Source organism: Rhinatrema bivittatum, chromosome 8, assembly GCF_901001135.1.
Source record: "Rhinatrema bivittatum chromosome 8, aRhiBiv1.1, whole genome shotgun sequence".
In the NCBI taxonomy this organism is placed as follows: Eukaryota; Metazoa; Chordata; class Amphibia; order Gymnophiona; family Rhinatrematidae; genus Rhinatrema; species Rhinatrema bivittatum.
This window is the reverse complement of record NC_042622.1, coordinates 223472937-223545025: the sequence shown is the minus strand read 5'-3', so window position 1 is coordinate 223545025 and position 72089 is coordinate 223472937. Positions and strand designations below refer to the sequence as shown.

At 45.9% G+C, this 72089-nt stretch overlaps 1 protein-coding gene across 1 annotated transcript; it reads right to left on the bottom strand.

Annotated features, from left to right (window-relative positions):
- Nucleotides 1–13083: 13083 nt before the first annotated feature.
- Nucleotides 13084–71225, bottom strand: MAP1S (microtubule associated protein 1S). Its single transcript, XM_029613698.1, has 7 exons — nt 71080–71225; nt 66993–67094; nt 30824–30906; nt 22730–22870; nt 19257–22584; nt 18781–19022; nt 13084–15699 (listed from the first exon to the last, which is right to left on the bottom strand). The coding sequence occupies exons 1-7, from the start codon at nt 71210–71212 to the stop codon at nt 15544–15546; spliced, it is 4185 nt and encodes a 1394-aa protein (XP_029469558.1). The 5' UTR covers nt 71213–71225; the 3' UTR covers nt 13084–15543.
- Between the last annotated feature and the right edge of the window lie 864 nt (nt 71226–72089).

Below are 72089 nucleotides of genomic sequence, written 5' to 3'. Positions count from 1 at the left end.
AATGGAAATAGGCATCTCTGGCTCTGCACTGCTCTGGTTTAAATCCTTTCTGAACAACAGGCACTACAAAGTTAAAATAAACGACAAAGAATCCCACCCCGTCCCATCAAAACAAGGAGTACCACAGGGCTCTTCTCTGTCCCCTACCCTGTTTAACATATACCTACTTCCTTTATGCCAGCTGCTCAATAGCCTCAACCTCATCCATTTTATATACGCAGACGATGTGCAAATCATAATCCCCATCTCGGACCCCATCTCCTCAACTCTAAATTTCTGGAACGACTGCCTACATGCCATCAACCAGCTTCTCACGAATCTCAACCTGGTCCTAAATACGTCCAAAACGGAACTCCTGGTTATCTCCCCTAGCGATAACCACCCCTTCACTAATAACACAATAACCCCACTAGCAAGCCATGTCAGAGACCTTGGGGCCACCCTTGACTCCAGAATGAATTTCAAAAAATTCATTAACGCTACAACTAAAGAATGTTTCTTCAAGCTACAGGTCCTGAAGCATCTAAGACCGCTCTTACACTTCCAGGATTTCCGTTCTGTGCTTCAAGCAATACTGTTTTCAAAGATTGACTATTGCAACGCTCTTCTACTCGGTCTCCCCGCCTCTTCGACCAAACCTCTACAGATGCTGCAAAACGCAGCAGCCAGGATCCTTACAAACACACGGCGCAAGGACCACATCACACCTATCCTAAAAATCTTACATTGGCTTCCTATTCAACATAGAATACTGTTCAAAGCTCTCACTATCATCCACAAATCGGTCTACCAACAATCCTCTCTCCAACTCACCTTCCCTCTGGAACTACTTACATCTTCAAGACCAATAAGAACTGCCTACAAAAGTAAGCTCAAGGCCCCTCCCAACAAATCATCAGTTCACAACTCCATCCACAAGCGAGCTTTTTCAACAGCAGGTCCCCTACATTGGAATTCGCTTCCTCAAGACTTACGCCAGGAACAATGCCATTTAACCTTCAGAAAAAACTTAAAACCTGGCTGTTCACACAAGCCTATCGTTGAAGGATTCCATATTAACCAACTCTCTCTCACCCTCCAACCCACCCTTCTCCCTCCCCGCACTCCCAAACTTTTTTCTCTTTTTTCCCTTTTCCACTCGCAACCTCAACCCACCCTTTTCCCTCACCCCCGCCACTCCTCCCCATCTGACATAACATGTATATTCCAGCTGTATATATTCCATATATATATATTTCCATGTATATTTCCGCTGATTATAATCCATGTTTTTTGTATTATTAATTTATTGTTTTATGTTAATTTATAGTTTGTAATTTTGTTAACTTATTGTTCAATTACTTAATTCTGTCCTATCTTCCGACATCCATGTTTTTACTCTCCCTGTTTTAATGTAACTTCTCTTTTCCACTTATACGTTAATTGATTTTTCCCCTTGTTCTAATGTAAACCGGTACGATAAGACCTGGTCTTGAGTGTCGGTATAGTAAAAGAAGTTAAATAAAATAAATAAATACGTCCTAGAGACATTTTTTGTTTGCATAGTTTCATACAAAAGTCTCTCATATACGATGCAGTGAGGAAAAAGAATGACTGGTTTTCGAAGGGGCATACTCTCACCATCTTCAATAATTTAGCTCCATCTACTTTATGCAAATGCTATGAGCTGAAAGATGTGACGGGCTCACTTTGCACAGAGGGAGTTCGTTATCTTTGGACTTTTCCCTTTGGTCTGCAATTTATGCTCAAAGGCACCACTTATCAGATAAAATCATTCACCGAGGCTGTGGAGGCCTTTAAACAGGCGAACTTAACCATCAGTTTTGCAGTACCCAAGATGGCGTCCAACGCACCGAAGATGGACATTCATCCATGATGGCATCAGGCAGGAAAGGACGGTAGGAGGCTGCAACAGCATTCAGGACTCACCACACTCAGCCTTGTCTGACCAGGGCTGATAGATCTTCTGGTCACCTTTGTCCATAGACCACTCATGCTACGGCTCATCGTTGCCTGCTTTCAACTTTAAAGAAACTTACTGAGCAATTGTGATTTGATGCTTTTTCTTAAAAGGGCCAATCCAAATTTTTGCGATAGACATCTTTTGCTTTTTATTGTTTAGTGGGGGGAGATTCGTGGGGTGTTCATCTTGGTCTGTTGATTAAGCCCCCTGGCAGGAGAGGGATCTGCCGCCTGGGAAGGGCAGTTCATGGAGTGGGTTGTGGGGATTGTTCAGGGGAAGTTTTACATTTTTATAGGTACTTGCACATACCTCAAAGAGTTGGCTTGACATTTTTTTGTTTAAACGCTCTGAGCGCAATAACTTAGAATTGGTACACTTGTTACTGTATGTTTCTCTATGGCAGCCAGGATAGTTTCCCTGAATGTTAAGGGTATTAACACCTTTTGAATGCATCATCTTCTATCCCAAGACCTTGCTTACTATAAGGCCTCAATAGCATTGATCCAGGAAACGTACTTGCGGAAAAGACACAAACATTCTTTCCTTTCAAGACTACCCACATAAATTTTTAGCAGCACGTTTAAAGGGGCAAAGAAAGCTGGGGTGAGCATATTGATTTCTTGTCACCTTGCTCATGAAGTGCTTTTTCAACTTGCTGATCCTCAAGGTTGATTTCTTTTAGTAAAATTAAGGGTGGGTAGAGATATCGTTACATTAGTAAACATTTACACTCCCAGTTCTGGCCACAATTTTTTTTAAAAGCCTTGGACAAAATCTTGCTAACCCATGTGGAGGGACTTTTAATTCTAAGTGGGGACTTTAATTTTACCAGAAAATTAAATTTGGATAATTCTTACCAAGCCACTTCACCTCTACAGGGGGGGGGGGGGCGAGGAAATTGTCATCCTCTCTAATGTCTCAATGGAATCTTGATGACATATGGAGGTAGCAATATCCTACTTCACACACCTAAACCTTTTACTCTTAACCTCATTGTTCATACTCCTGTATTATTTCCTCATAGATAAAGCCTTGCAGAACCGAGTGGTGGGTGTGGGAATTGGGAATATCACATGGTCCAATCATGCACCTATCTGAATCAATGTACTTCTTAAGGATGTGGATAACGGTCAACGTTTTTGGCATTTAAATGAAAGCCTATTAAAAGGCAAATCTCTCTAAATTCCTAGGCAGGCAACTGCAAGATTATTTTCAGAATCATGCATCTGCATCTACTCCTAAGGGGGTGGTTTGAGACTGCTCTAAAGCTGTGATGCAGGGTCTCATTTCCCATGCTTTTTGCAAGAAAGAGAGAAATTATGTAATAGATTGTGTCTTGTTTGCATATGATGACCCAGTCTAAAACTATCTTTAAGTGATTTAGCTAGATCTGAGCTTCAAACTCTTGCAGATGAATTTGTGACCCAAGGACCTGAATGAACCAAACAGATATATTACAAAAGGAGGAATTACAGCTGGCAGATACCTAGCCACATAATTGAAAGCTATAACTACCCAAGGTTCTATAGTAGCCCTGAAGTTTTGTGTTATTAAAATTCTAAAATCAGGTAAATCTGCAGGTTTGGATGGGTTCTCTAGTGGTTATTAGACGCAGAACTCATTCTTGTAGCCCCCTTAAGAAATGTTTAATTATATGAGAGGGGGATCCTTTCCAGAGAACTCCAACTTAGCCAGGATTTCAGTCATTGCAAAACCTGGTAGAGATCACTCTTTGTGGGTCATATAGACCGATCTCATTGATTAATTTAGACCTAAAGATAGTGGCTAGAGTTCTCACTGAAGGCTGAATAAGATTATGCCCTCACTGGTTCACTCTGACCAAGTGGGTTTTATACCCAATCGTATGGCTGCAGACAACATCCACAAAATTGTTGACCTTGTGTGCTGGGTTACTAAAGGAAAAAAAAAACATTCCCTCTGTTTTATCCATGAACGCTGAAAAGCATTTGACTTGGTGCATTGGCCATTCCTCTTCAAAACATTGGGGAAAAATGTACTTTGGCCCTTTCTTTCTTCAATGGATAGAGAAATTGTATGAATTATAAAAAAGAGCTAGAGTCAAAATAAATGGGAGCTATGGGGATAGCTTTTGGGATAAGAAGAGGCGGCACAAGGCAGGGTTGCCTCTTGTCGCCATTACTATTTGCCTTATTTCTGGAATCTTTAACTACCAGAGTACACGTCTGCTCAGATTACAGGGGATGAGTGATCCCTGCTCTTCTTTGGCAGGTACTGTGGCTGAATTAAGCCAATTCATAAGCGTTTCTATTTTCAAAGTTAACTTTGATAAATCTGAAATTTTTAATATTAATTTAATAGCAACTAAGGTGCATCAATATCAGAAAACAGTTTCCATTTAAATTGACCACTCACTTAAATAGCTGGGGGTCCACATTGGTCCCTGTGTAACATTTATTTACCTTGAATTATACTCAAATTGATGAAGGTCCTAGACAAGGATCTGGAGAAGTGGCACAGGGATAGGTTTTTTTTTGTGGCTGGGAGTTATAGCTATTGTCAAAATGAATATCCTTCCCCACTTTATTCACAACTCTCCCAATTTTTTTTAATCATTGCTATCCTTTGCTCTTGGCAAAAGAAGATTTTATTTGGAGGAGACAGATTTGCTCAAGTGACCTTGTTTCAGCCTAAATTACAGGGCTGTTAAGGAGTCCCCAGTCTGATATGGTATTTTGCAGCTTCTCAGCTCAGACCATTGGTAGATATACATAAAAAAAGGCTGGGAAATAGTGGGTTATGTTTGAACAAGCGCTAATGGGTAGGATGCCTTTTATCCACCCTCCCATGGCAGCCAAGGTCCTCCTGGCAACCATTGTGATGTCATGTAATGTGAAAGAGAAACACTATGCAGGTGTGGTCACCCCAGAAGTCTCAACTGGTTAATAATAGCTCCTACTTTTTACTCACCTCTTTCACAATATGACCTTTCTAGTAAGCTTACACTCAAATATTTGAAACATGGTTGGATCATGGTGTTCGTTGCTTTGATCACCTTTTACCTCAAGGTGACTTTATACAAAATGAATATATATATATATATATATATATATATATATATATATATATATATATATATATATATATATATATATATATATATATATTCATTTTGTATAAAGTCACCTTGAGGTAAAAGGTGATCAAAGCAACGAACACCATGATCCAACCATATATATATATATATATATATATATATATATATATATATATAGACATGGACATGGATTTTTTGGCTTGTGCTCAAATCCAACATTTTATAGACTCCAAGAAGCATGCAGCCACCTTGAGACAGGGTAAATCCCTACATGAAAATTGTGACCGAGCAGATAGATAGTTAAAGGTTAAAGGTATTCTAGTAACCTAAATTGTTACAATGTGAATTGGAATTGAATCATTACACTTACCAATTAATATTATTAACAAACTATGTTACTGACCCTCAAATGGCACCTATGTAAATTAAGATACGTTAGCTTCTTTTTATGTGCCTTAATGTAAACAGTTGTGACAGTTCCCACCAAACGACGGTATAGAAAAATGTTAAAATAAATAAATAGATGAGAGGTCTAATATAAAAAAAATGTATGATCTTAAATGGATGGATACATGAACCCTTTAAGCATTTAAGAGCTTTGGAAATAGATTTAAGGGAAGTCTGAGCCTTGAAGAGTAAGATCTAGCCTTTGTATGCCAGTAAGTGTTCTGTTTCTGTTAACTTAAAAGATAAATTGTTATAAATTACAATATCACTGGTATGATTCCAGCTAAATTGCATCCTATGTATCCTACTGTGACATGTGTGCTGGAAGAATTGTGGCAATATTGGCACCCTTTTCAAGGCACCAATATTGCAAGACTGGAAGATTGGGCATCCAAATGGCAGATGAAATTTAATGTGGACAGGTGATGCATACAGGGAAAAATAACCCTTGCTGTAGTTACACGATGTTAGGTTCCATATTAGGAGCTACCACCCAGGAAAACTATCTAGGCATCATAGTGGATAATACTTTAAAATCTTCGGCTCAGTGTGCTGCAGCAGTCAAAAAAGCAAACAGAATGTTGGGAATTATTAGGAAGGGAATGGTTAATAGAACGGAAAATGTCATAATGCCTCTGTATTGCGCCATGGTGAGACCGCACCTTGAATACTGTGTACAATTCTGGTCGCCGCATCTCAAAAGATATAGTTGCGATGGAGAAGGTACAGAGAAGGGCAACCAAAATGATAAAGGGGATGGAACAGCTCCCCTTTGAGGAAAAGCTGAAGAGAGGAGGGCTGTTCAGCTTTGAGAAGAGATGGCTGAGGGGGGATATGATAGAGGTCTTTAAGATCGAGAGGTCTTGAACGAGTAGATGTGACTCTTATTTACATTTTCACATAATAGGAGGACTAGGGGGCATTCCATGAAGTTAGCAAGTAGCACATTTAAGACTAGTCTGAGAAAATTCTTTCGCCCAACGCACAATTAAGCTCTGGAATTTGTTGCCAGAGGATGTGGTTAGTGCAGTTAGTGTAGCTGGGTTCAAAAAAGGTTTGATAAGTTCTAGGAGAAGTCCATTAACGGCTATTAATCAAGTTTACTTAGGGAATAGCCACTATTAATTGCATCAGTAGCATGGGATCTTCTTAGTGTTTGGGTAATTGCCAGGTTCTTGTGGCCTGGTTTGGCCTCTGTTGGAAACAGAATGCTGGGCTTGATGGACCCTTTGTCTGACCCAGCATGGCAATTTCTTATGTTCTTAGTTTTTCTAAAAGCAAAGCACACATTGGCCATCAGATTTTATGGGAGTGGGGAATGTTAATGATTCCTGATACATTTTGCTTAACATTCCAGTTTCTAGTCTTGATAATCACTCAACTATGCCATCAGGTGTTTATTGCAGCACGTTGTGAATTGGCCACATATTGGAAACGAGTGGATGTACCTTCTGTCCAGATGGTAATTCGTTGTTTATAACCGCTACCGCTTCGCTTAATTAACTGCATTGCATCATAATCTCATCTTCCTTTTGCATCATGGCTTCACTCAAGATTTAGCTGCCTAACATGGTACCAATCCTTTGTGTTAATTATTTATTTTAACATTTTTATATAGCAATAGCCGTTTACACATCGTACCGGTTTACATGGAACAAAATGGAAGGCCACAAGGAGCATTTTGCTTTTCACTTTTGGTTGGTAATTAATGGTGCCTGGGGAGGTGTTTGCCATAATCAATGCGTTTCTTTTAAATGGTTCTTTTTGCATAGGCTTACAATTATGAGCACGCTGGGCAAGGATGCCTGTTTAATGGGGTGGACTCGTGGAAGGCAAATTTATAGTACATTGTATACTCAGCATCTAACAATACTATCCCTGCTCAAGGCTGAGTAGCAGTCAAAGTGCAGGTCAGTGCTTCACTACTTAAAGGATTGAATTGCACAGGCTGGGTAAACAAATAAGCGTGGGAGTAGCTTACTTGAGGCAATTACTACCCCTAATCAAACTAGATACTTCACTTAGATGCAGCTCCAGCACTGCTCTCTACATTGATGACGGGGTGGAAGGGAATTGGAACCTAAAGATAAGGGCCACAGAGTAACAGTTACGTATGAAACAAACACGTGTGAAAGCTTGCTGGGCCATTTGGTCTCCTGCCATCATCACTCTCTCAGACTGGCAGACAATCTTTACCATCACTTACCATGAAGGAACACAAGCTAAAATAGCCCAGGCACAAATTCACTGGATACAGGGGATAATCACTAATAGAGAAATGACTTACCTGATAATTTGGTTTTCCTTACTGTAAACAGATGGACTCAGGATCAATGGGTTATATGCGCCCCTGCTAGCAGATGGAGACAGTCAGGTTTCAAAGCTGACCTCACCCTAGATATACGCCTGCACTGACCTCAGCCATTCAGTATTCTCTTCAAAAGCCACTGTGGACATACTATCGAAAAACTTGAATACAATTACTTAAGAACTTTATTAAAAACTTGATCAAAACTGTACTCAAAACATAAGCACTGAATCCCAGCAATATTATAGATGCCCAAATCTAGGGATAGGGTGATGCCTTACCCATGACTTCTTTGGGATTGAGATTCATAGGCATTTCCTTGACACTGTTCATGGGCAGCCATGGGCGGGATGCAGAGGCCATCAGTCTACACTAAGGAAAACAAAATTCAGGTAAGTAGTTTCTCCATTTCCTAGCATGTAGCCAGATGGCTTCAGGAGCAATGGGGTGTAGAAAAGCTACTCCCCAAATGGGGCAGGAGGCTGCCTTGGTCTGGTTAACACCACCCTCGCAAAAGGCTGCACCCAGCGATAGAAGCTGGAGAAGGTGAGCCCGGAAGACCACATTGCTGCTCAGCAGATGTAGACTGGAGTCAGTAGCTTAGCTTCTGCCCAGGATACTGCCTGGGCCCTAGTGGAATGAGCTTTAACATGAAGGGATAAAGGCTTCCCTGCCTCAACATAAGCTCCAGTGATCACTTCCTTGATCCAGCAAGCTATGTTAACTTGTGAAGCAGCTTCGCCTTGTTTCCTTCCACCGTGAAGAACAAGTGGTCCATCTTGCGCACTGGTTCTGTATGTTCTAGAATACCGTACTAACAGCCTACCACCGTTTAAGTGGCGTAGGAGGTGGTAGTCTGAGACCTTGCGTCCATCTAGGGAAAGTAAGAAAGTGGACTGGTTCAGGTAAAACTCAGACTAACCTTTGACAAGGAAGGAAGGAAGGGACAGTGCGAAGGTGCAATGTTCCTGGAGTCAACCGGAGGAACAGCTCCCGCCATGACAGGGCCTGTAGTTCAGAGATGAGACGAGCCGAGCATATCACCATCAAGAATACAGTCTTCAGCGATGACAAGTGAAGAGAGTGCACAGCAGCCACAAGGAAGGCCTTGTTAAGTCCCATACTAGATTGAGGTTCCATGTTAAGGATGGTTGGAAGTATAATTACTTTTAGGAAATGGGCCAAGTCTGGATGTGGCAACAGACTGGCTCCATTCACCTTGCCTCTGGAACAGGAGAGCACAACCACCTGGACCTTCAAGGAGTTGAGGGACAGGCCTTTGTTCATGCAGTCCTGTAAGAATTCCAAAATTATGGGGATCTTGATAGACTGAGGAGAGTGCCTGCATTCCTCGCACCAGGCCTCAAATATTCTCCAGATCCGCACGTACGCCAAGGATGTCGAGAACTTCTGCGCCCGGAACAAGGTGACAATTACTGCCGCTGAAAATCCATACTTCGTCAGGTGAGCCCTCTCAAGGGCCAGACTAAGACAAAAGCAAGTTGGGTTCTCGTGAAGGATCAGACCTTGTTGGAGAAGGTCCCTGTGCAGAGGGAGGTATAGTGGTTCTCCACCACAAGCCTCCACATGCCTGCATACCACAGGTGTGTGGGCCAACTCTGGGCCACCAGAAGGACTAATCCTCTATGGTGCTCAATCTTGTGAATGATCTTGCCCAGAGGCCATGGAGGGAAGGCATACAGCAAATCCTCATATCTGGCCAGGTCTGGACCAGGGCATCAAATCTCTTCTGCAACTGAAGAATTGTGGAACCTTTGCATTGTGGGATGTGGCCAGTAGGTCGATGAATGGGTGGCCCAAGCAATCTACCAGGAGCTGGAAGGCTCTGGTCAATACCCATTCTCCTGGATCCAGACTATCCCTGCTGAGAAAGTCTGCTCTGACAGCGATGTGGGAGGTAGAGATAAGGGGGGTCTATTTCCAAAGACATTTGGTGGCTTTTTGTTCCTCCCTGGCGGTTGATGTAAGCTACCACTGCTGCATTGTCCAACATCACACGAACGGCCTAGCCCTTGAGTCTGTGACTGAATTGTAGGCACACTAATCTGACAGCTCGGGCTTCCAGGTGGTTTATGTTCCAGCGCACCCCTTCCTTCGTCCATCGCCCCTGGGTTATCAATTCCTGACAGTAAGCTCCCCACCCTTGCTTAGGTGAACTTCCTGTAGCCACCACTGGAGCAGAGAACATATTTCCATCAGCAGGTGGAGGCGAATAGTCTTTTTTTTTTTTTTTTTTTTTATAATTCACACTAAGTTTTCATAAAGTAATCATACATCTTACTTTAATGCAAAGAAAGGATATGTAAAATCAAACCAATTTCACCTTAGCATACAGGATAACTAATATCAATTACAACCTTTTCAGTGAGGTATAATCTTACAATTCAGGAAATAAGGAGGCTTGTATATTTAAAGGGAGTATTTAAGGAAATCAATACAAAGACAAACTAGCATAATGGATTCAGTGGATTACTTTAAATGACTATCAGGGGGTCCATTGTCCAGGAATGATTAATTCCCTGGCATTAAAAAAGGACCTTGGTTGTTCCGATATAGTAAATACAAACTTTCATCTTTCCCTCATCTTGTACATCTGCAGGGATATTTTAAAAACCACCAACCTAAATTACATACTTGTAATCTCATGTTCAGGAACACATCCTGAGGGATGCTGTGAAATTCCCAAGTGTATCCTTCTCATACAATGTTCAGTAACCATTTGTCAGATATGATCTCTACCCACTGCTGATAGAAGAGGGATAGTCTGCCCCCTCTCTCCTCCTCCCGTGGATGGGTCGGCTAAACTTCATTGGGGAAATCAAGTCGAATCTGAGCCCAAGCAGTTCCTCTTTTTGGTTGATGGCTCCAAAAGGACTGAGGCCTTCCTGAAGGTTGAGATGTCTGAAATGGTAAGTTTCTGTAGGGCCAAAAATGCTGGGAAGCCCCTGGGTCTGACCCCTCGTAGGTGAGGGGCACTGCAACCTCTAGCATCGTCTGGTAGCCAAGGCACTGGAGATTCACCCCATTTACTGGCCACAGGGCATCTTAGAGGTTTGCCTTAGAAGTCATGTCCGCTGACCATTTTCACAGCCACAGTTGCCTTTTGGCCGCCACCACTGAGGCTACCCCTCTGGGCCGAGGTACGCACTAGGTCAGGCTTGCATCCGCTAGGAATGCTGCGGTGAGCTCCATCGCCTCTTGGGAATGCGCCCCTGAGCTATCTGCCTTTGAGAGAAGCAGACACGAGCAAGCCACCATGGCACAACAGGAAGTGATCTGCAGCATCGTTACTGTCGTGTGAAAGGCTTAAGGATGGACTCCAGCTGCCTATCATGCGCTCCTCCCTCTACTGGGATAGTTGTTTACTTCGAAACTGTGCAGACCAGGGCGTCCACTTTTGGGAAATGCAGGCATTCTCTGGCCTCTGTGTCCAGAGGGTCAAGGGCCTCCAGTGCCCAGCCTCCTTTAAAGCTGACTTCCGGGGCATCCCATTCCAAGACAGTTAACTCCTAGATGGCTTCCAGCATCAGGAAATGGCAAGAAGTTTTCCGTAGACACACCAGGATGGGGTTCTTTGGCTCAGAGATTGGGCGTTCCCAGCAGACCCCGAGTTTGAGGTCTGGGAAATCAGTGCCAGCAATTCATCTCTGTGGAAAAAACCATAACATGGAGGGATTTCCCAGTCCTCCAATGAGCCTGCATCCCCTTCATAATCTGTGGTGTACGAGTCCCTGTCAGGGATACCCTTGGTGAGGCAAGGCATGTCCCAAGGCTTGCTAATCGGGCTGTGAGGACAAGGCCTTCCCAGTTGGGGCTCAGTCTGGGCAGGGGCAGCAGCCGACTGCACTTGAAGAAAGGCTTGAAGGCCCTGAAAGAATTCCACCCAAGAGAAGGTTGCCAGGTCCATGCCTAGGCCAGGAGGAACTGGGGGAGGCGCTGAACTGCCCTCTCCCGAGGCGGATATAGTCCCAGGATTGTTCAAATCCAGGGTACTAGTGGATAAGGTCATGGCTGACCCGTCCTCCAACTGGGAGGGGCTGGGCTTGGAGAAGTTCTGAGAGTCCAGTGCTGACACAGGAAGGATTTGAGGTCAGACTATGCAGCCCTAATATGGCAGGCAGCACAAAGTGTCGCTTGGGCTTCTTTGCTGCCAGAGCCAAAGTTCAGGGCAGCTTGTGCATTAAGCTGGCTAGCGCTTGAACTCTAGCATGCACAAATCCGCCCCAACACGCATAAGTGTCCAGTTGTGCGTGGGAACGTATGCGTGTACTTGCACATGTAGTTATGCGGGCGGCTGTGCACATAGATCAGTGCATACTCATTCATGCAGTAGAGCCGGCCCGCACCGGGGAGGTGCGGGCCGGCTCTACTGCATGAATGAGTTTTCCTTTTAAGCAGATGTCACAGTGATGTCTGTAGAAGTTGGAGGGTATCCAAAGGATTATCTACACCCCAACCATCTTCCAATCATATGGCCCAGAGGCAAAGGGCATATACTGCTTTAATCATAAGCAGAGGCCAATCCAGCTCTGGTTTATTCACCGCATGCTAGGAGTTGAAGTACTGTGCTAGTCAAAGGGCAATCAGAACAGGCTTCCATAATACAAGGGGTAAAACCTGGACTGGCTCAGCCTGGCCTGGACAGATAATCTTAACACAGTAATGGATGGGGATAAATCACACCTTTTAATAAATTGTTTCATTAGCCATTTCATAATTGCAATCAATACACTTCTCCAGGTTTGTAGAAGGAATCTTGGCTTTACCTGCTGCAGACATTTTCCTAACCAGCCCCAGCAGTATTTGCCTAAGGGGGGGGGGGGGGGAGGGAGAAAGGGATAGGACCAACCTAGGAAGAGAGAAGCTTGCATTGCCCCCATGCCCAGCAGTAGATCAGGAGAAGAGATGACAGGCCGGTGTACCAGCCCATGCCTTCCATTTCTCCCAAACAGAAATGGAAGGCATGTGCACAGCCCGTCCCCCTCTGCAGCCCAGCTGCCTTCTGGCTAAACTGCCAGACCGCCCCAGGCTTGCCCTGGCAGTCCGTGACACGCAGGGCACTGCAGCTCCAGCTCTCAGGCAGAATTCCCGCAGCTGCACTCTGGCTCCCTCCAGCAGGGCCATGTGAAGGAAGAGCAGGCCGCACGCTCCCTTCAGCCCAAGGGAGGAGGAGGAGGAACAGAAGCCATGCCTGTGCCTTTAACACACAAAAGGATCTTAAGACCACGTGCCACGCACAAGTCCCATCCATGCCAGGGTAGACAAGAATGGATAAACAAATTTTCCTTTATTGGTCAGTAGGTGACACTTCAAAGTGGACAAACGTGCTTGCTCAGAGCTTTCCGATAAACACTACAATACAATCCTTTGCTGAAAACCCTCTCCCCCCCCCCCCCCCCATCATGAACAGCAAAAGCCTTTCACTCCTCCAGACCTGCTGCAAACATTCAAGGGCTGGAACATGAGACTTCAGGACACACCACCACCAGCACTGCTGCCCAGCAGAGAGTCCACCCCCTCCTCCTCCCATGAATAAGAAGTGAAGCAGGAAAGAAACCCAAAGCACATCCTTTAAAATATTTTAAAACCCCCCCCCCCCCCCCCCCCCAAAAAAAAAAAAAGAACTACACACCCAATCCAACCCCAAACACTTTTACAAAAACAGAATTAGTGTTCAAAAACCAGCCAACAGCACGTTTGGCTTTTAGTTTCCTTCATTTTGATAAGAGGTTCAAGCTGGCTGCTGCAGGATCTCAGTCTCAGGATGGGACAGGGACAGAAACCTGTGACTGCTCATAAAAAAAAAAGATTCATAATCGTGTCCAAAGAAAGGTAATAAAAAAAAAACCAAGGGAGCCGTCTTCTCCCCTCCCAGCAGTACCACAAAGCTTGCACATCTTTAACTTTGAAAAGCCCCTGTGCCCATTTCACCTACCCAGATGTTCCTGGCAGCTGCTTTCCTGATTCTCAACAGGGAACAGAAGTCTATACACAGTAAAACAAAAAATAAATAAATAACTTCTCAACCTTAAGGAGACATCCTTCACATCTGGAACAGTGGTCACGGGGGTCCTTTTTCACTATGACAGGACCAGCTGCTCTGCGGGTTCTCCACCTCATGCTCAACCCATCAAAGTCAATCCCCAACCATTTCTTTACCCTTCCCCTAAATGTTCCTAATTGCCATCTCGAGCATTGCCACAGGGACAAGCTGCAAGCTCGGCTTTAAGGGAGTCCCGAAATGATCTTAAAAACGAGCAAAGTGTGGAGAAGGGGGCTGAGGCATGGCAAGGCCAGAGGCCACAGGGTGCAACAGAGTTTGTTAAGCTGTATTCGGTCTGTGGTCACGTCTGCCCCCACACCAAGAATGTTTGCTACAGGTAATGGTGCATACAGAGACCAAAGGCTGAGGGGGCTCTACACAGGTGTTGTCAACCCTGCCTCTGTGCTACTTGTATGCTCTGGTTTTAACTGGTCTGATACAGTTCAGCCATGGCTGGGGAGCCATTTGCAAGCACCACCATGAAGCAAGAGATCTGCTTGTTTCACATCAGCGGCAACTTACTGCACTAAATTAATAGCCACAATAGCCCCCAGAAAAACTGAACGGTATTCTGCTTTAAACAAGGAGGGTACTCCCCGCGGCAAGCCGAGGAGAAAAACAAAACAAAAAAAAACCCCACTTAGTGACACTTGAGCCCAATTAACATTACAATAGCCACACCAGGGACAAAAGTCAGCTCACTTCAAAAAGAGGAAAATTCTGCAGAGAGAAAATGTGATCGGAAAGCTCCAGCTGTATCCTGTCCCGAAGCCAAAACAGCAGGGAGTCACTGCCTGATCACGCAGCCTGGGCTTCACGCTCCATTCAGTACACACAAAAGCAGCAGAGCCGACCTGATGGGCCACCACCTCCCTTCTACCCCGCAAACTGCAGGGGAGGAAAACCATCTGGAGCGGGGTGAGCCCATCACACTGGATTTTGTATTAAGCAGTAGCTAGACAGCCTGTTTCCTAGCAGTTTATAAAATTGTTTTCCATGCATGATTTTGCTTGAACAATTTTCCAGTCAGATCAATTAGCACCCAAAGGTCCAGAAAGATGTTTACTAAGCTTGTATGTCCTAAAGCCTCTCCAGGTGATGGGGCCTAATCCAGCCTCTGCTGGTCTTGCACAGACAGAACTGGCCCATTCCATAAAACCATAACTACGAGGCTGAAAACCCTCCAAGTCCCCCCAGTGACTGGGGTAGGAAACAACCCAACCCAAGCGTGACTCTGCAAGATAACGTCTCTTCACTCTGCCAGACAGTGGGGCTAGCGGACTGAGGATATAGCATGAAGGGGTGGAGGGGCAACGGTCTAGCAGAAACATGACCTGATACAGCCAAGCATGTTATTTGTATCTCAGACTTCATTTCATATCGGGGGGGCCCAATCATGTAAGCCCAATCATGTAGGCCCTTTCAGTCCAGGACCCTCCCCATGTATGGGATGGGATCAGCAGCCACTAGCTACAACAGTCTTCAGGAGTCTGGCAAGAGCAGATCCAGGGCAGACCTGGGACATCCCATCCACAGATGGCGAGAGTGTGGGGGGGAGGGGGGGGGAAAAAAAAGAGCCAGAGTGAAGAAGTCCAAGCAGCTAATGTCCTTCAAAGCTCACCACTACCCCCCGATGTGCGCGCCAAAAGATTCAAAACATCTGCCCACTGACTGCTCCGGGCTCTTCAGAACTCCACTTTGCAAGCAGGGAAGGTCTCGTCCTGCATGGTGACTGTGCTGTTGCTCCCCACCACCTTGACCCCCAGCTCCTGCTGCTGCCCGTGCGTTTGCTGGTACCACTCGTGCATAATCAGCGAGTCAAAGGTTGGGATCAAGGTCACCTGGAAAGAGAGAGAAATGGCTCAGCAGGCTTTCCCTATGGCATTCCTCTCCAGCTCCCAAAACCAAGGCATCGTTTAGAGCAGCGGTTCTCAACCGGTGCGTCGCGACACACCAGTGTGTCGCCAAGCACCGGCAGGTGTGTCGCGTGGCTCCCGGTCCCTCCCGCTGCTCGTTCTTCCCTGCTGCCGTTGCCGCCGGGCTATCAGCACGTTCAAGCCCAGCGGGAACGGCAGCGGTGCAAAAAAAAAAAAAAAGCTGTGGCATCCGCGGCTGCCCTTTTCTTCTTCCCGCGCCTGCATCCCCCCCCCGGACCCGGAACAGGAAGTGATGCGCGGGAAGAAGAAAGGCCGTGCCGCGTGATAAACTAGCAGGCACGGCCTTTCTCACGCGGCACGGCCTTTCTTCTTCCCGCGCACCACTTCCTGGTCCGGGGGGGGGGGGAAATGCAGGCGCGGGAAGAAGAAAAGGCCAGCCGCGGATGCCACAGATTTTTTTTTTTTTTGCACCGCTGCCGTTGCCGCCGGGCTATCAGCACGTTCAAGCCCAGCGGCAACGGCAGCGGTGCAAAAAAAAAAAAAATCTGTGGCATCCGCGGCTGGCCTTTTCTTCTTCCCGCGCCTGCATTCCCCCCCCCGGACCAGGAAGTGATACGCGGTGCGCGGGAAGAAGAAAGGCCGTGCCGCGTGATGAAGTAGCAGCGGCCGCTGCAGCATCGGCCCCCAAGCTATTGCAGCAGACGGTAATCGGGAGAGGAGAGAGCAGCAGGAGCCTCCCGCGATCGATGGAATTCTTCCTTATTGGCCTGCGGGGGCTGGAGGAGGAGGAGCAGCTACCGTTGGGGGGGGGGGGGGGGAGAGAGAGAGGAAGTGAGTGACAGAAAGAGAGAGAAGCAGCCAGCTAGCCTGTGTGTGATTGAGAGCCTGTGTGTAAGTGAGAGAATGTATTTGATCGAGAGTATGTGTGTGATTGAGAGAAACTGGTCAGAGAGCTGATGTATGTGTATATGTGAGAGACAATGAAAGTGACTGCTCAAGGAGATGACTGATGTGTATGTGAGACAGTCAGGGATGTGTGTTTGTGTGTGTGTGAGAGAGAGAGAGAGAGAGAGAAAAAGCATGGAAGTGAGAAATCTGGGTATGTGAGAAAGCATGGGAGTGGGAAGCCTGTGTGTGTGCATGTATATGAGAGAGACTGGTTGGTAAGGTGACGGTGTGACTGGTGTGTATGTGAATGTGAGAGAGAGAATGTGATTCAGGGAATGAGAAGCCTGTGCACGTGGAGAGCGAGCATGGAAATGAGAGAGAGAGAGACTGGTGTGTGTGTATGTGTGTGTAACAGAGAAAGTGATTATGGGAATGAGAAGCCTGTGCATGTGAAGAGAGTGAGCATGGGAGTGAGAACCTGGGTGAGTGTGAGACACAGCATGGGAGGGAGAAGCCTGTGTATGTAAGACAGAACATGGAAGTGGGAAGCCTGTGTATGTGTGTGTATGCATGCATGAGAGAGATCAGGTGACGGGTGTGTGTGTATGTGTATGTGGGAATAAGAAGCCTGTGCATGTGAAGAGTGAGCATGGGAGTGTGTGAGATACAGCACGGGAGTGAGAAGCCTGTATATCTGAAAGAGAACATGGGAGTGGGAAGCCTGTGTGTGTGTATGCATGAGAGAGATCAGGTGACTGGTGTGTGTGTATGTGTGAGAGAAAGAAAGTGATTATGGGAATGAGAAGCCTGTGCATGTGGAGAGAACAAGCATGGGAGTGAGAGACTGGTGAGTGTATGTGAGAAAGAGAAAGTGATTATGAGAGTGAGAAGCCCATATATGTAAGTGGAACACGGGAGTGGGAAGCCTGTGTGTGTGTGTATGGCATGAGAGAAACTGTTCAGGAAGGTGACTGGTGTGTTTGTCAAAGACTGGGAGATGATTGGTGTGTGAGAGACAGAAACTGGTCATGGGGGCATGACTGGTATGGTGTGTGTGTGTGAGAGACATGGGCCCTAAGGAAGAGGACCATGAGTATAGAGCTTAGCCACTACTGCTGCTTCTGGTGTGTGCTACAGCCTGCATGGAAGAGGAGTAGGACAGCTGCTGGAGGGGGTAAGTAAAGGTGGCTTTTTAAGTTTATTTTTCTTGATTGACTGCCATTTTAATTATTTAATATTATGTGATGTGTCTGCTTTTTTTGAAATATTTTATTGGTGTTTGGAGAATTTTTAATAGTTTTTATGAGTTTTTAATTGTTGGATGTTATTCTGTTCATAGTTGTTGTGAAACATTTATTCTGCTTATTAGTATAGTTTTACAATTATTTCTGTGTGGGGATCTATAGCTGCTTGTTAGTTCTGTTTTCCTAATAAGAGGTGTATTGGTTTTTAGGGCCTGATTTTAATATTTATAGTGTTGCCTTTTCATAGATAGGGTTGCTCCTGTTTGAGTGTATTCCATAATACAGGTGTAACTGTGTGTGGATTAGTTTATGTGCATTACTACAGATCCTGGGAGTATGTTAGGTCGGTTCTGTGTCTGTTACAGAGATATTTTACTAGCATGTAAGTGTTTTATCAGTCTTATTTGTTGCGTTTTCTCAAGAGGACATGCATTGGTGGTAAACTGCTGTCTTTTCATAAGTAGGGCTATTGAGCCTGAAAGTAGAAGGAGTTTGAGTTGCTGTTACTGAGATGACACCAGAACCAGAATATCTTTTTTGTAGATGAGTTGATTGGGGAATGTCATAATTCTGCTTTACATCCATTATTGTGGATCAGGGGGGTTCCCGTGGATGCAAACTGTACATTTACATCTAGCCCTGTGACGATCATGGGTCAGTGTGTCACGCATGTGAGAACCATCTGTCAGGTGTGTCCCGACAGAAAAAAGGTTGAGAACCACTGGTTTAGAGGATTTGTACTCCTCAAATTTCCAATCCCCCCCTCCCCCAGAAATAGGTCACAGCTGAACATAACTAATCCAGTGCAGAAAGCCCCCTATTATGGCCATGCCCTAGACAATTTAGGATCAATATTTAGAACAGGGGGAGGGCCCGAGACTTGCTCTTCCTGCAGCACACGGATCGGCTTTACCTCGAGGTCATGCTTCCAGTGGCTCTTGCCTCTCAGAAGTGCGTCCAGGATGGACCTCATGGCACCCTCCTTCACACGGTCCTCACCGCTGAGGACGTAGCAGGCGGAGCGGATGCGCCTGAAAAACTCTTCTTCCAGCCCACTGCTGCTGAAGGAGCCAGGGATATAGGCCATATCCAAGTACACAGGGGGCCCTGGTGGGGAGGCAGTGGCAGCGGACCCTGGTCTGTAGGTAGCCAACCCTGAAAAGATAGACCAAAACAGTACCAACAAATAGCACCATGGTGGCTACTCATCCTAATCCAGGCTCCCCCATCTCCCCTCTCCCTCCCCCAGTCCCATCACCACCACCTCCTGTTTAAGTGCAAAAAAGGGACCAACCATAGAAAACTGATTTAGCCAACCCCCAAATCAGCAGCTGTATCAAGTCAGGGAAAGGGGGCAGCGGCAACAGCAAAGAGGGAGAAAGCACTTACCTGCACTGCCTGCTTGAGAGGATCTGATACTGCCTGCACTTTTCCCAGGGACTGATGTGCCAGCGGCTCTGAGAAGTTTCCCTGCTTGCTTGTTTTTGTTGCTAGCTAGCCGGACTCCCTTCTCTCCTGCTTCTTTGGACAATCCCAGTGGACCTTTGACTTGTGTGTCCAGAAGTGACTGCTTAGAAATTTCTATCTTCTGGGGCAAGGAGGGCCTGGAGAGCTGTTTTTTCACCTTCGATTTCTCAGCTGAAAAGGCTGCTGGATCCATCATACAAACCCCTGGCTGGGGCTGGAGGGGGATGGGGTCCTTCATGGACACTGGAGGTGGGTCTCGAGACCTGGTGGAGGATTTGGGTGGGTTTTCAGAGTCCTCGTCAGAATCTAATCCCCCATACGTTGTGAGGAATGGGCAGTCTTCTGTCCCAGGTGGGATGTCCGAATCTGACATTGGCAGCGACTCGCTCATTGAGATGGGAGGCGTTTCGTCTCCCTGCTGCTCGTCAGAAGCCCCCTCATTCTTCTGTGAAAGAGGCATGGCCAGCTCCTGAGAGAGATCACTATCATTTGATAGGTCCCGAGGGCTGAAGTTCATAGAAGGGGAGACCGCTGGCCTTGGGTGCTCAAATTCGCAGGGAGACACCAAGCACAGGTCAACATCATGGGGCGATTCAGAGTGGTTCCCAGCTCTGCATGCAAGCATATCCACACCATCACACTCCCCCACTGTGGAATTCTGGGAGGACCGGATTGGCAAGGTCATATCGCTTTTGCTCGTCAGCCCTTCATGCTCGGGTGTCAGTCCTTCTGAATGAGGCCCATTGCCCTCCTCCTGAGATGATTCGCTTACAGGTGGCAGGATCTGTTCAAAGGAAACAGACAAAGACTCATCAACTTCTGTTGAGTGTGGGGACCCTACCTCTGCAGGAAGTGAAGGGGTAGTGATGCTGGGAGAGACATCTGGCACTTCATCCTTGAAAGGGCTCAGTAACAGGCAGCCAGTTTGTTTCCCTTGAGAAGAAGTAGAGCTGTCATGGGAGGATTTTGGGCCTAGGCCAGCTCCACTTCCACAGTCCAATGCTCTCCATGAGTTCTGCTGCCGGACACTAGTAGTCTCCACAGATAAGTTATCGCCAGGGACATCAACTGGAGACTGGTGAAAAGGGGTGTGCCCAGCACTAGCAGGCGAAACCATTTCCAGGGTCTTCTCCTCTGAACTACCACAGAGATCTTCCAGTGCTTCCTGGAAGTTGTGGTTTCCCCCACTTTTAAAGCCATCCACAGACTCAGTTGGAGTCAAGTCAAAGTTGACACTTTGGTCACTCTTGGGGGTCTTGGCTAGAGGGGATGGAGAGCCTAGAACCTTGTTTGGGCTGATTTCCAGATATCTAAATTTATCAGGGCTCTCGATGTTTCTGTTTTGTATACAGTCAGATTTACCCTCGAGGTCCATGGCCTGACAAGCCTCTCTACAATGTTCAACCTCACCTACAGATCCTGCCATTTTCTTCCCTTCCAATGCCTTTAGAGCCTCCTGTTCTTCCTCTTTCAGTTTCTCCCATTCAGCAGTTACATCCTCTGGAGAGGACATGGCAGAACCTTCCATCTTGCCTTCCTTTTCAGGACTGCACACAGACACACTCCTTGAGTTAAGGGCAGAATCTGCAGTTTGGAGCTTTCTGGCGTTCCCTACTGCTCTGGCTACAGGTACTGGTTCTTTTTTGAGAAATTCCTTTCGAATGGTTCCTGCTCTCTTGAGCTCAGTTGGGGTAGAGGCAGTCTTTCTGACATCCTTGGGAAATGTCTTCATCCCCCTTTTCTCTTCACTTTTGTCCTCTTTAACATCCCTTCTTGACATCTCCATTTTAACATCTTTCTTGGCCAATATTTTCCCATCCTTCTTCCCTTCTGATTTGGTGTCTTTATCTACCTCCTTCCCATGGACACTATCTTCTCTCTTTAAAAATTTCTTATCCTTCTCATCCTTGATTAGATCCTTTCTGATCAGGGTTCTCTCCTTTGGGGTCTTCAATTTTGAGTCTCGAATAACTTTTTCTGGTTGCTGCTCCAATTTAGGTTTGAAATTTGTTTTGCCACCCTCTAGACCGCCAGGGGGGGCCTCTTTTGAGATGCCATTGAAAGCTTTGGGTCTCTCCTTGCCAGGAAGTTTCGTGTCCTTTTCAGCCTTCCGTACCCCTAACCGTGAGTCTGAGGTGCTAAGTTTTGATGTGGACTTAACACTCTCCTTGCTTTCTGCTCTCTGAGGCTTGAGTGTATTCTCTACAGAAGCTCCTCCCAGGGTGTCCAAGTCTCTCTGAATTGCCACAGGATACTTCAGAAATTCTAGATTCTTCAATTTTTCCAGACCTTCTAAAATTTTGCTTTGAGGCGTGCAGCCTGGGAATAGGACACGGATGATCTTTTCAGAGGGGTTTGCTGGATGCCACACGAGTAGGGCACAAATAGAGGTCAAACAGTGCAGGGGTAGGTCACCCTCTTGAGTGGAACCATTACCTGTCCACTGCATCAAGAGGTCCAGTTCCTTGCTCCCTTTCACTGGGTTCAATATATACATTTCCAGACACCCTACGCCCATTTTTTGGAACAAGATGGTTGGCTCCACAACAGCCCTGTCAGCTCTGAAGAGTGGATTTGGCTTAATGCCCAGTTTATCTAGGCAGTGCAAGACCATACCCACTTCATCACAGCTTCTAAGAACTTTGGAAGGCTCTTCCAGGTTTTTCAGCTTCTCTGGAGCATTAAGGAAAATTACACCGAGCTCAGGCGAAATGAGGTTCTTCATCCAGTCTTCGTTACTTTGAGAGACTTGAGATGGGTCTTCCTCACGCTCTGCTATTTTCCGCTGGAGCAAACTGTTAATTCCGAGCAAATTGTCCGTCCCAATATGGGTCACCAAGATGGAATCTATCCGGTCTAAATGGCGCACTACCTTCCAAAAGGAAGATTTGGCATTGGAACCTCCGTCAACCAAAATATTGAATCCGTTGACGGCAAAGAAAGCTGAATCACCCCTGCCACCTGGGAACACATAGCAACAAGGTTTTGGCAGCTTCAAAAAGCCCATGGTAGTTGGTGGTTCCAGCAGCTGGAAAGGAGATTGCAGTTCCAGGGACTCTGAAAGGTACTCTGTGAACTCTTGGAGGCCTTCCATTGCAGGCAGCATACAGCCAGGGTTGAACTTGAGGTCGATAAAGTCCTGAAGATTATGCTGATACAGGCTTGAATCCTTCCAGTCCCCAAAGTCTGGGCAGGTGACAGTCAAGCTCACCTTGGTTGAAGGGTCTGCAGAACTCAGCAAGTCACCGATCTGAGGGGAAAAAAAAAGAGCAAAGTAGTATTTTTTTAAACTCATGTAACAAAAGCCTTTCCAGAGGTGCTTCTCAAGTTCCATTGGAATCTGTTACCATGGATGGCCTAATACAGCAAGTAAAGATTGGAACTGTGCTGCTCACCTCTTTATCAGTGAAGATCTGGATGAAATCCTGTAGTGAGAAGCATCCTGTTTGCAGATGCAGCTCTCCTGTGTCCTCGATACAAGGCCCAGCAAACACCAGTAACTTGTACTGGGAAGTGTCAATGATGAGGTTACGGATCTGGAGGAGAGAAAAAATTGGGCAAAGCCCCAAGAAGTGACAGTCAGCTTTACCTGCTATTTAAAAACTAGTACTTTTCAAGGTTCATAAAAATTGTTCAAGAGGTCTGTGTCTTTTACACCCACCCCTTGCTCAATGCTGGATTTTTAGGCAAGAGACACTCATTAAAAGTCAACAGGCTCTTATCTAAGTCATAATATTGCACCTGCCCTTACTGAGAGTTTAATCATCCCCTTGTAGGACACTAACAAATTAATTAGTAGAGTACTTTAAATTTACAGGTGTATTCAATTCCAAATCCCTTAGTAACCTAAACTTAACTAGGAACTCAACACAATTAAGATGAAGGCAGCAGTCCAACAACAAGAGGGGGCTCTCCAATCTTTTGCATTGAGTGTCACATGTATGATTTTTTACCCCCTGGTGAAAGATTGTATGTGTGCATCTGGTGCAAAGAGCTCCTGGCTCTCAGAGAACAAGTCCGATCTCAGGAAGCTAGAGTGGCAGACCTGGAGGAGCTGAGGCAGACAGACAAGTTCATTGATGAGACCTTCAGGAACATAGTAGCCAAGTCCCAAACACAGTGTGACCGCCCTGGTACCGCCTTTGATCAGAAAGGTCTCCTGGTTGGAGATCACCATCCTGGTGAAGCAGGAAGTAACTGAGGACAAGTCTACCAAGGCTACTGCCCAGGAGGGAAGGGTTAGAGTGAATCACCACCTATGATGGCCAATTAGAATTGTAGATAGCTGGGTGGCTGGTGGACATGAAGACTGCCTGGTAACCTGCCTGCCTGGTGCAAAGGTGGTGGACCTCATGCATCACCTAGATAGGATTATAGACTGTACTGGGGAAAAGCCACTGACATGGTACATGCGAGTACCAACCTAGGAAAATATGGGAGAGAGGTTCTGGAAGCCAAATTTAGGATTTTAGGTAGAAAGCTGAAATGCAGAATGTCCAGGGTGGCATTCTTTCAAATGCTCCCTGTACACGTGCAGGTCCCCAGAGGCAGGCAGAGCTCCGGAGTCTCAATGTGTGGATGAGACGATGGTGCAAGGAAGAGGGATTCAGTTTTGTAAGGAACTGGGGAACCTTTTGGGGAAAGAGGGAGACTTTTCTGAAGGGATGGGCTCCACCTTAACCAGAGTGGAATCAGGCTGCTGGCGCTAACTTTAAAAGGAGATAGAGCAGCTTTTAAATGAGAACAAGGGGAAAGCAGACAGTCACTCAGTAGTGCATGGTTCAGAGGAATGTATCCATGAAGGATATTATTGAAACAGGAGAGTTATAGCATCCCACAGGATTCAATAAAAGCAAACATAGTCCATGTGCCTAAAAGTAGAGAATCACCTGAGCTAAAGAATTCCAAATTATCCCTGTCAACTGATAATCAGGTTGCTAATAAAAACCACAGTATTTTGAAATGTCTGTATGCCAATGCCAGAAACCTAAGTAGAAAGATAGAGTATACAGCAGTGAATGAGATATAATTGGCATCTTAGAGACCGAGTGGAAAGAGGATAACCAATGGGACAGTACTATATCAGGATACAAATTATTGTGCAATGATAGGGAGGATAAACTTGGTGGGGGTGTGGCACTTTATGACTGGGAGGGTAGAGAGTCCAACATGATAAAGATCATACAAAAGACTAAATGCTCAGTAGAATCTATATGGGTAGAAATCCCATGTGTGTTGGGTAAGAGTATACTACCATCTACCTGGCCAAAATGATCAGACATTAAGAGAAAATCAGGGAAGCTAACCCATATTGCAGTGCAGTAATAATGGGAGATTTCAATTACCCCAATATTGACGGGGTAAATTTAACATCAGGACATGCTATAGACATAGAATTCCTGGATGGAACAAACAACTGCTTCATGGAGCAATAGGTTCAGGAACCAACAAGAGAGGGAGCCATTTTAGATGTAATTCTTAGTGGAACACAGGATTTGGTGGGAGTAAACAGTGGTGGGGCCACTTGGCAATAGTGATCATAACATGATCAAATTTGAACTAATGACAAAGGGAGAGAATATGTAAATCTACAGCACTAACACCAAATTTTCAAAAAGGGAAACTGATAAAATAAGGAAAATAGAAAAAACTGAAAGGTGCAGCTGCAAAGGTTAAAAGTGTACAACAGATGTGGACATTGTTTAAAAATACAATCTTAAAAGTGCAGTCCAGATTATTCTAGGCATTAAAGGTGGAAGGAAGGCAAAACGATTACTGGCATGGTTAAAAAGGTGAGTGAAAGAGGCCATTTTAGCCAAAAAACATCCTTCAAATACTTGAAGGACTGAACATAGGAAATTGCCGTGCTGAGTCAGACCAAGGGTCCATCAAGCCCAGCATCCTGTTTCCAACAGAGGCCAATCCAGGCCATAAGAACCTGGCAAATTTATTTTATTTTTATTTAACATCTTTTTTATACAGACATTAAAGTACACATATTGGTTTACATTGTAACAAAAGGTTGAAATTACATAGAACAGGGGAGGGGAGAACCGGGAGAAAATGAGTAAGAGAGTAAGGGCTCTAGGGAGAGCCTGAAAAGTCATATTTACAAACAAAGTCATAACAATCCCATGCTACTGATGCAATTAATAGCAGTGGCTATTCCCTAAGTAAACTTGACTAATAGTAGTTAATGGACTTCAAGAACTTGTCCAAATCTTTTTTGAACCCAGCTACACTAACTGCACTAACCACATCCTCTGGCAACAAATTCCAGAGCTTTATTGTGCATAGAGTGAAAAAGAATTTTCTCCGATTAGTCTTAAATGTGCTTCTTGCTAACTTCAGGGAGGAGGAATAGCCTAGTGGTTAGAGCAGTGGGCCATGAACCAGGAGACCAGGGCTCGAGTCCTGCTGTCGCTCCTTGTGACCTTGGGCAAGTCACTTTACTCTCCATTGCCTCAGGTACAAAACTTGGATTGTAAGCCCTCTGGGGATAGGGAAATACCTACAGTACCTGAATGTAAACAGATGTGATCTCAGATCATATGTCTGTATATAAAAATAAATGCCCCCTGGTCCTTCTATTATCCGAAAGTGTAAACAATAGAGTCACATCTACTCATTCAAGACGTCTCATGATCTTAAAGACCTCTATCATATCCTCCCTCAGCTCTCTTCTCCAAGCTGAACAAACCTCTTTAGTCTTTCCTCATAGGGTAGCTGTTCCATTCCCTATATCATTTTTGGTTGCCTCTCTGTACCTTCTCCATTGCAACTATATATCGTACACCTCCAGTCTTCAGGTACAATGTGTACGATTCTGGTTGCCACATCTCAAAAAAGATATATAGTTGCAATGGAGAAGGTACAAAGAGGTTTGTTCAGCTTGGAGAAGAGAGCTGAACAAACCTCTTTGTACCTTCTGCCGACCTTCTGCTGCCTCGCGGCGCGAAGCCCCACCCATCAACCTCCGAGGGCCTATCAGAGGCCACAAAGACGCCCACAACAGCAGCCCTTTAAATCTGTCAGTTAATTCCCTGGTCGGACCACAAGCTTATCTCCACTTCCTTCCTTAACCAACATCCTACTCCTTCAGCCACACAGAATGCCACAATACAATTCAGAAAATTATGCAACCAGGAAACCCTAATTTCTCACCTCACTCCGGAGTTAAAATCAATTGACCTTACTGACGCAGACACTGCCTTATCCTCTTGGACCAAAATCATAAACAAAGTGGCTGACTTGACCTGCCCTCTCAAAACCAAAGTTATCCTTTCTAACAAGGATAAGAAAAAACCTTGGTTCACTCCAGAATTAAAATCCATGAAGCGTGAAATCAGAAAAAGAGAACAAATCTGGCGCAGGAATCCTTCGTCCTCAAATCTATCATCTTTTAAATCTCATGCACCAATACAGGATCGACATTCTTCAGACAAAAAGATTTCTACTCCCAGAAAATCCACAATTTCATTTTTGATCCAAAAGCCCTTTTCTCCCTAGTTTCTTCGCTTACCAAGCCGCCAGTTCCAGCAATTCCAGATGACAAAGCAGCACTCAAATCCATTGAACTTGCCAACTATTTCAAGGACAAAATAGCTAACTTACTTGCCTCCCACATAGTGAAAACATCTCCTGGCCAACTATATCCTCTCTTCGCAGCTCCGCCTCTCAATTCCAAGCCTAATCAACTCCTCTCTAGAAATTGAAACACTACTAAGGAAACTAAAGCCTGCCATTGCACCCATTTGATGCAATTCCAGCCAATCTTCTCATAGCGAGTGCCAGTGAAGTTTCCAAGCCTCTCTCACAAATCATCAATGCCTCCTTAGCCCAGGGTCATGTCCCCAACCCACTCAAACTGGCCATCTTATAACCCCTACTAAAAAAAACAAACCTCTCCACAGACAACCCAGCAAACCTTCCAATCATCGCTAAGATACCGGAGAGAATAGTCAAACAACTCTCCGAATTCCTGGACAACAACAACATCCTCTCTCCAGTACAACTTGGATTTCATAAAGCCAGAAATATGGAATCCCTCCTATCTCTTTCAGACAACATCCTCATGAACCTAGAAAGGAAACAGCCCTGCCTGCTCATCCTACTAGACTTATCGGCCGCATTCGACACAGTGAACCATCAGTGTCTCATTGAAAGACTAACGGAGATAGGCATCAAAAACACTGTCCTAAATTGGTTCAAATCCTTCCTTCAAAATAGGCATTACAAAGTCAAGATCAACAGCAAAGAATCGCCCCCTTTCATCTCCACACTTGGAGTTCCTCAAGGATCATAGTTATCCCCCACGTTATTCAACATCTATCTTCTCCCGCTTTGTAAACTTCTTTCTGAGCTGAAACTAACACATTACCTATATGCAGATGACGTCCAAATCCTGATACCGATCACGGACTCTCTGCAAAAAACCATTCTCCATTGGAACGCCTGTCTACTCTCCATTAACAGCCTCCTCTCGAACTTCAATTTGATACTCAACGCAGACAAGACAGAGTTCCTACTAATCACACAAGATGGCAGCTTACCACTAAACAACCTACAACCTTCAGTGCTTCCTACCTTTTCACCTAAAGTCAGAAACCTCGGAGTAATCATGGACAGCCAAATGAGCTACACAGGCTTCATCAACAACACGGTAAAGGTGTGTTACTTTAAACTACAAGTTCTAAAAAAAGACTAAGACCCCTCCTCCATTTCCATGATTACAGGTCAGTCTTACAATCTATCATTTTCTCAAAAATTGACTATTGTAATGCACTTCTTCACAGCCTGCCAGACATCTCACTTAAGCCTCTCCAGTTGCTACAGAACGCAACTGCAAGGATTCTCACAAAATCCAATAAAAGGGACCATATAACTCCAATCTTAAAGAAGCTACATTGGCTCCCAATCAAGTTCAGAATCCTTTACAAACTATTAACAGTCACTCACAAGGCCATACAAAACATTACTCCACTGGACCTCACAATTCCTTTGCAACTCCACACCTCCTCCCGTCCTCTAAGACTAGCCCAGAGAGGTTCTCTTCAAGCTACCACTATCAAGACCTCATTAAGAAAAAGAGCTTTGTCTGCTTCTGGCCCCAAGCAATGGAACCTGCTCCCACCTGACCTAAGGCTTGAGCAATGTCCAATCACCTTCAAGAAGAGACTTAAGACTTTGCTGTTTGGCCAAGCTTTCCCATAACCACTCAGTTTCCTCCTCAACCTTACCTGTCTGTCCCGACCAGCCTTTCCCTTAAGTTTCCTATCTTTTTGTAACAAAGCCGCTATTTTTCTTCCCCCCCCCCCCCCCTTTAACCTACCCTGCCCTACCGGTTTTTTCACCCTTCTAGTTCATCTCACCACAGTTATTCTTTGCTCTCACTCAAATTATGGTTAGACAAGTTTTTCTCCACCCTGTTCAAAGTAAGTCTAGACTCTGGCTCTACTTTCCCCCAAATTTTGTTTTATCCATGTTTCTCTACCTTGTTCAATGTAAGACAATACTCTGTCATTTGTTGTTTGCTGGTTGTAATGTAAACCGAAGTAATAATTAATTCTGTTAATTGAACCTCAGTATATAAAAGTTATAAATAAAATACGGTATCATGGTGAGACCACACTGAGTATTGTGTACAATTCTGGTCACTGCATCTCAAAAAAAAAAAAAAAAAAAAAAAAAAAAGGTAGTTGCACTGGAGAAGGTACAGAGAAGGGTGACCAAAATGATAAAGGGGATGGAACTGCTCCCCTATGAGGAAAGGCTGAAGAGGTTAGGGCTGTTCAGAGTGGAGAAGAGATGGCTGAGGGGGGATATGATAGAGGTCTTTAAGATCATGAGAGGTCTAGAACGGGTAGATGTGAATCTGTTATTTACTCTTTCGAATAATAGAAAGACTAGGGGGCACTCCATGAAGTTAGCATGGGGCACATTTAAAACTAATTGGAGAAAATTCTAACAGTACACAATTAAACTCTGGAATTTGTTGCCAGAGGATGTGATTAGTGCAGTTAGTGTAGCTGGGTTTAAAAAAGGATTGGATAAGCTCTTGAAGGAGAAGTCCATTAACTGCTATTAATCAAGCTGACTTAGGGAATAGCCACTGCTACTTACCAGCATCAGTATTAGGGATTTATTTAATGTTTGGGTACTTGCCAGGTACTTGTGACTTGGATTGGCCACTGCTGGAAACAGGATGCTGGGCTTGATGGACCCTCTGTCTGACCCAGGATGAGAATTTATGTTCTTACAAACATGGGATTTTCTGGGGGGGTTTTCCAAAAAGCAGCCAAGGGCTGGTCAGTAAAAGATGCCCAGAGGCCTCAGACTCCTTTGATATGTTTAGGAAGTGACCAGCTATGCTTTTATTTATATGGGGGGGGGGGGGGGGGAAAAAGCTGCTTTTCACAGTGTGCCCTTCATCTGATTCTCCACACACACACACCCCACCGTGAAAAGCAGCTAGTTTTTCCACTTGCTTCTTCCTACATCTTAATTCTATGCTAGTCCAAAAAAAGTACTTAACATAGAAATGACTGCAGAAGACGACCAAACAGCCCATCCAGTCTGCCCAGCAAGCTTCACACTTTGTTTCCTCATACTTATCTGTTACTCTTGGCTCTTAGTAACCTTTTGCTTCTATTTCCCTTCCACCCCACCATTAATGTAGAGAGCAGTGATGGAGCTGCATTTAAGTGAACTATCTAGCTTAGTTAGGGGTAGTAACCGCCACAATAAGTAAGCTACACCCATGCTTGTTTACCCAGACTATCAGGCCGATACAGTAAAGTCCGCGGGAGAGCAGGCGAACGTGCGATTCAGTATGCAAATTAGGCCCAGCGGTAAAAATAGGTAAAAAGGCGATTGGGACACTAGCACGTTCCTAGCGCCTCTTTTTGGACTGGAGCGGCAGCTGTCAGCGGGTTTGACAGCCGACGCTCAATTTTGCCGGCGTCTGGTTCGAGCCCGCTGACAGCCACGGGTTTGGAAACCGGACGCCGGCAAAATTGAGCGTCCGGTTTTCGACCTGCGGGCCGACTTCAAATTTTTATTTTTTTTTAAACTTTTGGTAACTTTCAGGACTTCCGACTTAATATCGCCATGATATTAAGTCAGAGGGTGCACAGAAAAGCAGTTTTTACTGCTTTTCTGTGCACTTTCCCGGTGCCCGGAGAAATTAACGCCTACCTTTGGGTAGGCGCTAATTTCTGAAAGTAAAATGTGCGGCTTGGCTGCACATTTTCCTTTCTGAATCGTGCGGGAATACCTAATAGGGCCATCAACATGCATTTGCATATTGCGGGCGCTATTAGGTTCGGGGGGGGGTTGGTCGCGCGTTTGACCCCTTACTGCATAAGGGGTACTGATACAGTACCCCTTACTGCATAAGGGGTACTGTATCAGCCCAAAAGTTATTCAGTACTTATACCCCTCCCTTCCATGATTATTTCCAGTCACCACACCCTGCCAAGGGCACTCACCTCATTAGCAATGGACTTGTCAGAAGGGTTCAAAAGAACCAGAGTTTCTAGGACATCCCCTTGATGGTGGAGGCTCTGTTGCCCTGTACAGAGAAAGAAGAGGGCCTTACAAAATGATGGTTCAAAAAATCCAACACAAAAATTAACACGAGACAAAAAAGTGGAAAACAGTGCAGAATTTTTTTATTTTTATTTAAAAACTTTTCTATACCGTTGCTAAGTTATATACCATCGCAACGTTTTACAAATAGGCACATAGACTAAGGTAAGTAAATGTAGGATATCGTACATTCTAACAGGTGCCAATAAAGTTTGGTTACAATTTCATAAATAAAATCATTTGATGTTGGTCATGTCCAGGTATATTATTGAGTTACTATCGCTTTGAAATATTACTTCTTAAATGTAGGATTGAGTAAATTCATTCTCATCTGCATTACCCTGTACTTTCATTCTCTACCCTCCAGACTCTTTAGTGAAGGCTTTTTTAAAGAGCCATGTTTTTACATTTTTCTTAAAAGTTTTGAGATTATTCTGTAATCTGAGTTCGGGGGGCATCGTGTTCCATAGTATGGGCCCAGCCAATGATAAAGCCCTTTCTCTCACTTGGGTTAATTTTGCTGACTTTACTGAAGGGATTGTTAGTAGTGCTTTGTTTGCTGAGCGGAGGTTTCTTTCTGGAACGTGTACTCGTAAGGCTGTGTTTAGCCAGTCTGCTTCTTTATCATATATTAGTTTGTGTATGGTGCATAAGGCTTTGTATTTTATCCTGTATTCGATGGGTAACCAATGTAAGTCTGCTAGAGTTTCGGTTATATGGTCCCTCCTCTTTTTTCCCGTTAGTATTCTGGCTGCAGTATTTTGAAGTATCTGGAGTGGTCTTATCGATGTGCTTGGGAGTCCTAGTAAGAGTGCGTTGCAGTAGTCAGTACTAGAAAAGATAAGTGTTTGCAATACTGTTCTGAAGTGGGCAGGTGTGAGTAATGTTTCAATCTTCTGAGGACCATAAGTTTTGCGTAGCCTTCTCTTACTTTTATAGAATGACAAAGTGAAGCAAGAAACCACTCAAATTCCTCACGAGGCTTAAACAACCCCCCCCACCGGAGAGCAGAAGGCCCAGTCTAGAGGCACTGAAGAAAAACCAACAGTGGCCCGGCAAACAGACTGTGCAAAGGAGCAGAAGATAGTACATGGCAGAGCCCACCCACGACTCCGTTGGCAAACCTCAAAGAGAGGTAACATGTCCAGGGAGACTGATCACCCCCTGTCACCCAACAAGAGCAAGAATGGTCAATCCATATGCAGGGCAGAGATCTCCTGACACCCAGCAAGTAAGGCCTACCAAGGGGTAGATAAGTCCAGTGTACAGAACAAAACAAACTAGAGATCCAGCAAACAGACCCTGTTAAGAGAGCAGCTACCTATAAGCAGCACTAAGAAACTGACATATCACTGCTGCTAAGTTCAAATGGCAGATTCCTGGATGAGAAGTACTTATTCCCAGGAAAATGTAATGAACAAAGAGCAAAGCAAGTTGCGCAATACCCTAGGATAGACCAACAACTCCAAATACATAATACGAGAACCAATGGAGAAATTACTTACCTGAATTTTGTTTTCCTTAGGCAGACGGACTCAGGACCAATGGATATAGTGTACTCCAGTTAGCAGTTGGAGACAGATTTCAATCTGACGTCAGCGCTACATATACCCGTGCAGGAAGCTCTGCTCTTCAGTATTCTCCTCGAAAAGCAATTGTGGATGTGTGTGTGTTTGGCTAACTTGGCTAGTTCAACTTATTTCAAAATTGGGAGACCGCCAGTGCACTTAACTGAAAAATGCCGGGGGGGGGGGGGGGGGGGGGGGCACGTGTTTTTCTTCTTATGTTCTCCTGAGAGCTTTTCTATAGAAGCGTCACATATTGAATTTGAGCAGGGCTTGGCTTTCTTGGGTGGCCTTTTTTCCCCCCCAAGAAATCCTCGCAGGTTTTGTTCTTATGTTCTCATTGTTTCCATGTATGTTTCTGACGTACAGGCCGCAAAGGCCTGTTGGCTGGTTTGTCTTACACACTTCTCTCACTGTGTTTAGGTGGGACAGGTTATTTAGACTACTGTACTTAGGATATTTTTTCTGGGAACAAAGAGAAGCCCACATATTAGATAAGCAAGTTTCATAACTTTGGGTGCCACTTGTAGAGGGCTACAAAGGAGAAAGGGGTTGGGCCCGGACACATCGAACCGTGATCTTGAAACTTCCTTTCTGGTAGTTCGGAGGGAGATGAGGTGGGGGAAACAGGGAATGGGAAGTCATGTAGACTTTGGAGGGGGGGGGGGGGCGAGTTTGGGGATGTAGGGGCTTAGGTGTGATGGATGGGTTAGGGAAGGACGTAGAAATGAGTTTTTGCGAGTGAGTACAGAAGGTTCTCATCATAATTGTAACTTCTCAGCTCCCTTGTTGGGGGGAGCAAGGGGCGGGAGCCTCAGCTGGGAGGGCTGCCCCCTGGGTATACGGAAATGATAGCTGAAGGCAAGTTCCCGAACCATGAAAATTTAGCTCTTATCACTAAATACCTAAAGCGGGCAAGGACCCTCTTTTACCTGAATCCTACCGCTCAATCTCCTTACTCAATTTAGATTACAAGCTATTGGCAAAAAGACTGGCTGACAGATTAGCCCGGGTCCTTCCCTCCTTAGTGGGGGACCATCAGGTAGGTTTTGTTAGTCAGCGCTATGCGCTGGCTAATATTAGGCGAGTCTTGACTGCCATGACTATATGTAGGCAAATGGAGACCCCTTATGTGACCATTAGTTTTGATGCCGAGAAGGCCTTTGAGAGGGTGGTGTGGCCTTATTTAATGTTTTGCAGGAGATTGGGTTTGCTGGCTTTTTTCTACAAGCTGTGCAGTTGCTGTATATGGACCCCGGGGCAGCTCTTCTCACCAATGGTGCCCAGTGAGAAGTTTGGGGTGACCCGGGGTACTTGGCAGGGTTGCCCACTGTCCCCCCCTGCTGTTCATCTTGCAATAAGAGCCCCTTCTGCTAGCTATTCAACAAACTACGATCCGCGGAGTTTGCCTTGGTGATAGTATTTTTAAAGTGTAGCCTTTGCGGATGACCAGTTTTTGTCACACTGACCTCAGTGTCTTCTTTATTACACTTGATATGGGCTTTTGGCATTTTCACTGGGTTAAAATTAAACGAATCTAAGTCCTTTGCGTTGCCATATCCGTCCACCTTGCCAGCTAGTTGGCCCGATGATTTTCCACTGCAATGGGTGGCAGATCAGCTTCACTATTTGGGAGTGTCTCTCCCGGCAGATCCGAAGCAAATTTACAAGGCCAATATCCCCGCACAATTGAAATCCACTATCGAGAGTCTGGCCAATTGGGGGAGTTTGCCTCTGAGTGGGTGCATAAACTTATTCAAAATGACCATCTTACCAAGATGGCTTTATCTTTTACAAAACGTGCCTGTAATCATGAAACGCACAGACCTTAAAAGACTGGAAAGTGCTTTACGACGGTTTGTTTGGAGAGGGGGGAAAGTCTCCCGCTTTCTTGGCTAAAAGCGTGTTGGAGCAGAGGAGGTTTGGGGATACCTGACTTGGCAGCATATAATCTGGCTTGCAATTTACACCTAGTTAGGGATTGGCTGACGGGCAGACCGGTATAAACCCCGCTTCCAGCGGATAGTGCTTTGCTGTTCCCGGCAGCTCCTGCATATGTTGTACAGGCAAAGTCGGGACAGCTTCTGTCCTTTCTTACCCAGACAGCGCTTGAAGCCGCTTCGGCAGATGTGGGCGTGGCTGACCGAGATTCTGGAGATACCTGCTCAATGTGCCTATTTTCTTCCAGTGGTGGGTAATGCGGGATTTCACTCTGGGCTCCCAGTCCGGTCGCTTCCAGGATTGGAAATCCAGGGGCATCACGCTGGTGGGCCACTTGTTAACGAAGGGAAACTTCTTCAATTTAAGGAGTTCCAGGCCTTTTACGGGTTTGGTGCAACACATACTTTCCCATATCTCCAAATTGGGCATTATATAAATTCCTTAGGGGTAGATATTAAGAACCCTTTGGTGTTTAAAGCCCTTTATCGGATGTTTCAATTCGACCAAGCAGTGGCTCCATCTTTGTCCTTCTATTATAAGTTTCTAAGGTGGAAGTCTGAAGTATATACGTGCTCAAACTTAGAGTCCCGTTGGAACCGGGTTAGTGACTTCTTTGTTACCAACACTATTCTAAAAGGGTGTTTTAGACGTATAGCCAGGATCTCGATCAATATGTATTAGAGAGCTACAATTCAAAATTTTGAGTCGGGCTTATGTCACCTCAAGTGGCCTTTCACCTGACTATAGCTCCATCGGCACTCTGTACCCGCTGTGGTACAGTTACGGGTACACAGTCACATGTTTTTTGGACATGCACTCCAGTGCAGTGGTTTTGGCATAGAGTGGCAGACTACATGGCTGACCTGTTGGATGTAGCTTTTCCAGTTACTCCATTGTGGTTATTATTTGGCTGCATATCCCCAATTAGGATTCGGGATTCTGGCTCACGTCTGCTTTTACACAAGGCTTGTCTTCTAGGGAAAAAAGTGATTCTTTTGGTTTGGAGAACTCCTGACACTCCGTCCTTCTGGGCCTGGAGGAACTGCTTCCATGAAATGATGAATATGGAATGTTTGGCATCCCGGACATCCAAGACGTTGGCGGCTATTTAAGGTGTGGCAACCTTACCTACAATCTCTTCCACACTGAGCATGAAGCCTCATTGTAAATGATTGACTCTTCTATATCACAACCAGTGCCTGGATGTACTCTGATTCAGTGGACTGATACTCACTTGTGGAACCTCACTGAAGGGGGGGGGGGGGAAGACAGTACTTTTGGGGTTGTCTTGTGTTGGTGTTTGAAGGGGTTCAGAGTACTACTCACCTCAGTGTTATATCAATTGTAGATGGTAAAAATCAATAAAAAACATTTAAACAGATGAAATTGAGAAACCACCTTTGGAAGAAAAGAGGGGACCGTGCATAGTTGCATAGATCCTGGTGTGAACCTGAGTAATGTTTCGAAAGGACAGAACTTGAAGCTCGGAGATGTGACTGGCTGAAACTATTGCCACTAGGAATGCAGTCTTCAAGGTCAGTAGCCATAGTGACAGACCACGAGTAGGTCTGAAGGAAGCTCCTGCTAGGAAGTCTAGTACTAGATTGAGATTCCATAGGGGCACTGGCCACTTTAATGGTGGTCTGATTTGTTTGACCCCTCTCTGAAAGCGGGAAACTGGATGGGTTGATAGACTGATGCCGTCCACTTTGGCTCTGAAGCAGGCCAGCGCAGCTACCTGAACCTTGAGGGAGTTGAGGGAACCCCTTCTTCAAACCGTCCTGCAGAAATTCCAGGATCATGGGGATTTTGACTGTCCATGGAAGAATCTCGCAGTCCTCACACCATGTTTCGAATAGTCTCCATATTCGTATGTAAGCTAGAGACATGGAGAACTTGCGTGCTCTGAGCAATGTGTCAATCGCTGCCTTAGAGTATCGGCTCTTCTTCAGGTGTGTCCTCTCAATGGCCAGACCATAAGAGAGAATAGAGTCGGGTCTTCGTGGAGGATCGGTCCTTGCCAGAGAAGGTCCCCGTGTGGAGGTAGACATAGAGGGTTCCCCGCAAGAAGTCTTCACACCATGGCCTTCTTGGCCAGTCCAGGGCCACTAGAAGTACTAGCCTCCTGTGGTGTTCTATCTTGCGGATGATCCTGCCCAGTAGTGGCCATGGGGGAAAGGTGTACAGCAGGTCTTCCTGTGGCCAGGTCTGGACGAGGGCATCGATTCCCTGGGATTGCTGTTCTTGTTTGCGGCTGAAGAACTTGGGTGTTGGACTGGGTTGCCAGGAGATCCATGGCTGGGGTTCCCCAGCGGTTTACTATCAACTGGAAGGCTGTGGTCGACAGCATCCATTCCCCTGGATCTAGATTCTCTCTGCTGAGGTAGTCCGCAGTGATGTTGTCTTTTCCCATGATGTAGGCGGCTGAGATCCCTTGCAGGTTTGCTTCCACCCATGCCATTAGGGTGTTTATTTCTAGGGACACCTGTTGGCTTCTGGTTCCTCCCTGGCAGTTGATGTAGGCAACTGTTGTGGCATTGTCTGACATGACTGGCAGATTCGCCCCGGAGTCTGACTGAATTGTAAGCAGGCTAGCCTGCTTACAATTCTAGACCTCTCATGATTTTAAACACCTCTATCATATCCCCCCTCAGCCGTCTTCTCCAAGCTGAAAAGTCCTAATCTCTTTAGTCTTTCCTCATAGGGGAGCTGTTCCATTCCCCTTATTTTGGTAGCCCTTCTCTGTACCTGCCATGATTTTGGTGAATATCTGAGGAGCAGTATCTAGTCCGAAGGGTAGTGCCTGGAACTGGTAATGATGGTCCAGTATCACAAAGCATAGAAAGCGCTGATTGTCGTGGTGGACCGGAATGTGGAAATAGGCTTCAGATAAGTCCAGTGAAGTCAAGAATTCTCCCAGTTGTACTGCCCTTATGATTGAATGTAAGCTTTCCAGGCGGAAGTTTGGTACCTTCAGGTAGCGATTGACGGTCTTGAGGTCCAGGATGGGCCAAGAACATTCCCTCCTTCTTGGGGACGATAAAATAGATGGAATAGTGACCAGTATTTTGTTGATGCGTGGGCACAGAGGTTATCGCATTTAGGCTGAGTAGTTTCCACTGCCGTCCTCTTGGAGAGGGCGGGGCACGGTGATCTCTCAAATTTGTCTGGAGGGATGCTGTGGAAGTCCAGATAGTATCGCTCTCAAATGATGGTTAGGACCCACTTGTCTGACGTTGTCTTGACCCATCTTTGGTAGAAGAGAGCAAGTCTACGGATGGGTCTGTTGATTCTTATTGTGGGGTGCGGCCGGGGCCTGTACCTGAGCCAGCTCCCCTCTTGTGTCTGTTCTGAAAGGACTGGGCCCTGCCAGCGGGGCGAGGTGCTTGGTATGTGTTTTTGTACAGTCTAAAACGCCAGGCTCCTCTGCCCTTGGTTCTTCAGGGAGAGGAGTGCTGGGTTCTTTTGTTCCTGTCCTCCGGTAACCGGGGTACTGGGGATTCGCCCCATTTGTTGGCTAACTTCTCCAGTTCGCTTCCGAACAGGAGGGATCCTTTAAAAGGAACTCGTGAGTTTCGTCTTAGAGGTCCCGTCAGCTGACCAATTTTGGAGCCATAGTTGCCTTCTGGCTGCCACTATGGATGAGACGCCCCTGGCTGAGGTACACACTAAATCAGAGGTCGCATCTGTGAGGAAAGATATTGCTGGTTCTAATGTTTCGGAGGAAGTGGTTGCATCCCTGGAGAGCACCAAGCAGGCACATGTCAACAGCACAGCAGGAGGCAATCTGCAGGGTCATTGCTGCGACAAATGACTGTTTAAGGATGGATTCCTGACGTCTGTCCTGGGCATCCTTGAATGCAGTTCCTCCTTTGACTGGGATGGTAGTGTGCTTTGAGATAGTGTTCCCAAAAGTGGACGTCATGGTCTGCACTAGGAGTTTTGGTAGTGGGTTCCAGGGGGTATAGGACTTCTAGGGCCCGTCCTCGTTTGAAGCTGGTCTCCAGGGCATTCCATTCCAGGTCAATCAGTTGTTGTATGGCCTGCAGCATTGGGAAATAGCATGAGGCCTGATGGAGCAGACCAAAACTAGGTTTAGTCTTTGGCTCTGCTGTGGTACTTGCGCCAGGAATGGCCAGCATCTTCAGGCTCAGAGACACGAGATCTGGTAACTCATCTTTGAAGAACCACATCATGGTTCGGTATGGTTCCATACTTGGAGGGATTTCCCCTTCCTCCAGGGAGTCAGGCTCTTCCCCCTGAGGTGTCTGTGTCCCCTAGGGGGAGGCTTTTGCACAGCTGGGGCACCTCTCGAGGGATCCAGGAGGGCTATTAAGGTCGTGCACTCCTTGAGGAGACTGTGGCTGTGTCACAGGCAGTACAGAGTGCCTGGATGAATGTTTGCAGTCCTTTGAAGAATTCCACCCAGGAAAAGGTCCCTGGGTCCATATTGAATCCAGTGGAGTTCCTGGAGGTGCCCATCTGAGAAGGGGCCAAGCCAGGGATACAGAAGTCTGGGGGTACTATCATTGGTGGAGCCGGATGCCTCTACTGGCTGAGGGGGGGCCTTGATTCTATTCCCCCTGAGCCTCTTCGTACTGCAGGCATAGGGCAGAGGCCACTTCGGGTCGCGCAGCTCTCAGGTGGCAGGCTGGGCAGAGGGCTTGTCCCTTGGCTTTCTTGGCCAGCGGTGCCATGATTTGTGCACGTGGAGTGGCTCAAAACCCGTCTGTGCACGTAGGTGCGTGCGCCGGGAGACTTAGTTGTGCGCTCCGGGTGTGCCAACGAGGTACATGCAGACCGCTATTTGTGCACCCAGCGGGGATGTGCGCGCGCCACGGATGCACAGGCCCATCTGTGTTTCCGACACGAATGCACTTGCCGCTGTGCGCACAAGTCGTTTATATGCCCGGCTCAGTTATGGACAATACGGCAACCAAGGGGGGAAATGGTGCCGACAACCACGTGGACAAGATGGCGAACACCCCCCCCCCCCCCCCCAGAGGGTCTCCATGTGTGCGGACCCTCACACCGGAACAGGGTCTAGCCCGGACAGGGCTGCTCAACCCGATTAAACAGATGCCGGAGGGATGATCTGTGTGGCTAACCGAGCCTCTGAGACCAGAGACTTTAAGAAAGTTTTCTACCTTACCTTGTTCTCTGTGCTTCCCGGTCTCGTGCCGGGTGGTCTCCAGCTGCGGGGGGAGAGGGAAAGTATCTTCACCACACCCACTGCCTCTCAGCCACTCTGGGGGCTAAGTCCACGCCGGGAACCAGCTACTGGAACGAGGCTTACCTCTGAGGGATCTCAAATCACCTCAGGAATTCGACTGGGGAGGTACCCTTAGATATCACTGCAAGAGAGTGGGGCTCGTCTTGTAGAGGTAAGGTTCTCTCTCTTTGGTTTGGATTTTCTAACTGTGCAAGTGTGTGTAGTGTCCCTAACGGCTTAGGAGATGGAGAAATACTGGAGAGCTAAGCTTCCTGCACGGGTATATGTAGGCTGAAGTCAGATTGAAATCTGACTCCATCTCCCAACTGCTATCAGGAGTACACTATACCCATTGGTCCTGAGTCCATGAATTATACCAACCAACCAGACTGTGTCCCTTACAACAAACAGATCTCCATCAGTAAGAGGTGGGGGGGGGGGGGGGGGGATCTTCTCCAACCTGTTACTAAAGAGACAGGAAGAACAGCACTATTCCACATATCAATTCTCAATGTCTGGAAGGGAAAGAGACACCCCTCAACCCCCACTTTGCACATCACATCACATGACCAAGTGCACATCAATGCATAGGGAATTACAATAGTCACCAAATCCCTCAAAAAATGCACCTCTGGGCCACAGCCCTTCCCTGCCAGGGAGTTCATTCATACAGAAAGAGGCAAGGAGCATCAACAACTGGATCAGAGTCCTTCCTTAACAGACCCTAACCTCTAATACTGCAACACAGGCACACAGCCAGGATCCAGAAACACCCTATACACAGAGTCTACCTGGACACCAGAACCACAAGAGAACCTCCAATATAGCATCAGCGTAGGACACTGATTCAGGAACATCACACACAGATTTCCAGACCAAAATCACGACAAGTGTCCTTCATTACAGGATTAACAACGCTGAGATCCCAACAGGGTCCACACTAGAGGATACCAAGAGAACAAGAGGACAGACTGGGTACAGAGATCAAGAACTGAATGACAAAAGCAACGCTATGCACCCTCAGAGAAGCTTTCATAAAGCAGAACTAAAAACTTGCTGTAAACTGATGTGTATACTTCAAATAGTATGGCAATTTTATATATCATAGTTACAACCTCAAAATAGTGACATATCAATAATTCATTACTTTATCTTTATTTATCCAAATTACAAAAAAATCTGAAAGTTTTTCACCTAAGAAAATACACAGAAAAAATGCAGGAATATGCAATCCACCTAAAAGCATAAAAACTCACATCCATACAAATTTAACAAAAGCTAAAGATTCTTCTAAATGTCTCCCAACAATTTTTGCCATCAATGCTTCTTCAGGGGAGTTCCCTTCGATCACTTTCCATCATATCATTGATGTTCCTGTACATTTGAAGGAAAGCTTTCTTGTGCTTTGTCTCAATGTAACTCTTCCAATGGCAAATCTAAAAAGATACATGTATATGATTTGCCATTGGAAGAGTTACATTGATTGAGACGAAAAAGCACAAGAAAGCTTTCCTTCAAATGTACAGGAACATCAATGATATGATGGAAAGTGATCGAAGGGAACTCCCCTGAAGAAGCATTGATGGCAAAACATGTTGGGAGACATTTAGAAGAAAAAAATATTTAGCTTGGGTTTGTTAAATTTGTATGAATGGTGGTATGGATGTGAGTTTTTATGTTTTTAGGTGGATTGCAAATTGTATGTTTTTCCTGCATTTTTTCTGTGTGTATTTTGTTAGGTGAAAAAACTCAGATTTTTTTGTAATTTGGATAAATAAAGATGAAAAGTAATGTCACTTATTTTGAGATTGTAAATTGATGTGTAGCAAATCCATTCCTAAACATCCATTACCAATGCATGAGTAAGATGCTTGCATCTCACAGCCTAAGTCACTAGAAATTGTACTGCATTTAACTTGCTACAGCATAGCTAGATTATAGGTGCTCATATTATACTGTACAAATTGAATGTTTGTTAGTAACTGGAACATCCAAAGTCTGATATATTCAACCTTTGGAGATAAAAGCCCCTGGCCCTGATGTATTACAAGTTAGGCAAAGATTCAGCCACAGACTGCCCCACAGGTTTCAGACTTAATTCTGGTTATAAAAAAACAAGGTAGGCACTCTGGAAATAGTCTGGTACAGAGGAGTTAGGATTTATTACAACTGTTAAAGGCAAGACATCTGTGGGTTAAAATACCAAGAGATCTACTCCAGATGCCACAAGAGATGCACATCTGTGCCCTCTGATTCTCCTTATTTGGGACCATGAATGTTTTATAATCATCCAATCTGAAACTACCAGCTTCCAAACAAAAAGGTAAGATATGGTGACCTAAATTCATGCACGGGAAAGGAACCAGGCTAGTCCTAACCAGGGAAACTAATACATATCTGAAGACAAGATACCTTAATTCATATTAGAAAAACAAAGGAACAGCTATGACAATGCAAAGGGGAAGATCCTTAATCTATGTAAATCACTAGGACTTTATATCTTGAATGGCAGAGCAAGAGGGGATTCCTTTGAAAGATTTATTTTTAATTCAATACAGGGACAAAGTATACTTAATTATGCTAAAATGCAAATTAAAAAACAAAAAAAAATAATGCCTTAAAATAAAACTGGGGTCTGGCAGTTACTGGACCACAGCCAGATGATTCTATATCAATAGATCAAAGCAAATATCAGCACTCAGGCTGATGCAATACCGTGTGCTGTGGCCAGTGCACAGCTTAACATGCGATTGGACACGTGACCAGAACCCCCGATGCAATACGAAGACCAGGGCGTCCAAATCGAGCACATAGCTAATAGAATTTGCATGTGATGAGTGCTATGTAGATGAGGCTATTAGCTAATCCCCGTGATTCAAAAAATTTCCTGTGCGGCCAGTTTTTACACCAGCCTGGGACAGGCATCAAGGGTATGCCGCCATTGCGGAAGTGAGAAGTTCTATTTTGCAACAATCACCACCAGTTATTGCATAATCTAAGGATAATCTAAGGATAATCTAAGGATAATCTAAGGATAATCTAAGGATAATCAAATTGTGGTGCTAACACAATATTAGTATTGGAACAAGTCACTTCTATAAGAGATCAAGTAAATGGAATACAGCAAGTACAGTTACAGTAATGACTAAAGAAAAGGAATGCATTTGGCTTTGAAATTTGAAAAACTGGAAAATATGGTAAAGAACAGAAATTTGAGATTTATTAACTTTCCTCAAATACCCCTAAACCCCTCCTAGGGAAACATTTAGGAGGTATCTTATGGAAACTCTCCAGGTCTCAGAAAATGCGATTCCACCAATATCCAAGATTTCTTTTACTTGTCAAAGTTCAAAAGAAGGGAAGAACAAGGTGAAGGAATAGAACCGTTGATGCCGGTTCCTGAACAGAGTGTGAATCTCTGTAGTACTGGAGACGTCCGACTCTGCGCTAGCTGTCCCAGCCACACCTATAGTGACTAGCACTTGAACCAGACAAGGAATGGCTAATGAGGCAGTCTTTTCTACAATGTAAAGTTAACAGGGTCCCTGATGTCTCACAGGAGACTCAAGAGGAGGAAATCTTTTCTCCTGTTGAGACCATCGATCTTGCAAATTGGGGGTGTTTTCTTCTTAACATTTCCATGCAAGTGCATGATAAAAGTATACAAATAATTCATACTTATTCTATGATCCCCCACAGTTAACTCAGTTTTTTAAATTGGGAAATCCCCTGTGATGCCAGCAACATCCAGCCCTAATACACTATGTTCCCTATAGATAAAATATGGTTGCTGTTATGTCTATTGAGATTTCTTGGTGAAAAACATTTTTTTTTAAATTGTTTTAGGTTGGGGATAGGTCTGCTCCCCATATATGAGGACTTGTATTGAGAAAGGAATGATTTTTGCATAGGTGATTTCTTTTGTTAGTTTAACTAATCCTATTCTTAATATTTCTGTTCAAGATTTGTATCTTGTAATTTTGGAAATTTTTTTTTTTTTTTTTTTTTTTTTTTTTTTTTTTTTTTTTTAAGGGTATGCCCCACTCAAGGGCTCACTGGAAAAAGAAAGATTCCTGCTCACTGATCCCTCCACAGAAAGCAGATTGAAGTAAAAAAAAAGTGTCTTGGGGAAAAAAAAGTTCTGGGGACCCAATATAGATTAAGAACATAACATGCCATACTGGGTCAGACCAAGGATCCATCAAGCCCAGCATCCTGTTTCCAACAGTGGCCAATCCAGGCTACAAGTACCTGGCAAGTACCCAAAAACTAAGTCTATCCCATGTTACCGTTGCTAGTAATAGCAGTGGTTATTATCTAAGTCAACTTAATAGCAGGTAATGGACTTCTCCAAGAACTTATCCAATCCTTTTTTAAACAGCTATACTATACACCAAGACAGTGTATCTCATGCTGGTGGAAAACAGATACTCGTGTTTTCCCAGCCTGTGCTGACTGCTGGGAAGGCGGTGCTAGGGACAGACAATTTTCCTTAGCACCTCCTTTTTAGCGTGACCCCTCATTTAAATAATGCCTCATGTGTCCAGGAGAGGTGGCTGGGCACGTGTTAGGAGAACGGGCTCTCAATCATGACTACCTCCAAAGTGCATACAGGGACACCAGATACAAATTCAGACATCCTTAGGGAAAAAAAACCAAAAACCCTAGCAATACCAAATCCACACCTTCCTGAGAACTACAGTCACACAGCAAGACATGGCCAAGCAGTTCGATATAAAATACAATTTTCCTACATAATTGCAAGAAAATCACTATCCAAACCAGAATTAAAAAAAAAAGCCACAAACTCAAAGGCAGCCTGGTTTGATAAGGAAATGTTTAAAATAGAAATCCTTAAGACAAAAAAAGGTAAGAACTAAAATACAGAGCACCTGGGAGGAGGAAGTGATGTCAGTGCTCTGAATATCTGCCTAGCCCCGAGGCTCCTAACCCAAACCCTCCATCCCAACATCGAGCTTCTGCCGTGTTCTCTAGGCAGAAGACTCTGCTGTGCATGGCAATGCCGAGGAAGCAGGTGGACCTGAAGAAGATCTCGTTCACAAGCTTTGTGGCGGCCAGTGTGCTCTGGCCTGACGCAGAAATGGCACTGGAACACGGAGCATCAGAGGTAGGGCCACGACCACAGGGATGTGCTGGAGGATGGGGCACCCAGAGAGGAATTTCGTGAGCTCCACAGCGATATGGCGGGGCTTAAAAGGGAAAAATAAAATAAAGAGAGTCAGCCATCAGATCTCAGGGTGGAGGACTGAGTCCTGCCTGGATAAACAGGCCTCTTACTTCACTACCAGGAAGTGCAGAGAGTTACTGCAGGATAACAGATCTCTCAGCACCCTGGAGGATACAGAAAATAGATCTCATCAGGCTAATCTGTGGTTCTGAGGAGTGCCTGTTGACTCGCCATCTCAGGACTGTTTCCAGGTAGTGTTGATTATCTGCTCTGAGGTGCTAGCACAAGACAGAGGACTGGAAATGGTGCCTGTAATTAAGTTAGAGCGAGAGGGCCCATAGATCACTGGCCCAGCCTCCTAATAGCCAGCCTAGGGACATTGTAGCCTGCTTTCATAGCTTTGCAATGAAGGAAAAAAGTAGCCAAAGCGGCTAGGAAGGCTGGCTTTTTCATATGGAATGGCAATAAGATGGAGATTTACCAAGACTTAGCTATGACAGCTATCCACAAATAGTGGGAATTTTAGGACTTAGTTGCTCAGCTTCACCAGCATAAAACACATGGCTATTCCTGTTTGGATTAAGCGTCACCATCAGCGGTGTGACATCTCGTGTGAAAACTGTTCAGGAGGTGGCAGAAATGAGGTGCACAGCTGGACTGGAAACTCTCCGACCAGAGATCACAGCTAGAGGGCAAGGAGAAGGTAGACTGTGTGGGGAACCTCCAAAGTTGGCAATGCGTGAATAAAGGTGGCAGGCAGCCGAGACGCCAGTCGAGTGGCTCGTCCTCATCCAGGAAAGCCCCAAGTTGAATAGTGTGAGATGGGAGTTGTACTATTCTGAGTTCTCTCTCTTACATGTTTTAACATTTTCTCTTTCAGCTTGCGCTCTGAGGGGAGTTTTCTGATATATAGATTGAGAGGGATCCGATTTATTAATCTCTTGTTAATGTCTTATAATTGATGTATACGAGGGTTCGGGGGGGGGGGGGGGGGGGGGAAGAAGTCTGCAATGATGTTTCTTCAAGCTGTGGTGGTCCACATGGAGGGTCAGTGGACAAGCTGTAGGTGGGGATGATGTGAAATTTTCTTTAGTATGTAGCCCCTGTAGGGAGGTTGATTATGAGCTCCACTGGGAGAATGACTATCAACTACCAGTGGTAGTATCTTTTACAATGTTAGGAGACCTGAAATTGATTCTCTGTCAAGGGCCTAAACTCCCCAGTCAAAAGGAGAGAGAGTGTTCTTTTAGCTTTGAGCATGGCCATATCTCAATGTGATATTTTGTCAGGAAAAGCATTTGACCAAGCACAAGGAGAAGCTGTTATGGATGAAATCCTTTCCACATAAATATGTCTCTTCAGCTACTAAGAATAAGCACAGTGGGGCATATTGTTTTCTCAGTCTCTAGTGGTAGATGTGCAGGCAGGGTTTAGGGACACTGGGGGCAGATATGTCCTTATTGAAGTCATAGCTGGCAAGATGTATATTTTGCTCAACTTTCACGCTCCTAACTCAGACCAAGGACCCTTCTTAGATGTTATCTCTAATCTTTTAGAGATGTGGGCGGAGGGTCACCTTATTGTTGAAGGAGACTTCAATATTACACGATACCCTTTAGATAATTCAGGCTCAGGGACTGGGGCACAAAAAAACAGACTCAAGAATTTAATGACAGACTAGGCTGGTGGATATATGGAGATTGACGAACCTGACGGCTCGGAATTTCATGTATTTCTCATAACCATAAATCATAATCCCACTTGGCCTTTAATAGATAAAACGCTAGTGGGACATATTACAGACACTGATTTGGGGAACATTACATGATCTGACCATGCACCAGTCTGGGTGACTAAGACTAAAGTGTAGAGAGGAAGGGGCAAGATACGGACAGTTGAATGATTGTCATCTAAACTAAGAGTTTACTGATTCTTTAGCCGAGGAGATAAGGAAATATTTGACTACAGACAGTACCCCTAAAGTTACATCTACTGTGCTTTTGGAGTGTCTGAAAGTTATGCGGGGGAAGTTGATCTCAGGCTTCATTCTTTAAAAAGGAACGGGAAAAGGCACTTCTGCAAAAGACTGCTAAACCTGAATTAAGCCACAAGAGGGCCCCATTGCCCCAAGAGCTGCAGAAGCTGGAGGAAGCTAGGAAGGAATTACACTGCCTGGTCTGGCCAAAATAATTTTCCAACTGGATTTGCTTAAAACAGACATTGAGTTTGGCAATAAAGCAGGCTGTGTTGGCGAGACAGCTAAAAGAGTTCACTCAAAATCATGTTGCTAAAATTTCCGGGTCATTCATCAAACCGTGATGTGCCTGTATCGCAGTGGTACAATGCAAATAAGGGGGAAGGGGAGGTGTGTGGGTGGGATTTGGGCAGCGTTATGTCCCAGCAGCACTGTGGACGATAACGTTTTCTACATTGCCGGCAGCATCGCGGGAAATAAACGACACCTTTTCCCCGAGGCACTATGGGTGCAACACTGAGGCACAGCCACAGGCAAATGTGGCCGGCTGCACAATTTCACCCCCAACCCTTTTTCCCCCCCCAGTGGCTCATAAGCAGAATGAAGCAGCTAGGCCTTAAGAGACATGTCAGGGAATATTTTATACTCCACAAGGGAAACTGGCAATAGGTTCCTCTCTGTTTTAGGAGGATTTATATAGTTCTGACACCCACATTGCAATGAAGGATATTGAACGATATCCGGGGGGGGGGGGGGGGGGGGGGGTGTAAATCTCCCAAAACTGGCTGAGGAGGCCAGGGAGAGTTTGACGTGAGAGTCAGGTCATCAGGGATTTGAAACTGGGCAAGGCACCTGGACTGGATGGTTTTATGGCTAAATTTTACAAAACATTTACTAGTGCTGGTGAAACCATTGGTTAACATGTTCAGTTCATTGTGCAGTGGTGGATCCATCTCTCCCTATATGAATTTGGCAGGTATTACTATTTTGGCAAAAAGGGGGGAAGACACCCAATCCTTTGTGGTTCCTGTAGACCCATCTTCTTAACATAGTCCTGAACATCTTAGGAGCAGTGGCCCCTCTATTGATTCATCCTGACCACTCGGGATGGTGCTGGGAGGTTGGCATCTGATAATATTCGAAGGGTCTTGGAATTAGTTTGGAAAGTGCAGTGGGATAGGTTGCCAGTGGTTTCTATTGACAGTTGATGCAGAGAAGGCCTTCTATAAAGTTCACTGGCAGTTTCTTTTCCAGGTATTGGAGAAAGTGAACCTAGGATTTGGCTTTATTGAATGGATAAAAAAAAACAAAAAAAAAACCTGTATAAGCTTAATACATGCATGCTGGTTAACAGGGGTTACTCAGCCCCCTCTGGAGTGAAGAGAGGTACCAGGCAAGGCTGGCCGTTGTCTCCAGTCCTGGGGGACTCTCAGGGTTCAAAGTCAATGAAGATAAACCGGAGAGTTTGAACATTTCCATGCCCGAGGAGCGGTTCAAGTTAGTTGGGGGATTCTCTTCCATTCTAAGTGGCTAAAAGGTGGGTGGTGAAGTTATCTTGGTGTAAAAATAGGCCTGAAGACAGAGGAGCTTTTTGGGTTTCATTATGCCTCCTTGGTGCAAGAGATACAAAGGGATCTGAATAGATTGAATTGAATGCATGCGTGCACGGCGTGGCCATTTGCAAGATGAAAATACTTCCAAGATATTTCTATTTCTTCCAGAAGCTACCAGTACAAGTCCCAGCCGGATTCTTAAAATGTTGGCAGCATAAGTTATTTTGATTCATATGGCACCATAGACTCCAGTGGGTGCCAGGCAGAGTTTTTTCAGGAGAAATTGAGAGGTTATTGGTGTACCTAACTTATAGTACCCACAATGTGGCTGCACAGCTGAGTGCTATGTTGCAGCGGCATGTGAAAGTGAATATTAAAGCAGGGGAACCACCCCCCCCCCCCCGGTTGGAAGACCAGGTGTGGGAAAGTGGTTCTTTGATCACCAGGGGCTTACTGCCCTATTCTAGATTAATTATGGCGGTATGGGGGAAATGGAGAAAGGCTAGTGGGATATAGGAGATTCTGCCACCACATCTCGTTTTTGTATAACAACTTCAGTCAGGGTAATAGCAAACTGGACTGGGAAGGGGATAACTAGATTAGAGCAATTTTGGGACGGTCCTGGTTTACTGTCCTTCCAAACATTGCAACTATATCAGCTGTCCCAGAGCAAAAACACTTTTCATATAACCAAGTGGCTCATTTCTGTGCAAAAAAAAAATCTACTCTGACTTACAGAAGGGCAAAATGCCTTTTGTAGGCTTTGGTGATCAAGCTGGCAGGATTAAGTGGCTGATATCTAAGATTTACGTGCTATTAAATGAGGAATTGATCCCAAAACATACACTTCAAGAGGCCTGGGAGAATCTCCAGAAGACAGTGTTTGGGATCAGGGTTTCTTGGCCACCAGTAGGGGGTCAGTCCCTGCTCTAATGAAAGAAAAGTTGCTCTATAGGTGGTAGCCGACACCAGCTAGGTGGAGTAAAATGTTACCCCATTTAAGTAACCAGTGTTGGAGGGGATGTGGCTCCGTAGCTCATTCTTCCATCTGTGGAGAGAGGGCTTGGAGGTGAGCAGGTTGTGGGATGGAATAGTTTGTTTAGTGCGAGATACGATTGGACTCTGTCCCTAAAAGACACCAAAGTATGTTTGTCGCGTATACGGGCTGCGGTTGGCAATGAAATTAAGTAGTGCTCAATGATGCAAATTTCGATTGCAACCAGGTGGCATCAGCCTATAGTGCCGACTATAAGATGTTTCTTCCTGGACTGGGAAGGTATACTATATGGGAACACTTACAGCCCTTTGAAATGACATGTTGTACTCTTAGGAGATTTGGAAGCCTTTCGTACAGTGGAAGGATAAATAGGGGCATATGTGGGGTGGGGGGTGAATAGGAGGGCGCTTGTATCATTCTAGGGGACTTTGGTGGAATCTCAGATTCCACTGGGATTAAAAAAAAAAAAAAAAAAAGGTTAAACAAAGCGGTGTTTGGTGCCGATGCAATACAGTGCGCTGTATGCAATAAGGGGATTAGCGCCTCTACAATGTGTCCAATGCGGAGTGAATCTAATAGTGCTCATCATTGCACTCAGAAATTAACGCCTGTCGCTCCTAAACGTATTACAGAAAAGCAGAAAAACTGCTTTTCTGTATAGCCTCCTACTTAATATCGTTGCAATATTAAGTAGGAGGAACAAATCTTTCAAAAAAAGAAAAAAAAAAAAAAAAAAAAAAAAAAAGAGTGCCAGCAGTCGGGTGCTCAGTTGACAAGCATCCGTTTCCTGAACCCCTGGCTGTGCGCCGTTTATGAAAACCAACACCGATAAATTCAGCATCCGTTTCCCTAACCAGCAGGCAGACTGACAACGCTCACAGGCTCCCATCATCAAGAAGGTGCTAGGGGCGTGCAAGCAACCCTAGCGCCTCCTTAACGCCACCCCCCCCCCCCCAACTTAAATATTGCATGGCGCCCCCAGGAGGAGCGCATTAGGAAAGCGGGTGCTGACTGTTCAGCGTCGGCCCCTTCGTGAGGTAACTGGCATGTTGCTGTTTTAGTGCTACAAACAGCATACGATCTGATTGTAGTGTGTGATTTTGGCATGTTTTGGATTCTATATTTTCAAATATTGGTGTTTGCACTTTTCTGCTAATAAAGATTATAAAAAAAAGATTTAGTTATAGAAAAAAGAAAAAAAAAAAAAGAGCACCCCTCCCTCCTCCCCAGAGATTTACACAGCACCTACTTTCACAATCTCAGAAATTATAAAACAATGCTAAAACAGAATGAACTGAACACAGGAACAAAAAACAGAGGCAACCATACAGGCCGATACAGTAAAGCGCGGCCACGGTTACCCTGCTTCTAACCCACAATTTGGCCGCGTTAGTCCAACCCGCGATTCACTATCCCTTTTAACTCATCCTTACCGCTTCTTTAAATCAACCGGTAACCCCTTCCGCCCGCAGCATGTGTATGAGATGTAAACGCTCCGATTAGCTATTCCCTCCCATACAGCAATGTGCGCCCCGATTATCTCCTTTTTAACCTGTAGTTTTGCCGCGCGTTTAACCTGCTAACTTACCGCCTACCCTTACCCCTGCGTTAGTGTGGAGTGTCAGGTCAGAGAGACGAAATTTCATGGGCAAACGACCCCCTCACCCCCCTGGGACCCTTCCCCTGGCGTTAGTGTGGTGTGACAGCAATAGGCAGGCTCCGGTCAAAATCGGCTCGACATGTCATTAAAACAAAAAGTGGATAAAGTGTAATAAAAGTAAACTTACTGCATGTGAATTTTCTTTGAACAGTCCTCTCTCTCTCTCCTCCTCCGGAGGCGCGCACTGCGGCTCCCCTGCCTCCCGGGGGCAGCCGAAGGCGAAAGCGTATGGGCGGGCGGGCGAAAGCGTGCGGGTGAAAGTGAATGAATGCACGCCCGTACGCGGCGGGAGCCGGCGGGCGTGCATTCATTCACTCACCTTCGCCGGCGGGCGTGCATGCATCCATCCAGCGGAGGAAGCCGGCGGCGAAAGCGGCTTCCAGCAGCCCCTGCAGGCGAAGGTGAATGAATGCACGCCTGTGTACGCCTGTGAGTGCAATTTGGTCGCTCAAGGCGTTACGTCACAACGTTTGGCGTCATGGCGTGTGACGTCTGTGTTCGCTAATGCACTGCCTTGAGCGCCCAAATTGCATTCATTCACCTTCACCGGCGGGGACTGCTGGAAGCTGCCGGCGAAGGTGAATGAATGCACGCCTGTGTGCAATTTGGGCGCTCAAGGCAGTGCATTACCGAACGCCGACGTCACATGCCGTGATGTCACGCCTTGAGCTCCCAAATTGAATGCACAGGCGTACACAGGCGTGCATTCATTCACCGCCGGCGGGGGCTGCTGGAAGCCACTTTCGCCGCCGGCTCCCTCCGCTGGATGAATGCACGCCTGCCGGCTCCCGCCACGGACGGGCGTGCATTCATTCACTTTCGCCCGCCGGCTGCCCCCGGGAGGCAGGGGAGCCGCAGTGCGTGCCTCGGGAGGAGGAGGAGAGAGAGGACTGTTCAAAGAAAATTCACATGCAGTAAGTTTACTTTTATTACACTTTATCCACTTTTGTTTTAATTTTCGCGCTGCCTTGCTTCGGGAGGGGGGGGGGGGGGAAGAGGACTCGCAATCCCCCCTGATACCTGTCATTTCAAACGTCATTTGAAATGACAGGTACCAACGCACCCAGGATACTGTATAGGCGCTGTATAGCGCCTATACAGTAAAATGGATTGCGCGGACCTAACGCTTCACAGACGTGGCTTGCATTTGCAAGCTGAATACAGTATCGAGCGGTAGGTGATCCGAACTGTGCGTGCGCCCGGCCGTAACACACCTCACTGTATCGGCCTGATAGTTAATTCCTTCTGGGTCATATGGAAAGGGTCTTTCGATCCCAAACCAAATCAGAACCAGCAATCCAAAATGGAAAGATCAAACCTGAAGACCTCCCACAAGAGAAATTTGATCTGCTGGAAAGGGAAAAATCAAGAATACTGCACACCTTGGTACTACTATGCTAGAGGAAATCAAAGAATGCCTAGAGATACAAACCAAGCAAAGCAAGGGTCCCCGACAGGATACTAAATGAAATGCTGAATACAGCAGCGTGCAGGCCCAGGAAGGCCTAGTAAAAGTATAACCTGACTCCACATTACGGCCACTTCCCTACGACAGAGGGGTTCATTCCAGCAGCCTGGAAACACGGGGACCTATCAACAGTCTCTAATGTCCTCAAACACACACACTTCCCTCCTTTGCTGTCCAAAAGAAAACCAAACTTCCCACAAAAGAATGAGCAAGAAAAAATGAGACGTCTATAATCCTGGAGTGGGGAGGAGAAACTGGCTGTATCCTGCCATGAAACCTCCCATCAGGGTCGACACAGAGCGGCACCAAAACCCGATACAGCTCTGAAGCTGTACTTCCTGTAACCTGTACCTTTTGACTTGTTACAATTTAGTAATTTTCTTCTTTTGCTACCATTTTAATCATTCTGTGCATTACTTTGCCAATAAAGTTATCCCAATCTGAATCTCTCAGACACAGCTGGGGGGAGCAGTCTGCGCATCAGCTGACACGGGAAGTCTGCGACCTAACCGTGCGCCTTCCGGTGCTAGAGGCGACAGGGTACAAGTCTGTCTGTACCCATGCCCTAAGCCCTGCAGGCAAAAGATAAGACACGAATGCCAGGATAGCTTGAGATCTTAAGCTGATGCAATGCCTCAAAATCCCTCAGTAACTAGGAGGTAAACAGCAAGTGGAGTCCATGAGGACCGCTCCAAGCATGGTATGAAAGTGGAGCGAGATGGCAATTTACTGAGGAAAAAAAAACTGCATCAGAAGAGATGACCTCAAGTGACCTTGCTCATACACACACTCCAGCTGAGCTGTGGACCTTCCAGAGTCCTGCCCGGCCTTTCCACAATCAGTCCCCTTCCATTTGGCTCTCATTAGGCCACCATCATGCAAAGCCTCTCTCCTTATTTCTTCCCAGCCATCTCTCATCAGTGACCCATGTATTTAGAAGGTAAGGGAGCTCTGTCTTACTAGTCTCCCAGCCTCCTCCACCAAACCCCTCCATTGCTCCAAAATGCGGCAGCCAGAATACTTACCAACACCAGGAGAAGAGACCACATCACCCCCATTCTCAAAAGCCTACACTGGCTGCCAATACATTTCAGGATTATTCATAAATCCATCACCATTATCTATAAAGCCATCCATCAGCATGCTCCTCTTAACCTACAAATCCCTCTCAGACGGCATTCCTCTTCCAGACCCATTAGAGAAGCTTACAGAGGATCGCTACATGTACCCCAATCCAAATCCACTCATCTAACAGAGACCGGGCCTTCTCTATAGCGGGACCCTCGATATGGAATTCCATTCCCCCTGATCTGAGACAGGAACCATGCCTACTAACATTCAGAAAAAGGCTTTAGATTAAACAAGCCTTTCCAGACCCCAATTGAATCTCAGCAACAACGATAGAGAGACGCTTCAGAATATTGTAAATAATTACTCCTCCTTTTGTTAAGTTACTCGAGCTTTTGCCTCTTCCCCCAAGTTTGATCAGCCCTGTTTTATTGTAACTTCATTGCTTCTATTCACTTGTTCAAGGTTCAAAGCTATTACACCCCCTGTTTATCTGTAAACCAGCATGATGTGATTGTATCATGAATGCTGGTATAGGAAAAACTCTAAATAAAGTGTTGCAGTGCCTTGCGAGCTCCATCTACTAGAGCACCCCTGAACCCTGCCCTTGGGCCGCTTACCGCACTAACCAAAGCAGCCCCAAGAGAACCAGCAACACAGTGCTCCCCACATGCATGTGCCCTGCGCATTGATTTATTCTGCAATTAAGCAAGAAATAAAGTAAAACTCAGATTCTCAGACCAGCCAGTGCTTCACTCTTTGTTGGAAGGTCAAAAAAAGATAAAGAGTCTGCTTGTAACCCTCAGGCTCCACCCAAGCCCTCTACCAACCAGTTAAAGGGGCATCGCAGAGCTGAACTACGTCAAACTACTTGGGGGGGAGCCAGTTGCCACCTTCACCCCAGCTTAGCGCAAGCAGCAAGTCCAGCAGCCGCAGCCACTCACGGCACTAAAGCCAGGGCAGAAGGGCAGAGACGCAGCACGCGCCGTGGCCAACTGGTTAAGCATGGAGAAAGGACAAGAGGACAGATGGCTCATTCTGCTGTGGGGTGAGCGCTGCAGCTGCTTTCCTGTGACTCAGCGAAGCCCATGCGTAGCCAGGGAGTGCGTGCAGAGGAAAAGCGAAGGGCACGCAGCTGGGGGGCATAGTGCACCGCACTCAGAGCCAAGTTCTACGGGGGGGGGGGGGGAGGGGGGCGGCATTTAAAAAAAAAAAAAAATTCGACGTTTAAGAATACCAAAACAAAAATTCTAAACACACCTAAACAGGATAACTTACTTTAAAAAAGATGAAGCAAGGGTTTTGTGCACTATCGCCCTACCCCTGCCCACCACCCATCAGGTGTGATGAGTTGCAGTCCTGAACCAGAGATAAGAGCCCGGGCCTAGATATGCATTTTTAGAGTTGTCTTTAATATCAGACAATGCAGCCATTTTCACAGACAACCAAACCCAAGCAGTCTTCCAAAGACGACAAAAAAAAAAAATATGTAATGCCTTCCATTTTAACAGCTCCCTCCAGCCAGCAGAACTTCTGAATAGAGAATAAGCTGGATTTATCCCGTGTCCCATGTGTGAACATGTAGCAAGCCACAGCAACCTGAACTCTCCAAACCGTCCGATCTTACTACTTACAACTTACCCCGCCCTCCACAATGCCTCCAACCCTCTTCTCTCGAAGGAAAAAGCCATCAATTGTATCGGGGGGAGGGGGGGGGGGGTAAAGTTTGCCTCAAAGCCCATTCCACTCTCCTGACATCTTCAGCTCAAGCTCCATATCCCACCTGTCCAACAGCCCCGGCTGCAAATCGTCTTTAAGTCCTCTAACTGCTCTGAAGACGCTCAATACAGAAAGTTTAACACAGCTATTTCAATCCCAGTTAAGGACCTTGAGCGAAAAAGCATGAATGGCAATGTTACAAGCAGCAAGTCCATCAAGAATCCCCTCTTCAAATAAGTGATCTTAAAAGATGAACAGAAGAGAGCACAGCCCATTCAGTCTGAACGTATTAAAGAGGTACAGAAGCAGACTGTGCAGTCCTAGCAAGCTCAGTTAAGTTACACTGCCACTCTTCCCTAGCTCCCTCAGAGTATCAGCCCATGGAGAGTACTCCCTCTAGGACCTGATCCAGTTCTGGTATACCACAGACAAAAGGCAAACAGAAGCCACATGCGTTAAAAATAAATAAAAAAAGGTAGCCCTGCTCAGATCCAGCTCATCACATGGGAAGGTAGGCTTGAACCTCCTTTCCAGATTCCCGAGCAAGATTTACCATAATCTTTAGCACAGCAAAGAATTGGGGAGTCTCAAAAGGGGAGAACGGAGATTCAGGAGCACCAATAGCGCACCGAGCATGGGTGCCTCTCTCACCTCCAGGACAGGCCTGGGCTCCAGACGAGGCACCATCAATGGCCGTGTCCCACACTGGCATGCACTGCAGGCAGGAAAAAAAAAAAAGTGTCACGATGCTTTGACATCACACCTGGGCGATTTAGCACCAGCACAATGCCTCGGCAATAGGCCCTTCTGCCATCAGCTGGGTGGCTGCCAGTTCCATCTTAAGCATTTTATATGTCATCATGCCAAATGATGATCACAACGGTTTACAAGAGCAGCATCCATGTTACAGGTTAACAATATTAACTCAAGGGTTTATAAAGTGATTTGTGCTACATAATTTCCTTTTTAGTAGTTTTCACACATTAGTCAGCTGTTTCAGGATACTTTATATATCTCTCATTCCTCATCACTATGCTTGAAGAACGAATGACATGTTAGGGGCATACGCATTTTTAAAGAGCCATGTTTTCAGCTCACGTTCGAACCAGTTTCTTTCTGTTAACAGACGTAGTGACTGGTAGAGAATTCATAATTTTGGGGCCTGCTATGGAAACATTCTGTCTCTTATTTGCATCTTTCGTGTTGTTGGTACAGTTAATAGTCCTTTATTCTGCGACATTAGGAGTTCGCTGTGGTGTGTACGGTTGGAGATTCACCTCCAATAAGCAGATGTTTCTGTCGCTGATGTTAAAAATTAGAGTCAGCGCTTTATGCTGTATTCTAGCTTGTACTGGCAGCCAGAGCAGCACTATCAGTGATGGGGGTCGAATTGCCTTGCCCCTAATAGGCGTCTCGCAGAAGCACTTTGCAGTAAACTGTAGTGGTTTTAGAAGTCCTGAAGAAAGGCCTAGCAATAGGGAGTCGCAGCAATCTATATTGGAGAAAAATCAGTGACTGCAACACAGTGCGGGAGTCCTGAGTCTGATACTTGTTCAGAGGGTGTAATGTGAAGATTACCCAGGTCACGGGGAGTGTTTCTCTTTAGCCATACAGTTTCAGTTCTATTTGTGTTTAGTGTTTAAGCTTTGTCAGTTCATGCTGTATTGCCTTCATGTATGTTGGTAGAGTTGATGCTGTGCTTTCAACTGATTTGGTGTAAGGAATGTAGCATTGAACGTCATCGGCAGAGGAGCGTTCGCTAGTTTTGCAAGTAGTGTACGCAAAGGAAGCATATGCTGAAAAGCGTGGCTGATAGTGCTGAACCCTGAGGGCCACCTGTCGATAGGGATTGTGTCAGAGATGTAGTTGCCCAGTTTGGCTTGGAATGCCCTGTCAAGCTAGGAAAGAAGAGAACCATTTGAGCACATTTCCTTCTCATCTGGTGGCATAGTAGAGGTATGAGCCACAGTGTTGCATGCTGCTTGTAAATCTATAGGAACCAGGGCTTGCCTTCAATCCTGCCTTGACTGTGTCCTGTTCCAGTATCCTGCCTTGCTCCTCTGTCCTAGTCCTGTCTGCCCTCCTTCCTCATTCTCCTCTGCCTGCTCTGTTGTTACCATCTGCCTGGATACAGACACTGCTTGACCCCTGCCTGGATACAGACCGTACCTGACCAGACCCCCCTGGGACCGCTCATCTAGATGTGGACATTCTAAACCATGCTGGCCTCCAAAGGCTCAACCCACTGGGGAAGAGGCTAGCATAGGTGAAGCTGCTTCTCAGTCCCGGCCACTAGCATATCTGCCTGCTGCAGACATGGACCCCCCCACCGTGCTCCATGAGCGGGGGTACCAGCAGCTCTGCCGCAGCCCAGGGACACGTATACACGAGTCACTGTAACCAAGTCAAACAAAGCAAGTGAACCCCGTCCAATCAACTTCAACAAATTTAAAAAAAAAAAAAAAAAAAAAGTTTCCCCTTTACGTAAATCCTCCCTGAAAGCAGCCAGAGGAAAGCAATTCAGACCCTACAATTTGCCCAATTTTGAAGCGTGAAAAACCTCTAAATACTCAAAGACAATTTTAAAATCAATGTCAGTACTCCACAGTGCCTTCTCTAAGCATTCATCTGGATTTACTGGCATGCATCTAGTACTCAGAAAAATGAGCATATTCAGACAATTCAATGGGTACAGCATGCATGGCCTCTGCACCATGCCACCCACATTGCCGCACTTAAAATGGGCCTGGAGATCTCTGCTAAGCTTCCAAAATTAGAGCTTTTTAAACAATGGGCTCCAGTACAACAAGAGGGGTGAAATTTGGATTTGAATTTCAGATTTAATCACCAAACCCAAGCTCAAGGAGAGAGTCACAGTCAGGTAGGTCCCTGCCCCAGAGGGCTTACAATCTAAACTTGCACCTGAGGCAATGGAGGGCAAAAGGGACTTGCCCAAGGTCGCAGGAGGGATCTGAACCCTAGGGGTCCCCTGGTTCTCAGCCTGCTGCTCTAACCACCAGGTTACTCCAGCAGCGAGGTGCATTGGCAGAGCTGGGTGGGGGGTCTCAGTGGGCCACAGAGGATGTGCCCTTCCCTGGGGCTATTTTGTTCTCCAACTCCAGAACACAAATCACATCAGCTGAGCAGCAGATGGAAGCTTTCAGCATAAGATTTTTACAACAGCTGGAAGGAAAAAAACAGAAAAAAAAAACCGAACAGCATTTCTGCTGACCCTCCCTTGGGGAAAGGGCACAGCCCAGATACAGTCAGCACTGAGCCAGCAGGCCTGAGAATAAGGGAGATCACATGGAACTTAATCCCCACCCCACCCACCCTGCATTCTGTATCAGATTTCTAAATGACTCCATTCAACGCCCACACCTGGTACAGTTAGCAGCTAAAACAAATCCCCGGGCTTGTCACCAAGGAGTGAAAGTGTAGAGTCACAGCCCAACAGTAAGGAGCAGCAGCAGCCAGAGAACCAGAGGAGCCAGAATCCAAATCCTGCTGCTCCCACCGATGCTCCATTACTTCGGGCAGAAGCTTAGGCTGTGAGCACCCTGGGGCAGAGAAATACCCAATCTAAGTATGTATACAGTCCCACAAAGGCGGCTCGTGAACAACATGAGAAGCTTGGCAGTGGGCACCAAGGTGGAGTGCACTACAAACTGGCCGACAGGAGACAGCATTAACAGTTTTCTGGAGAGAAAATGGTGGTTAAGTGGAGTGCCAGAGGGATCGGCTCTGTTAAACATCTTTGTGAGCGACAATTTGGAAGGAATAGAAGATAAATGTTTGTGGACACGCCTGAAGGAGTAGAGAGAATGAGATGTGATTTAAGAAAGCTGGAAGAGTGGTTGAAGACTTAGCAGCTGGGATTCAATGCTGTGAAGTACAGAGTTACACATCTGGGGGTGCAGTGATGCAAAACAGCTGTATGTGATGGGGAGTGAGACACTGATGGGCACAGACTGGGATAGAGACCTTGGGGGTAATAGTTTCTGGCGATCTGAAGGCAGCAAAAGCAACGTGACAAGGCGATAGCTAAAGCTGGAAGAAAGCTGGTCTGGCTGCATAGAGAGAGGAGAATAACCTATAAGAAAAGGGAGGTGATGATGCCCTCGTACAGGGTCCTTGGTGAGGCTGCACCTGGAGTAGTACTGTGTTCAGATCTGGAGCCCGTATCTCAAAAATCGATAGAGACAGGATGGAAGCTGTCCAGAGAAAACTGACCAAGATAGTGTGGGCTCTGTATGGGCAGACGGAGCTGAATATGTAAACCCTGCAAGACAGGAGGTGCAGGGGAGATGATACGGATACCTTAAAAGGTTTTAATGATGCACGATCTTCGAACCTTTTCCATTAGAAAGGAAACTGTAGAACTAGGGGCCATGAAATGAAAGAGGGACGACATCAGGAAATATTTACTTCCCCAGAGTGTGAGGGATGCCTGGACTGCCCTTCCAGAAGAGGTGGAGAGGATGAAGACAGTAAATGAATTGAAAAGGGCATGGGATACGTCTGTGGATCCCTAAAGACTAGAGGGTGGAAATGAAAAGGGTGCGGAGGTGGGGGGGGATAACTTGCACAGAGCAGCAGTTACTACCCTTGATCAATTAACCTCAGGCTTTGGATGCAATTGCAACGGGGGGGGGGGGGGGGGGGGCAGGGATTGGATTTAGATGACAGCCAATGACGCTCAGACATTAGGGAAGAGTACAGGCCTGCTTCTACAGCCAAGTCCAAACGCAAAGCACATTCAAGCAGCATTGTCTGAATCGTGACGCCTGCTCTTCCTGTAAAAAAAGCGTTGCTAGCAATTCTGTAACGGGTTGGACGGTCGCTCCACTAAGACATGCGGGATAAGAGGGGCCAGCTCCTCCCGCTGAAAGACGCAGCACCCTGGGATCTCCCCTTCCAGGGGGGGGAAGAGGGCGATCCAGGGTCCACTTTCCCCCGGGTCTTGTCATGATGTGAGCAGAGGGTCCCCTCCCCCCACCCCCTGAGGGAAATGCAGATCTATGTCGCCGGACACGTGATCACTCCCCACTGGGGAGCTGACGGTGTGGACCCTGCTGAAGCAGCAGGCACCTTGTTGGGTGGCTGCAGAGACGGGTCACATCTGGGAGAAAAAGGCCACTTGGCACTCCAAGCCAAAGGCCTGGTGCATGAGTAAAAAAAAAAAAAAAAAAAACGATTCCGGAGGAAGGATGGGGAGGGAACCGAATTAGACACCCACCATGGGAGCGATGCCCCCCCCCCCCCTTCCCAGCCCCTCTGGGACTATGTACTGGTGACAGCAGAGGGAATTCCCCTCTCCCAGCCAGTCTTTCCGCCAATCGTGCAGGAGAATTCAAAATGGCGGCAGTTCCCTCGCTACTCGGGAACGGCCTCTGCAGGAGGAGGAGGAGGAGAGTGCAGATGCAGCTCCCGCCACCGGGAAAGACCCTGCAAGTCCTCTCGATGAGCCCTTCCCCACCAGGGAGGCCTCGAGAGCACAAGCCGGCCCTGAGCACAAGCCGGCCCTAGATAAACCGCAAGCAAGGCTCCCCCACAGGCCACACAGCAAGAGGGACGCAGCATAATCTGGTCCTACCGAAGGAACTGCTGGGACCACGGACCTGAAGACTGCCTCTGTGCTGGTCGGGAAGCAGCGAAACGCCCGGGAGAGCAAAGACCATGGCCAGGCCGTCTCTCTCCTGTTCGGTTCCTTTTTTAAGTCAACTTTAAAAGGCTGCCCGCACCAAAAACAAACTAACCTCTCCTGAAAGGCCGAAGAATGGCAGAGTTTGTGCTGGGAGGGGAGGGAGCCAGATCACTGACTATCACCCCTGGCACACTCCAACCTGTTATCAGGAAGGATAGCCCCACCAGGACCTACCGACCTCCCGGGAGGCACAGTGCTCTGGAAAAAAAATAAAAAATTAGAGCTGCCAAGAAAAGCAAGAAATCCTATGTTTCTTTTTTGGCTTGGTCGGAACTGCAGGTTTTGCACCACCTCCCATCTGCTGGCGACAAATACTGAGGAGCAGCAGCTGGTACTCCAGGTTAAGAGGCGGTACCTGCGAAGCTGTCTCCATCCGCTGGGAGGCAAAACCCAGGAGTCTGGACTGATCCGGGGATGTACAGGAACAGCAGTTACTACCATAAGAACCTTGGCTGGGCAGACCAGATGGACCATTTTGTTGTCGTTACTATAACTTGGATTGAGAACAGGTTTGGAACTGAAATTAAATCCAAATATGCCCCACCACCACCACATCTAAGGCAGTTTAGTCTTGAAGTTGCTTCTTCATGTTCAGTCTTTTGTGGAGGAAGCAGATACAGATCAGCCCACTAACCCCCAAGGCTAGCAGAGGCCAATTCTTCCAGCACTAATAGCTGAGCAAGAAATGCCAGGAAGCCCTCAATAACGGGAACCCTAATCCAGAACACAGCTGACAGCTTTAAAGGACCCAAAGGGAGGTGGCACGTGATCAAGTATGCTTTAAGAGGTTTGACTAAGTTTCAGAGAAACACAAGTGTGGGGAATTATGAGCTTTGCTCCTGATGGCCAGCAGGCCATGTCAGGGGTTAACTAACTTCCCTTCTCTCTGACCTTTGCACTGAATGCAGCAAGACTAGCACATCTTAAATCTCTAGCTTATAATTAACCCTCATTGCCTAAGGAGAGGATACCTAGCTGCCACGTATTCAGCTGCAGGCAGAAGACAGACACATATATGGTATAGGCTTCAGCAGCCAATTAAATGATCTGTACGCACCCCCTGAGCCAATGGTCTAATGGCACGTCTGTATACTATGGCTAGGAGAGCCAATGATGTGATGGCACATTTGTATGCTATGGATGAATGTTCAATAAAAGGGGACCCACGGGAGTGTTCAGCCCCTTCCCTTTTTGCCATGACTCCTGCCTGATGTGTCTTCATTGCCGCAACACATAAGCGTTTGTACATAGGTCTCCTGGTCAGAGAGCATCAACCTAGTGCAGCAGAAGTGATCCTGTAGCAAGGACCTGCTCTCCAGGTAGTGCATTGTCCTCTCGCACAGAGGATGTATCTCTAAGGGCTACTGCCCAGGAGGGAAGGGTTAGGTCGGCCGTCATAGTTGGTGATTCGATTATTAGGAATGTAGATAGCTGGGTGGCTGGTGGGCGTGAGGATCGCCTGGTAACTTGCCTACCTGGTGCGAAAGTGGCAGACATCACGTGTCACCTAGTAAGGATTTTAGACCGTGCTGGGGAGGAGCCGGCTGTCGTGGTACATGTGGGCACCAACGACATAGGAAAATGTGGGAGGGAGGTTCTGGAAGCCAAATGTAGGCTCTTAGGTAGAAAGCTTAAATCCAGAACCTCCAGGGTAGCATTCTCTGAAATGCTCCCTGTTCCACGCGCAGGTCCCCACAGGCAGGCAGAGCTCCGGAGTCTCAATGTGTGGATGAGACGATGGTGCAAGGAAGAGGGAATCAGTTTTGTAAGGAACTGGGGAACCTTTTGGGGAAGGGGGGAGTCTCTTCTGAAGGGATGGGCTCCACCTTAACCAGGGTGGAACCAGACTGCTGGCGCTAACCTTTAAAAAGGAGATAGAGCAGCTTTTAAACTAGAACAAAGGGGAAAGCCGACAGTCGCTCAGCAGCGCATGGTTCGGAGAGAGGTATCTTCAAATGATACTAATGATGCATTAGAGTTAGGGCATCCCGACAGAGAGGTTCCAATAATAAGAAAAGTAGTCCAAGTGCCTGTAACTAAAAACTCACCTGAGCTAAAAAGATTCCAATTTATCCCTGACAACTGAAAAGCAGAATGTTAATACAAAAAAAAAAACAAACTTTGAAATGTTTGTATGCTAATGCCAGAAGTCTAAGTAGTAAGATGGGAGAATTAAAGTGTATAGCCGAGAATGATGTCAGACTTAGATTTACATTTATTATGATTTATAAACCGCCTAACACTTAAAAAGGTCAGAGACGTGGTGGAAGGTGGATAACCAATGGGATAGTGCTATACCAGAGTACAAATGACATCGGAGCATCTTGGTGGCACTATCCTTTTGGCCATTCCAGACAAAGATCCTGCATGACACTAAATGCACAATTGAATCTTTATGGGTAGAAAGCCCTTGTGTGTGGGAAGAGTATAGTGATAGGAGTATACTACTGTCCACCTGGCCAAGATGACGAGAGAGACAGTGAAATGCTAAGAGAAATTAGAGAAGCTAACCAAGTTGGTAGTGCAGTAATAATGGAAGATTTCAATTACCCCAATACTGACTGGGTAAATGTAACATCAGGACATGCTAGAGATAAAGTTCCTGGATGGAATAAATGATTGGTTCAGGAACAGAAGAGAGCAATTTTAGATCTAATTCTCAGTGGAGCGCAGGATTTAGTGAGAGGTAATAGGGATGGGGCCACTTGACAATAGTGATATGATCAAATTTGAATTAATGACTGGAAGGGGGGACAGTAAGCAAATCCATGGCTCTAGCACAATACTTTCAAAAGAGGAAGTTTGATAAAATGAGAAAAATAGTTAAAAAACTTAAGATGCAGCTAAGGTTAAAAAAGTGTGCAACAGGCATGGACATAGTTTAAAAATACAATCCTAGAAGCACAGTACAGATGTATTCCACACATTAAGAAAGGTGGAAGGCAAAACAATTGCCAGCATGGTTAAAAGGTGAGGTGCAAGAGGCTATTTTAACCAAAAGATCTTCATTAAAAATTGGAAAAAGGTTCCATCAGAAGAAAAGATAAAGCATAAGCACTGGCAGATTGAATGTCAGGTACTGATAAGACAGGCTAGGAAAGAATTTGAAAAGTTGACCCTAGAGAAAAAACTCATAACTTAAAATATATCCAAAGCAGAAAGCCTGCGAGGAAGTCTGTTGGACCGTTAAGATGATAAGTTCTTGGAGGAGAAGTCCATTAATGGCTATTAATCAATTATACTTAGGGAATAGCCACTGCTATTAATTTCATCAGTAGCATGGGTTCTTCTAAGTGTTTGGGTAATTGCCAGGTTCTTGTGGCCTGGTTTTGGCCTCTGTTGGAAACAGGATGCTGGGCTTGATGGACCCTTGGTCTGACCCAGCATGGCAATTTCTTATGTTCTTATGAGGGGTTAAAGAGGCTCTTAGGGAAGATAAGGCCATCACGGAAAGACAAATTCTTTGTTTCTGCATTTACTGAAGAGGATGTTGGGGGTAATCCCTGTTCAAGATTGTTTTCAAAGATGATGATTCCGATGAACTGAAGATGCAGCAGGGCAGATTGACAAACTGAAGAGCAGTAAATCACCTGCACCAAATGATATACACCCCAGGGTTTGAAAAAACTCAAATGAAATTTCAGACCTATTAAAATTAATTTGTAACCTATCATTAAAATCATCCATTGTACCTGAAGAATGGAGGGCGGCCAATGTAATCCAGATATTTAAAAAGGACTCCAGGGGAAATCCAGGAAACTATAGACTGGTGAGCCTAACTTCAGTGCCAGGAAAAATCATGGAAACTGTTATAAGGAATAAAGTCACAGAACATTTAGACAAACATGGTTTAATGGCACACAGCCAGCATGGATTTAGTCAAGGGAAGTCTTGCCTCACAAATCTCCTACTTTTTTTTGAAGGGGTTAATAAACATGTGGATAAAGGTGAACCGGTAGATGTGGTATATTTGGATTTTCAGAAAATGTTTGACAAAGTCCTGCATGAGAGGCTTCTAAGAAAACTAAAAGCCATGGGATAGGAGAGGATGTCCTTTTATGGATTACAAACTGGTTAAAAGACAGGAAACAGATTAGGATTACATGGTCTTCACAATGGAAAAAAGGTAAACATAGCTCCTTAGGGATCTGAACTAGGACCGGTGCTTTTTAATACATTTATAAATGATCTGGAAAGGAGTGCGATGAGCAAGGTAATCAAATTTGCAGATGACAATTATTCAGAGTAGTTAAATCACAAGCAGACTGTGATAAATTGCAGGAAGACCTTGTGAGACTGGAAGATTGGGCGTCCAAATGGCAGATGAAGTTTAATGTGGACAAGTGCAAGGTGATGCATATAGGGAAAAATAACCCTTGCTGTAGTTACACAATGTTAGGTTTCATTTTAGGAGCTACCACCCAGGAAAGATCTAGGCATCATAGTAGATAATACATTGAAATCATCGGCGGGATGTCTTCCAAAAAAACAAACAGAATGTTGGGAATTATTAGAAAGGGAATGGTGAATAAAACGGAAAATGTCATAATGCCGCTGTAACGCTCCATGGTGAGACCACACCTTGAATACTGTGTACAATTCTGGTCACCACATCTAAAAAAAAAATAAATTAAAAAAACACAGTTGCACTGGAGAAAGAATAAAGGGTGACCAAATGATAAAAGGGATGAACAGCTTCCCTATGAGGAAAGGCTGAAGAGGTTTGGGCTGTTCAGCTTTGAGAAGAGACGGCTGAGGGGGGATATGATAGAGGTGTTTAAAATCATGAAAGGACTTGAACAGGTAAAAGTAAATCTGTTATTTACTGTCTCAGATAATAGAAGGACCAGGGGGGCTCTCCATGAAGTTAGTAAGTAGCTCATTTAAAACAAATTGGAGAAACGTTTTTTCACTCACATAATTAAGCTCTGGAATTCATTGCCAGAATATGTGGTTATGGCAGATAGTGTAACTGGGTTTAAAAAAAGGTTTGGCTAAGTTCCTAGAACAGGAGTCCATAAACTAATGTTAATCAATAAGGAAAAGTAGCTTGGGATGTATTTAATATTTGGGTATTTGCCAGGCACTTATGGCCTGGACTGGCCACTGTTGGAAACAGGATGCTGGGCTTCATGGACTCTTGGTCTGACCCAGTATGGCACATCTTATGTTCTCCAGTTCCACACAGGCCTCATAGGCCTGTACACATGGCAGCAAAATTATTTGAGGGACAGACAGGGGCTGAAAAATATTACAACAGATTTGGGCTTTTACCACACATCAGTAGATGCCACACAAGGCCAAGCCCAGCAAAACGCTACCATGAGCTCCCATACACAAGGGCATAAAAGAAGAATCTAAATCGATGACTGGTTACATAGCCTCAGAGAACAGTGGGCCCAAGTGGCTGAAGAGTGGCATGGAGGAGTAACCTAGTGGTTAGAGCAGCAGGCTACAAACCAGGAAATCCTACTGCTTCTCCTTGTGATTTTGGACAAGTCACTTTACCCTCCCTTTGCCTCAGGTATAAACGTACTGCCTGATTCACCAAGGCTTTTTCTCCCATTCTGTGTCTTTGGGAAAATACCTTGATGAATCTGGCCCTCAGATTGTAAGCCCCAGGAGATAGGGAAATACCTACTGTACTTGAATGCAATCCACTTTGAAGTGCCAAAAAGCCAAATATCAGGAAATAAAAGTGGGAAGAGCTGAGAAGGACAGGCTAGTTAGGACTCTTGGTTCCTGGAAACACTTGTTTAGTTACCTCCTATTCCTTCAGGAAGGGAAGTGAGAGGGAGAAACTCAAGATCTCTCTGGACAGATTCAAAGCAGCTCCTCCCCCTCTCCAGGAGGTTTTTCTGACAGAAGAGGAAGACATCCCGCTCAAAAAGGTATCAGAAGCCACAAGGGAGGAAACAGATAGGTCATTACTTTGAGTGCATCCAGATACAACTTAAGAGACCCCTCTGGGGAAAGAAAAACGCCTCATGCGTATCGGTGCAAGTTTCCTCCTTACCTTTCACGAGAGTTGAGAACGTGGCAGAGTGTCTAGACACAAACAGCTTAAGCTGATCGTCCAGGTTGCAGGAGGCAGCGTCTAGGTCCCAGGAGCGGATCCCTAAGTGGAAGAGAGAGACATCACTATCGTTAAGGGGAGTGTAACCTGTCACTCCACTGGCAGAGCCCATAGGGGTACCTTCCAAATGATCTCCCCTCCCTCCTCCCAAACGTGCACTGCCCTGCATGCCTTAGCTGCACCTGTCAATCGGCCCAGGTCATCCTAAAACTGCCAGTCTTCCCCACGGCGGGGAGAAGAGCCCATTGAGGACTTGTGCGCATCATTAGGGTCACAAAATCCAGAATGGCTCAAACAGGTAACGAATAGGAGTCTTACAAAATTCCAGGGGGGGGGGGGGGGGGGAGAAGAGAAATTCAGCAGGTTCAAGATTTGTTCTACTCATTCTAAAAAAACGAGACAGCAGTACAGGATAGTCCTCGGAATATGCTCACAAATGCAAACTCTTATTCAAATCTTTATTGGTTGGAACACATGCTCAATCAATCTCACCCAAAATAATAATCTTTAAGGATACAATAGCATAAAACCCTAAGTGTTCGTTCTCTTTTACAGTCCAAACCCGTCAAACACACTGTCGAAAGGACCTACAGCCTCAAGACCACATAAATCAAGCTAGATATAAAGGACTATGGAACCGGAATCGCTGAAGTTTATGAATAATGGCGAAACGAACAACGGCAATCCCATGATGCAAGGGGGGGGGGGGGGGGGAGTGCTGCCGAAACGCTGCGGCAGCAGGTGTTGCGACCCTTGTGATTGTTTGCCCTCATTTTCCACTTTGGGGCCTCTTGATGAGGCTTCCCACTGTGAGGGTTGCCGCTCTTTAAAGCAAAACTAGGTGCCGGGGAGGAACATTGTAACCTGCAGCTTGGAAGACTTCCATCCCCAAAAATAAAAGCGAGCACTGAGCCCGAGACACACAGTTTGGATTTATACACTGCTCGAGTTGGAAGTGCGCGGCTGATGATTGGATGTTGTAACCGACATGCTGCTTTCTCCTTGCTTTCCCTTTTCCCCATGACTACCTCTGAGCACAATACTGGCCACTGATCAAGCTGTTTAAACAGTTTTTGCTCCAGAATAAATTGGGTTTTTTTTTAAGCAAAATCTCATAGTTTTGGGTTTGATAAAAGAAGAATTGACTGTTTTTGATTTTTTTCTCCTTTTATTGTTGTGATTTGTGTTTGTTTATTTTTTGTCCGTGTTTATATGTAGTTTGATTTATGTGGTCTTGAGGCTGCAGGCCCTTTTGACAGTGTTTCAAGGGTTTGGACTGTAAAAGAAAGAGAACACTAAGGGTTTTATGCTATTGTATCTTTAAAGATTATTATTTTGGGGGGAGATTGGTGAACGTGTCTTCCAACCAATAAAGATTTGAATAAGTTTGCATTTGTGAGCATAATCTGAGGACTGACCTATATTGGCGTCTTGTTTTCCCAATACCAAGGAACAGTTAGTGGGGTTTTTTGGGGGTTTTGTTTTGGGGGGGGTCTGGTTTCTACTCATTCTGAGCACAGCTGCTGGTGTTTTCATTTCTTTCCTCAATCTCACCCTTCCAAATAAACCTAAATCTGCCACAGCAGCTTGCTTGGGGCATGAGGACTAGAAAGAACTTGTCCCTCAAAGCACATCTCCCAGGCTTCTCCTAGGAAAACATTTTGATTTCTCTCAGATACAAGTTCACTAAGGAGAAACTCACTGTTTTGCTCCGAGTACTTTAAACTGGCCTTCAGCACACTGCCATAAGAAACCTCTGCTGCATGGAAATTATTCTTGGCTTCTCTTTTCCACACCCAAAAAAACCCACAGCTTATTTGAGTACCATGATCATATGCCACTTGACAGGTTCTGGGTGTGTCCAAGGCTGCCCTCCCCAGCAGAGCTATTTCCTGGATGGCACCCAAGCTGACAGGTGTCTCCTTCCATCCCCAACACACACACACCCTTTTTACAGAGCCTGCCAGGCTCGCTCCTCAGCACATGTAATGATTTCACTTCAAATTAGAGCAATTAGTGGTATTCCACCACCATCAAGAAACTAGCCTCTGGGTACTCTAATCCCATAAATGTAGAGTGACAGTCCAATACTGAAGCTGTGCCTCCCTCTCCAGGGATCACAGCAGTCTAATACCGGTACTACAAAAAGGAAGAAAAAACAGAGCAGGGGGAGGATGCGTGCACCCATCTCCACTGAGTTTGTACTCAAGGAAGAGGATCTTCAATACCCCAAATGGTCAAGGAAGATCTACCAGAGGTAGTGTGCACCGGGTAAGCAGTCATCTACCAGTCTCAGCCTTTTTTCTTCTGTTACAAGAAATTAATCTAGAAAATGTAGTAAGATGTGAACAGACGTTCAAAGTTCCACACCCATGTTCTTTACTCAGTTACTAAAAAAGCATTAACACCTGATCCAGTAAGCTGATGGTATGCTAATGCACTTTTTAATTAAAAAAAAAAAAGCACATTAACCCAAAAATGGTTTATGCACACTGTCTGCAAGAAAATGTGTCCCCTTAAAGTTCTGAATACAAATCAGGAGTTAAAAGCACAAATCCCCCCCCATCATGAACTCCAGCTTCTGCCCCATAAACTTTATTCCACCTCTGACCACATTTCTCGTGTTACGTTTACAAACCTCTCTGCATTGGGAACTATTAACTAATGCCTTGAACATGGGATTTGCATGCAGATGTGCTACTTTATGCACTACGTTTGTTAAATCAGGAGTAAAGTTGTAAGCACAAAAAGTGATTGGATGCCTTGAAAAGAATAGGACAATAGATGAAGGCCCATCCAGGCTGCCTAATTTACTTCCTGTTACAGCACAGATCCCAGCTAATCTGCGGCTTTCACTTCCCAACTAAGCCTCTGCTCACCCAAGGCTTTCTTGAATTCAATTACTAGTTTTGCCTCCATTTCCTAAGAGGCTGTTCCACACATCCACCACCCTTTCCCATGAAGTTTTCTGACATTGCTCCCGAGTCTCTCCCCTCATACCACCACCCACCAAACCTTACACTCTGACTTCTTGTTCCAATGCATTCTTTCCTCTCTGAAAGATTTGTTCCTTGTGCATAATTTACACCTCTGAGATCTATTATATCCCCCTTTCTCTCATTTAGGGTATACATGCAGGTCTCCTTAAGTCCCATATGGATTTTGATGCAGATGATGCACCATTCTGGCAACCCTTATCTGGATTATTCACCCTTCTGATACCTTCCAGAGAAAGGAACTCAAGAATTGGGCATGTTCTAGGCGAGGTCTCACCAATGCCCTGTGACAGAAACATTACCACCTCATGTTTCGGCTAGTCATCTCATCATAAGGGCTCTTTGTACCCTATGAACACCTGAGATTTGCACCGGTATCCTGAAAAGATTGCTTAATATAAAAATCAGACCTGCCATGTAAGTATTAAAATTACTACAGGCACCACACGCTTCCAGGATTTACATTCTTTTTTCAAAGACAAGGCAGGTGTTTTGAAAAGCAAGCTGCCAAGAACTACATCAAAGCAGTCTCACCATACCTAGATACATAGTATCGCCCCTGGCGGCCATAAAACATGATTAAACAATGTACTAAAATGTTTAAAAAAAAAAACCCCACTATGCAGTCCTCTCCAATAGCTAGAGAGGTGCACAGAACAAAAGCCTGTTTCCTATTAAGGTAACGGGACACTTCATTGCCATAGTAAACTTGCTATAAAAAAAAATAAATTTCATGAGTAACCTATACACTGGGCCACAAACCAACTCAGGCACAGAATCTGAACGATGCAATGCCCTCGGGGGGGGGGGGGTGCCCTGAACCTCTGGGATACCTCCGCCCCAACCATGCCCTGCACCATGGGGATACCCCAACAATGCCCCAGTCTGCCTTCCCCAAATAATAATCAGCACCCGTGTCCACCCCTCCAGTAATGCCCGGCACCCCTGTCCCCTCTTCTCTCGCCCAGTAACGCCCTGCACCCCTTGCCGGTAACGCACCACACCCCCGGGGTACTGTGCCCCCTTCTCACCCCGCTCCAGCTCAGACAGCACGGAGCAGCGCAGGGCCGGACGGCCACATTCGCCCACGATAACGAGTAGAGAGAGGCGGGCGCTGCCAGGCCGGGACTCCCGTCCATCCGCTCCTCCCGCCTGCACCGCCATCTTTCCCCGCCACCTGACGTCACGCCCCGTTCCGCCCCGCCCCTTTTTACTTCTGGCCGCTGATGTCACCGCCGGCCAATGGGAGGGCGCCCAGAGCAGGAAACCCCGCCTCTTAAAGGGGATGCTGCGGCAGCTTAGCTCTGCCCCGGTTTCTACCTCTGCTTTTATTCCCGGGTCTCCTCTCGTGCTTCCTAAGCCGGCAGCCTGTCGGGTTTTCAGAATATCCATCATGGTAAAGTCTGTTAAACGAACGTAAATGAATATTATCAAGGTTTTATTATTGCACCTATATTGCAGTTTTTTGGTTCATTGTTCCTCGCTTGGGGCATTTAATTCGGAACAAACTTAATAAATGAATGAAAATGAAAATAGTTGGGTAAAACCTAGCATAATGTATTTTTTGTTCCAGTTCAAAATCTGCCCCCACCCCCCAAAGGCAATAATTCCAAAGAGGGCCCTGGTTTATTGAGCGCGGGTTATTATAGCCACACACCCTGCCCTGGGTCTGCTCTGCCGAGCCCCGTGCGCCTGCTTCTTTCACCTTGTCCCTCTGTCCCCTGGTGTCCGGTCAGTGAGAGGTTAGAGATGTCTAGGGACGCTCGAGTCCCAGTTGACAGATTTCACTGCAGCTCCTGGGGTCAGGGGTTGGTAGACCAGCTTCTGGCATTGCAATAGTAAGAATGGCTCCATGATTTGCTGCTGCTGCTGCTGCTGCTAGCTTGAAGCTTGCAACTCTGGGGTAAGGAGACACATCTGCCTTCTTCTTGTTTGTTTGGAAACAGAGGCTCTGGGATAATCATTACCGACCCAAAAAAAAAAAAAGCTTCATGTCCTACTCGTCCTTTGTGCGCTCATTTACCCTTTTCAGACGTGAGAA

What these genes read in the sequence shown, in the direction of transcription:
- MAP1S (XM_029613698.1), bottom strand. Translation starts at nt 71,212, where the DNA reads ATGGCGGTGCAGGCGGGAGGAGCGGATGGACGGGAGTCCCGGCCTGGC. An exon ending in GCTGTCTGAGCTGGAGCGGG is followed by an intron (nt 67,095 to 71,079) that starts GTGAGAAGGGGG and finishes TCTTCCACTTAG; the next exon opens with GGATCCGCTCCTGGGACCTA. An exon ending in ACTGGAAGCATGACCTCGAG is followed by an intron (nt 15,700 to 18,780) that starts GTAAAGCCGATC and finishes CTCTCTTTCCAG; the next exon opens with GTGACCTTGATCCCAACCTT.